The sequence below is a fragment of the Chenopodium quinoa genome, unplaced genomic scaffold (assembly GCF_001683475.1).
Source record: "Chenopodium quinoa cultivar QQ74 unplaced genomic scaffold, ASM168347v1, whole genome shotgun sequence".
Taxonomy (NCBI): domain Eukaryota; kingdom Viridiplantae; phylum Streptophyta; class Magnoliopsida; order Caryophyllales; family Amaranthaceae; genus Chenopodium; species Chenopodium quinoa.
This window is the reverse complement of record NW_018745323.1, coordinates 1,440,983-1,511,530: the sequence shown is the minus strand read 5'-3', so window position 1 is coordinate 1,511,530 and position 70,548 is coordinate 1,440,983. Positions and strand designations below refer to the sequence as shown.

The 70,548-nt window shown below is 35.5% G+C and overlaps 9 protein-coding genes across 18 annotated transcripts; 5 read left to right on the top strand and 4 right to left on the bottom strand.

The window, feature by feature from the left end:
- Positions 1–18,955: 18,955 nt before the first annotated feature.
- Positions 18,956–19,807, top strand: LOC110712389 (photosystem II core complex proteins psbY, chloroplastic-like). The gene has a single exon (XM_021890848.1). The coding sequence runs from the start codon at positions 19,080–19,082 to the stop codon at positions 19,638–19,640; it is 561 nt and encodes a 186-aa protein (XP_021746540.1). The 5' UTR covers positions 18,956–19,079; the 3' UTR covers positions 19,641–19,807.
- Positions 19,808–20,048: 241 nt separating this feature from the next.
- LOC110712486 (protein FAR1-RELATED SEQUENCE 5-like) lies at positions 20,049–23,311 on the top strand. The gene is made up of 2 exons (XM_021890951.1): positions 20,049–20,052; positions 22,482–23,311. Exons 1-2 carry the CDS (start codon positions 20,049–20,051, stop codon positions 23,309–23,311), a joined length of 834 nt encoding a protein of 277 aa, XP_021746643.1.
- Positions 23,312–23,383: 72 nt separating this feature from the next.
- LOC110712485 (protein FAR1-RELATED SEQUENCE 7-like) lies at positions 23,384–26,114 on the top strand. Its single transcript, XM_021890950.1, has 6 exons — positions 23,384–23,586; positions 24,188–24,641; positions 24,756–25,193; positions 25,278–25,379; positions 25,782–25,901; positions 26,001–26,114. Exons 1-6 carry the CDS (start codon positions 23,384–23,386, stop codon positions 26,112–26,114), a joined length of 1,431 nt encoding a protein of 476 aa, XP_021746642.1.
- Positions 26,115–26,655: 541 nt separating this feature from the next.
- Positions 26,656–35,195, bottom strand: LOC110712590 (microtubule-associated protein 1B-like). Of its 9 annotated transcripts, none has more exons than XR_002509620.1 (13): positions 34,916–35,182; positions 34,624–34,668; positions 34,385–34,507; positions 33,312–33,452; positions 31,702–32,694; positions 31,064–31,264; positions 29,644–30,220; positions 29,361–29,387; positions 29,236–29,262; positions 27,654–27,808; positions 27,385–27,544; positions 26,938–27,210; positions 26,656–26,817 (listed from the first exon to the last, which is right to left on the bottom strand). XR_002509620.1 is itself a non-coding variant. In XM_021891060.1 (5 exons), exons 1-5 carry the CDS (start codon positions 34,963–34,965, stop codon positions 32,690–32,692), a joined length of 378 nt encoding a protein of 125 aa, XP_021746752.1. In that variant the 5' UTR covers positions 34,966–35,195; the 3' UTR covers positions 32,403–32,689. The 9 variants fall into 9 exon arrangements, 1 of the variants encoding a protein (XP_021746752.1); XR_002509618.1 differs by having other exon boundaries at positions 33,312–33,464; positions 34,916–35,181; XR_002509619.1 differs by having other exon boundaries at positions 26,773–26,808; positions 33,312–33,464.
- A 7,795-nt stretch (positions 35,196–42,990) lies between these two features.
- LOC110712530 lies at positions 42,991–44,276 on the top strand. Its single transcript, XM_021890997.1, has one exon. The coding sequence runs from the start codon at positions 43,341–43,343 to the stop codon at positions 44,079–44,081; it is 741 nt and encodes a 246-aa protein (XP_021746689.1). The 5' UTR covers positions 42,991–43,340; the 3' UTR covers positions 44,082–44,276.
- Positions 44,277–47,920: 3,644 nt separating this feature from the next.
- Positions 47,921–54,098, bottom strand: LOC110712566. The gene is made up of 10 exons (XM_021891033.1): positions 53,745–54,098; positions 53,158–53,225; positions 52,461–52,823; positions 52,205–52,358; positions 50,905–51,779; positions 50,191–50,799; positions 49,653–50,078; positions 48,799–49,531; positions 48,422–48,455; positions 47,921–48,216 (listed from the first exon to the last, which is right to left on the bottom strand). The coding sequence occupies exons 1-10, from the start codon at positions 53,875–53,877 to the stop codon at positions 48,084–48,086; spliced, it is 3,528 nt and encodes a 1,175-aa protein (XP_021746725.1). The 5' UTR covers positions 53,878–54,098; the 3' UTR covers positions 47,921–48,083.
- Positions 54,099–54,626: 528 nt separating this feature from the next.
- Positions 54,627–58,136, bottom strand: LOC110712567 (very-long-chain 3-oxoacyl-CoA reductase 1-like). Its single transcript, XM_021891034.1, has 3 exons — positions 57,272–58,136; positions 57,084–57,153; positions 54,627–55,104 (listed from the first exon to the last, which is right to left on the bottom strand). The coding sequence occupies exons 1-3, from the start codon at positions 57,970–57,972 to the stop codon at positions 54,850–54,852; spliced, it is 1,026 nt and encodes a 341-aa protein (XP_021746726.1). The 5' UTR covers positions 57,973–58,136; the 3' UTR covers positions 54,627–54,849.
- Positions 58,137–59,072: 936 nt separating this feature from the next.
- Positions 59,073–61,479, bottom strand: LOC110712528 (very-long-chain 3-oxoacyl-CoA reductase 1-like). Its single transcript, XM_021890994.1, has 3 exons — positions 60,747–61,479; positions 59,740–59,809; positions 59,073–59,645 (listed from the first exon to the last, which is right to left on the bottom strand). Exons 1-3 carry the CDS (start codon positions 61,379–61,381, stop codon positions 59,394–59,396), a joined length of 957 nt encoding a protein of 318 aa, XP_021746686.1. The 5' UTR covers positions 61,382–61,479; the 3' UTR covers positions 59,073–59,393.
- Positions 61,480–65,913: 4,434 nt separating this feature from the next.
- On the top strand, positions 65,914–70,323 carry LOC110712437. 2 transcript variants are annotated; one of them, XM_021890903.1, is made up of 5 exons: positions 65,914–66,099; positions 67,718–67,789; positions 68,769–69,074; positions 69,178–69,294; positions 69,682–70,323. In XM_021890903.1, exons 3-5 carry the CDS (start codon positions 68,880–68,882, stop codon positions 70,141–70,143), a joined length of 774 nt encoding a protein of 257 aa, XP_021746595.1. In that variant the 5' UTR covers positions 65,914–66,099; positions 67,718–67,789; positions 68,769–68,879; the 3' UTR covers positions 70,144–70,323. The 2 variants fall into 2 exon arrangements, with proteins under 2 accessions (XP_021746595.1, XP_021746594.1); XM_021890902.1 differs by having other exon boundaries at positions 68,331–69,074.
- The last annotated feature ends 225 nt before the right edge of the window (positions 70,324–70,548 follow it).

Below are 70,548 nucleotides of genomic sequence, written 5' to 3'. Positions count from 1 at the left end.
AACCCACATTCGGGGACAAGCGAACCATGTACAACCCACGTCCGGGGACAAGCGGACCATCTACAACCCACGTCCGGGGATAAGCGGACCATCTACAGCCCACGTTCGGGGACAAGCGAACCATCTACAGCCCATGTTCGGGGACAAGCGAACCATCTACAGCCCGCGTCCGGGGACAAGCGGACCACCATCATTTCACGACGCAATGTTCTCGATACACAGAGACTTGCAATATCATCATTTGTCGACTTTCCTCAAGCATTGAAAGTATTATCCGGTGGATTTCTTCAAGCATAGAAAACCGCCAAATTCCTTTGTCGGTTTTCCTCAAGCATGGAAAGCATTATCGGTGGATTTCTTCAAGCATAGAAAAACGCCTAAATCATATGTCGACTTTCCTCAAGCATAGAAAGTGTCATCCGGTAGGTTTCTTCAGACTTAGAAAGCTACCAAACTCATCTGTCAGCTTTCCTCAAGCATGGAAAGCATTTCAACAAACGTCATCCGGTGGATTCCTTCAAGCATAGGAAAATACCAAACTCATTTGTCACCGATACACTGGTTTCAGATAAGCGTTCTATCCCTATACTCTTTTATCTGTGGAATTAACATTTTTGCAGGTAACGGCATATACAGATTGATTTAGGATCGCAGAACGTCTTAAATCATTCTCCGTCCCTATCGACTACTTTGACTATCGTTTTCGAAACTAGCGTTTCTACAAACTCAGTCAAAGTGGGGGCTTCTGTAGACACCTAAAAATGCCTCCCCTAAACCAAACCCGATGATGAACAACCTTTCACCGCCATTATTGGTCGGGTTGAGTATTTAATCTTGGAGTGCTTAACTCCATATTTCCATTTCATAAAACAACCCAATTCCTAGCCCATTTCCCCAAACCATAACTCATTTTCCTCTTTTCGTGCCTTTAAAACCAAAATAATTCATTTCGTGTCCTTTAAAATCATTCATTTTGTGTCCTTTTTATAAAAACGTTTATTTCTGTTTATTTTGGTCCATAATCTGGGTCTAATGATTGAATATTTGGATGGGGATTTAAAAGAGCTTTCCAACTATATATTATAATCCCAAATCCGAGTTATAACGAATAAGTTATGGCCAAAATATTAAACTGAGCCCAAACCGAACCTAAGCCTACTTTACCTACGACCCAATGATCATGTAGAGGGTCAAATTATTTAATTCAATTCCTAAACCAATTAGGATTAATTAGAAGCTTCTATAAGTTTCTAAAAGATCTTAATTATCCTTTTTGAAAAGATAAGATTAAATAGTTTGAAATTGAATAAAACTCCTTTTTTTTAAAGTCCTAATTATATCCGAATTGGAAGACATTCAAAGATAGACAGATATTATTTTCGTGCCTCATAGTTATTATCCAAATTTTATATTTGGATAGCTCTTGAAATTATCTTTCCAATGATATATTATAATATCAATTCCGAGCTATAACGAAAAAGATATGAATAAAATGTCAAACTCTATCCAAAACTGACACCGTCTCACTATTTCGGCCATATCTTTTATTCTAAAAAATATTTTAATCTGATTCTAATTGGGTTAGAAAGTAGACTTCAATATCTTTCCAACGATATCTTATTAATCTTATTCCAATTTTTGGATCAAAAGATATGATAAAAATAAAAACCGTAAAAACTGTTGTCTATCGCAAGAGTTTTAATCCGATTCGAACTCGATCTTTTCTTGATTCTTCGACCCTCTTTTTTCCCTATAAATAGAGGTCATATCACCCCATTTTCAATCATCAACAAGCTTGATCATAAAATAATTCTCTTCTCCCTCTTTAGCCTAAATACTAGCCATCCTATTTTCTCAAAATACTTCCCCTAATTAAGCACTCCAAGGAGTACAGTTCATACAATACCCAAAGTTCTATACTTAAACCAAGGCGTGAAAGGTATAATTAACTGAGGGTTTGGACCAAATTAACTCTACTTTTATTTAGTTTAATTTAATTTTCATTTGCTTTATATTTTTTTTTATTGAAGTTACTAACAATTTATTCATGATGTAGCAATTTAAAGGAACGCGCGGAATGTGAGTAATTAATTAATTTAATTACTTATTTTATTTTTTTATATTGCTAGTATCATGATTAGGTTATTTTATATTTGACTTGACTAACAATTTATTGTTAAATTACTTCCAATATTAATGTTGATTCTATTATTATTATGATCACCATATTGCATGTTAAAGGGAATATGTAATTGAAAATCACGCCTAATAAGATAATTTGGACAACCGGTTTAGGTTCCTTTTTAATCTTGTTATTAAATCAAGTGATCACGATATTTTAGAATTATGTGTTGCATTAATATTTAACCAATTTAGCTTAATAATAGTTTGGACCAAATTGAATCTCTGTTTGTATGCCTTTGAGATCGCAAGAATCACTTTTCACTATAAGAATCGAGTAGAGGCCAATACGGGCGAATGTGACTCCATGACTCACTTCGTACCATCATCCTCGATCCTCCTTTATTGGTTCCGAACCATATGGAGTTAGTAATCTCATGGATTATGAATGGGGTGTAACCTTCACGGGTCAATCGTTGTTGCCTTCGTTGTCCCTTTATCGTGGTTGCCTTTTATGATCCGTGAACGGTTTACAAGTTCCTTAAAAACTTGTTGGCGGCTCCCTACTTTCCTTGTCCCTAATCGTAATGTCAATTCCCACTTCCTATGAGTGCCAAGCATATTCACAACATGCTTTTAACGTAGGCGCACTTCGAACGACGCCTACAATTTGGGCTTTGGGTTTTTTTTTAAAAAGGCAAGCGGTTCACGGTACGAACCGCTTGCCATTTGGGCTTTTGCAAGCGGTTCAGCCCAAACCGCTTGCCATTTACAATTATGCAAGCGGTTCAGCCCAAACCGCTTGCCATTTATAATTTTGGAAGCGGAATTGCATTACCGCTTGTCATTTGGGACTTCCCATTAACTATTTTCTACTAGTGATAGCTCCGTCGTTCCCTCCAGTCAATCCAACGTTAACCTCCTTTCGAGCAGAAATCCCAAACCGAAAACAAATATTAACTAGGGTGTCACAAACAACGTTGTGCCGATGTTTAATGCCCACAATCCCAGCAAAAGACAATGCATGATCCCCATAAATATCTCCATCAAAAACCCTTGAGCAAGCAGAACACGGTGTTGAAACGGAGAACAAAGGAACACCCAATCGGTAGCAAAGAACACTACGATAAGTCTTACCATTCATAGTCTGACCCAAACCCGATATCGGGACCGTCCGCAACCAGGCCGAAGAGTGATCCCCCTGTTGAGACTTCCACAAGGCAACCTGACGCAGAGATAAAGAGAAAGTGGATTCCGTAGATGTAGTGCCCTTCGTGAAATATATATCTGCCAATTTTTTCATGAGTCTAGGGGAAACGATCTCACTAAGGTTACTCATAATGTCAGTCTCCACAGTCCTGTTAAAAAGACTAAGAGCTCCATCGAAGGCCGGTCCTGGACCAACAATACCAGAATTGCGAAGAAGTGTAGCCTGTAGACCAGAAGACTGGAGATGCGACGCAAGGAAAGCATAATGATGAACATCACCCGCCGAATAGACACCCAAACCACCATTATAATAATAATTATTATTATAAACTGAAAAATAAATGCAATAGTGCATGTAAAGATGGCACTGGGTTGGGCCAGCCTGAAGCCCGACACAACCCGTCACGAAAGAAACATGACATGCCATGGCCTGGTATTGTGCATGTAAGGCGTGGGCTGCACCTCGCCTTTATCTTGGAGAAGCACGATAAGGTCTAGCACGACAAAACATGCTAAAACCAATGCAATTTTGCCTAGGCACATAAGCCTGGCGCAGCCAGGTACGTACCTTTTGAAAACTATGACCCGATGTGAAACTCGTGGGTCGGGCCTAACTAATTTCAAAGCACGTGGACCTAGCACAAGGCACGACCCGGAACGGCCAAGAGCCATCTAACCCATCTTTAAGTGCATGTACCACAAATTATATGAAGTCCTACCTGGTGTTCAAGAATGAGATGAGTTGACGAGCTAGAGTGATCACAATAAAAATCAATTAACATGGCTTTGAAAAAAAGTCATTTACTTGAGTTCTTATCTTAACTTATTTTCCATATGCCACTTCTCGTAGTCATTCTTTATTATACATAATAAAATTTAGGACATTGAAACACATTTAACAAAAAACTTCACTACTTTTAAATTAGTAATAATTCATAATCTTTAGATGTCAACAACTTAGGAAAAAACAAATAAAAAAAAAAAAAAAAAACCCCAAAGAAAAATAGAACAAAAAAAAACTTTCCTTAAATTAAACCTCAACTTAAATAAAATAATTAATTGAATAAACTTTCCTTTTATAATATTCCCAAATTTATTTAAAATAAATTATTTAATTAAATACTTTTCAAAATGCTTATTTTAATTAAAATACGTATAAAAATACGAGGTATTACAACCTCACCCCCTCCTTTTCCCCCATCCACGCTGCGGCTACATCAATCTCTCGTATTTCCTCTTCATCGCCCTTATCTCTTCTCTTCACCGTCCTTGTTGAGGCCACTACCAAAAACGAGGCTATAGTGGTCAAATTCAGCCGCCAAATTCAGATCTAAAAACAAACAAAACCAAATTCAACCTTTATAGCCTCGGTAAACCAGCACCCCTCCTTTCCCCCACCCAAAACTGGCACCCCTACCTTAAACCCATTCATTAAAACCACCCTCAACGGGTTTTATGGTTTCGTTTTCACTAGGTTATAGTGGTTTCGGAACAGCGTGGGCGGGGGAAATGGAATAGGAGGGGTCACCGGCGTCGGGGGAATGTTTGGGCGCCGGCACAGGCGACGGAAGCCGGCACGAGGAGGGGGGGAGGGTGGCGGATGGGGAAGGGGTGGTGGCTGAGAATTTTTTTAAAAGTTTTAATTTTCTTTTTTTTAATTAATTAAATTATTATTTAATGAAGTAATGGGCCCCACTTAACGAAATTCTAACATATTCTGTTAAGGGGTAACGATAACTATATTTTTTTGAATTTGGAGTAACAAAAAAATAAAAAATCAAACAGTTAGCAAAATGTCAAACACTATCATTTTAGTGGTAGCAAATGTCAAAATTTCCTATTGGTTTCTCATTACAATATTAATTAAATACAAAATGTACTATGACAACTAACTTATACTTCATTCATTAACTGAAAAGGCGGTATAGAATTATTAACTATTCCCGACCGCTCCCTTTACATGATACAAACACAAATTTTAGACAAGTACAATGTTATCTTGATATATAACTCAATTAAAGATATACTTCGTATAACTCAATTATACTCCCTCGTCCCATAATATAGTTTTTTTAAAAAAAAAATTAACGATATTTTAAAAATAGGATGAGAAAGTGGATAAAATACATTAATAAAAGTGAAAAATACAATCTTAGACAAAAGTTAGAGAGAGAAAGTGGAAAAAAGAACAAATCATGTGCAAAATTCAAGGATAAATTTAGAAATACAATGAATTAAGTTAAAAAAAAGTAAAGGTATAATAGACTTTACATACTATCCAAAAATAGAAGTATGAACAATATTTTGGATCTCCAAAATAAGAAAACAGGAAATATATTATGGGAGGGAAGGAGTAAAATTTAGGAGCGTTTGGTTCACATAATTAAGGTATAAGGTATGGGTTTAGAATGGTTTAAACTCATACCTTGTGTTTGTTTTATGATTTTAAGAGTTTCAAACCCATACCTCAAACTCCCAAGGCATGGGGTTTAGAAACCTTGGGCGGGAGGTGAGTTTGGCTCATTCCCATACTTTTAGCTATATATCAAGTAAAAGAAAAAAATTGCATTCCATAAGCATACCAAACATATGGTATTAAGAATAAAGTTCCAAACCTGTTTAGGGTATTTTTACCCTAGACACGTGGACCAATGAGAGGTCGCCACGTGTCAAGGTCAGGATGGCTCATGTGGCTCAACATCCTCTTGACACTTGGTGCCCTCAGATATGTTTCTGAATTGGCAGCTTTCAATAGGCCCAAACTCCTAGGAGCGCCGTAAAACGGCGCAGCCCACTAAAATCTAGGTCAAGTGACCTAGATAGGGGCGCATTTTCCAACGACCCTATAAATAGGGAGATATTTCCCCACCTTGAGGGGGACATTGAATCATTAATTACACCCTTATTCTCTTACATCAGAGAAAGACCTGAGCTTGGAATCCGAGCAGATACCCACCTAAATTTTCGTTCTCTCTATTCTGTTTCAAGTTACTGACTTGTGCGTCGGAGGCGGAGCACCATCCAACCGGTGTCTCCGTTTGTTTTGCAGGTACAACTCACTGCGGATCAGTCTTCGCGTTGTAACTCTCCTAAGGGACAAAAACACCCAAAACATTTGGCGCCGTCTGTGGGGAGAGTACCTCGAAGATGGTTCAAGAGTCTGTACCACCCCCTAACTGTCTGGGTGAAGACCTAGAAGTTTTTACAGACCATGAGGATGAAGATCCTCAGGTCGAAACTTTTACAGCCGGAGACGGCTCTCTCAGAACTAAACGCATCCGGCCCAGAGACACTCTGGAGCGGGGTGCTTCCCAGGCGGGTCCGAGCAGACCCCCTGGGCAGCCGGAAGGGGCAACCCAAACGGCAGCTGGATCAGCCCCTGTCACCCGAGACGAACTCATGAGGTTCATGACGAGTTTCAAGGGTGAAATTACAGAGCTGATTACCAAAAGCAGGGCTGGCCCAAGTAAAGGTCAGTCGGCGAAGAAGACTCCTCCAGAGAAGGGGAAGTCAGTCAGAAACCGGCAGCCCACTCCCTATCCAAAGGAGAAGGAAGCCGGGACCATTGATTGGTCAAAAATTCTCCTTCCTGGAGGGAACACCAATAACACTCGCCGGCCTCAGCAGCTGGTGAGAAGTAAAAAATCAACTCTTGGTGCCCGGGAGATTATTAACCGGAAGAGAAACCAATCGTTGTATGAGTCTGCTTCAACGTCGAACTTTCCAGACAGCTTCAACAACATCTCTGCAGGGAGTGCACCCTCCTTGCATGAGAGCCAGACAGGCGGTAATACCGTCCATCTGGCCCTCATATGATTGGAGCCGTCCCGTATGTGCCTACTCAGGCTTACGGGCAGTATCCTCCTCACTTCATGCAGCCGGCCTTCTTTGGGGGTCAGGCGGCGTATCCAAATGTCCAGCCATTGGACTGGCAGCTTCGCCTGCTGCGCCTGGGTGAACAACCTTCTGCGTTCACTCGGGAGATAACCGAGGCGGCTCAGCCGGCCAAGGTTAAGAATGTGTTGGTTGGTACCTATGATGGTACCACCAATCCGGAAGACCACCTCATGGCTTACACCAACCTCATGTATCTGCAGGGGTTGGATGATGCCACTTGGTGTCGATGTTTCCCGGATACATTGAAGGGCATTGCCCAACAATGGTTTGGCAACCTGCCAGCCGGGTCCATAGACAGCTTCAGGAAGCTTGCCTTCCTGTTTGCTTCCAACTTCTCAATGAACATCCCTGCTAAGAAAACAAGCCTTGATTTGAGCACTGTTAAGTAGGGAGAGAGAGAAGGGCTGCGCTCATATGTCAGGCGGTTCAACCTGATCAGAATTCAGATTCAAGGACTGTCTGATGAGGTAGCTTTTACAGACTTTTTTAAAGGTCTGAGAGACGGGTCGACCTTTAAGTTCGACCTAGTCAGAAAAGGGGCTTTTACCCTACAGGCGGCCCTGAGGGAGGCGGAAAGATACATTCAAGCAACCGACCTCTGCTCGTCTGGTAGCCAGTCGGACTCTAATAGAGATAACCGGCCTGCTCAGCCGGCAAAAAAGAAAGAAGAGAGCAAGAAGAGAAAAGAGGTCTGGGCGGTTAGTGACTCTGACCAGCCGTCCCAGAAGAAGAAGAAAGAATTTAAACCGTACGTCCCAAAGTACGAGTTTAACAAGGACTGCAACTCCATCCTCATGGAGATAAAGGACCGACTGTCCCTTGAGAGGCCGAATCCAATGAAAAGTTCCGTTCAATCCAGGAACAAAAATAAATTTTGCCAATATCATGAGGAAGTTGGCCATGACACCAACGACTGCTTCAGCCTACAGCGGACGTTAAACCGTCTGGTTGATAAGGGGATGTTGAAGTCCTATATTTCCAAGTCCCCAGCCGGGGCAAAAAAGAAAAACAAGGGTCAGTCCTCCAAGACTACCCCCCAGCCTGCTAGTAGTTCGGATACCGACAAGGAGCCGGTCTACACTATAGCAGGCGGGTTTTCATGTGGTGGCCCTACCATCAGGGGCACTAAGAGCCATCTTCGAAAGATGGATAAAGATGATGATGAGCAGGCGGAAGCCATCTCCTCCTTCCCAGACGTCTTAATCACTGAGAAGGACAGGGGCAGCGTCCGCCGCCCGCATGATGACCCGGTGGTCATTGAATGTAAGGTTGCCAACTAGCTGGTTGGACGAATCCTTATTGACACCGGCAGCTCATCAGACATCATCAGCCTCCGGTGCTTGCAGAAGCTGAAATACAATATCAGCAGCATGCATCCGGTCACCCACCCCTTGGTTAGTTTTGGGGGTGGGATGGTCTACCCAGCCGGAAGAATTGATTTACCCATCCGGCTGGGGGAGAAAGGCCAGGGACGACATATTGTCGTCAGATTCTTGGTCGTTGAGGGGTTGACCGCCTACAACATTATTTTAGGCCGGCCAACCCTCAACGTATCCAAGGCAGTAATCATCTCATCTCTCATGCTCATCAAGTATGAGAAGGATGATGGCACTGTTGGTTCCCTGAATGGGGATCAGAAGACGGCTCGGGAGTGCTACCTCTCAGCCGTCAGGGACACTGTAACCCCAAGTGTCCAGGAACCAATAGACCTTGACAATGTCAAGGATGCCGATCCAGCACCCGCCCCACCAGCAGCCGGTAAGAAAAGAAAGGCACCTCTGCTGGTGGAGGTGAAGAAGGAGAAAAAATAGCAATCACTGACCGGTGAGCGGTCAGATGAGCTCCGTCCCCAACCGGCTGGCGAAAGCATTGATCTCGTTCTGGATAACAGTCGTCCAGAACGTACTGTTAAGGTTGGGACGGTTGCTCATGCTACTTTGGGTGCAAACTTGCACTTTCTGCTGAAGGAATTCAAAGACATCTTTGCCTTTGAAGTGGAAGAGATGCCAGGCGTCAGCCCGAACCTCGCTGTCCACAAACTCGCCATGGACCCCAAAAAGAAGCCTATCCGGCAAAAGAAAAGAAACCACGGCGAGGAAAGAAGTCAGGCGGCAGCTGCCGAAGTCAAAAAGCTGCTAGACGCCAGGTTCATTCGGCCTTGTAATTTTCCCAACTGGGTGGCCAATGTGGTCCTTGTTAAGAAACCGAATGGGACCTGGCGCATGTGTGTTGATTACACAGATCTCAACAAGGCGTGTCCAAAGGACAGTTATCCGCTTCCAAAGATCGACAGTCTGGTCGACTCTACAGCCGGTCACGCCTTGATGAGTTTCATGGTTGCCTACTCCGGCTTCCATCAGATACCCATGTGGAAGAAAGATCAAGAAAAGACGGCCTTCGTCACTAAGCAGGGGATATTCTGTTACACGGTGATGTCGTTTGGCTTGAAAAATGCGCCGGCTACATTCTAACGGATGATTAACACTGTCTTTGTTAATCAAATTGGGAGGAATGTAGAGGCATACATTGATGACATGATAGTCAAATCCAAACAGCAGACGGATCACCTTGCTGATCTCCGATAAACCTTCACCACACTCAGGCGGCATAAGGTCATGTTAAATCCTAAGAAATGCGTCTTTGGTGTTGAGTCTGGGAAGTTTCTCGGATTCCTGATTGATCAAAGGGGGATAGAGGCTAACCTTGAGAAGATACAAGCGGTGATTGACATGAAGTCACCCCGCACTGTCAAGGAAGCACAGAGACTAACCGGTTGCCTGGCCGCTCTAGGGAGATTCCTCAGCCGGTCAGGTGACAAATGCCTTTACTTCTTCCAGGCAATCAGGAAGAAAACCAGATTTGAATGGGGGGATGAGGCTGAGGCGGCCTTTCAACGCCTGAAAGAACACCTCCACTCTTTGCCAAGACTTGTTAGTCCATTGCCTAGGGAGGTGTTATACATGTACTTAGCTATCTCAGATCATGCCCTCAGTGCCGTTCTCCTTGCTGAGAGAGACGGTGTTCAGCTTCCGGTCTATTTCATTAGCCATGTCTTAAAAAATGCTGAGCTCCGGTACCCCATGGTAGAAAAATTTGGCCTTGCCCTGTATACGGCTTTCAAGAAATTGAAGCCATACTTCCTGGCTCATCCGGTGGTAATCTACACCGACCAGCCCCTCAAGCGGCCAATGTCTACCCTGGAGTCATCCAGAAGAATGTTGAAATGGGCTATTGAAATGCAAAGTCTTGAAATCACTTTTGAACCTAGGAAAGCAGTGAAAGGTCAGGCGTTTGCCGACTTCATTGTTGAAATGACCCGACCGGTGCAACCGGAAAATCTTGACCGAGTTTGGAAAGTGTATGTAGACGGAAGCTCAACAAAGAACGGCTGTAGTGCAGGAATTATATATGAGTCCCCAGAGGGGGACAAATTTGAATATGCACTACGGTTTAAGTTTCAAGCCTCAAATAATGAGGCAAAATATGAAGCCCTGCTAGCTGGAATCCGCATGTGTAAGGCGGCAGGGGCAATGAAGATTGACGCCTATTCTGATTCACAGTTGGTCGTTAGCCAGTATGAGGGAGCATATGAGGCAACTCATCCGGCTATGATCAAATATCTCCAGGCAGTCAAGGAAGAGACTAGGGCACTTGAGGAATTCCGTCTAAATCAAGTGCCCAGGTCAGATAACAACCAAGCGGATGCCTTGTCCAAATTAGCTTCATCCGCCTGCTGTGATACTCCTCGGTCTGTTTTTTGGAAAGTTCTTGAAAAAAGAAGCATACATGAAGAGCCCATTGGAACCTTAGACCGAGGCTCCACTTGGATGGATGCCATCCGGGCTTACCTTTCAGACGGCACGCTCCCTGATTCACCACAGGAAGAAGCCGTCCTGAAAAAGCGAGCCGCAAGCTTCGAGTTGAAAAATGGAGAACTCTTCAAAGCGGGATTTCTTAAACCCCTGTTGAAGTGTGTCACCCCAGAAAAGGGGAAGGAAGTTCTCGAAGACTTACACTCGGGATTCTGCGCCTCTCATATAGGCGGCATGTCCCTAGCCGTCAGAGCCAGACGACATTACTTTTGGCCCACTCTTGAGGCAGACGCCAAAGAGTTGGTGAAGAAATGTGACAAGTGCTAAAAATTTTGCAAACTTATTCACCGACCGGCTACTGATCTGACGGCCATCCACAGCCCAATCCCGTTTGCAAAATGGGGAATGGACATTCTAGGTCCTTACAAGCCTGATCCAGGCGGAAAGCCGCTACATCTTGGTGGCTGTGGATTACTTCACCAAGTGGGTGGAGGCTGAGGCGGTCAAAAACATCAAAACCTCAGACGTAATTTCCTTCATTTGGAAGAACATTATCACCTGGTACGGGGTACCTATGTCTATGGTGTTTGATAATGGTCCTCAGTTTGAGACGCCTCAGCTAAAAACTTGGTTGGGAGATCAGGGGATCTCAAGCTATTTTGCATCTGTTGGCCGGCCCCAAGCAAACGGCCAAGTTGAAGCCTTCAACAAACTTATCTCAGACGGCATTAAAAAGAAAATAGAAAGAGCCGGTGGCTTATGGGCAGAAGAATTAATCCATTTCCTATGGGCCATCCGGACAACTGCGAAGGGGGCAACCGGTGAAACCCCATTTCTCATGGTATACGGTGCTGAAGCCGTTTTGCCTATTGAGCATTATGAGCCGACTCTCAGAGTTTTGCTCTATAATGAAGAGGCAAATTGGGAGGCCATGCAGCTGGCATTGGACTCCCTCCCGGAGCGTAGGGGCAATGTTGTCCTGCGCCATGAGATATACCGTCTGAGAATGACGAGAACCTACAACAAAAAAGTACACAAGCGTCCTTTGAAAGTTGACGACTTAGTGTTACGAAAAATGGAGGCAACCGGTAGGGCCAATGAGCTGGGAAAGCTAACTCCAAATTGGGAAGGCCCCTACCGGATCTATGAAGAAGTAAGGGATGGCACCTACCGCCTGGAAACTCCAGAAGGCAGGCGCCTGCCTAGAACTTGGAATGTAGACAATCTAAAAAAGTACTACTTCTGAGAATGTAAACTTTTTGTAAACAGTGAGTCAATTAATGAAGATTCAGACTTTGTTTGCAAAATTGAGTTATCGTTTGATTATCCATCCGGGTAATATCCAGGCGGATTCCCCATTTACCTAACTGAGTTAGACACTTAGTGAAGGTTACATTTGTTTATCCGCCTGGGTAATACTCGGATCTCTTGTTTATTTAAGTTTAATACTTTGTTTATTCAAGTGCCTGATTATCCGCCTGGGTAATACTCAGACGGATTCTCTATTCATCTAACTAAGTTTGATACTTAGTATGATCAAATATTTTCCAGTCCGTCTGGGTAATACCCAGACAGACTCGTTTGCTTAAAAAACTAAGTTCAATACTTAGTGTAAATTCAATACTCTGACTAAAAACTAAGCGCAAAAACGTTTAGTGGCTATACAATCGGTCTCAAACAAGGCCAGAGGCCAAAATGGCCGGATGGTTGCTCATTTTATAAAATCGCCTGTCCCAACATGGACAAAGGCGTCCGGCGACACCCCTCCGGGTGCAATCGTCGCAGAGAACGGACTATTTGTCGGTTCTACCCATGCAGACGACAAAAATTGAACGACCAAATTGGTCAACTCATAGCCATCTGACCAAGATAACCTAGGAAGAACGAATAAGTTTCTAGATACCGGATGCCCATAGGCATCAGTCGGTCATTGATAGAGATTCTTGGGTTATTTATTCCAAAGTTGCACTCACTTCCCCTATTGGGGCAAAGGATTGTGTAATGGCTACGCGTTAACCTCAGACGGAATATAACCGTCTGGGTAAGAAGCTCGAAGCACCCGCTTTTATGGCCGGCTGTGCACTTGGTTTGGGGCAATCACCATTGTGATTGATTGGCCTAAAAACACTCCATACTTCTCATGGTATCAAGTGTTTTCAAGCCAATCAATCAGCCTGACATAAAACCAACCACACAGCCGCCCAGGGGCAAGAGCACCCGGATTGCAAATTGTCGCATGCTTTTTTAAGTTAGGCAAAATACTATAGAATTGCAAACAGAGGAATAAAAATTCAAATCGAAAAAACTCAAGACGTATATAAAATCCGACTGAGTCGGAATACTTCATTCATATAAAATGGCACAAAGGCCAGAATAATTGTTAACCGGACACATCCGGTGAAGAAAGAAAGTGGAAATGTTAATCCAACCCCATGGTTGGTAAAAAGATAAAACAAAACACGGCATGCAAGCCGGTAAACAATATTGATTGGCATATTGCCGCAGAAAGGTGGGAGGCTCGCCTAAGGCTGAGGCGGAGTCTTCTCCGGCTGAGTTTGGCTGGCTTGGCCCTCTTGATGATCATCCGTCGGCTCCTCATCATCCGAGACTTCATATCCCTGCTCAGCAGCCCAGTCTTGAAAGCGAGGCGGAGGAGCATCACCCAGTTGTTGGGCATCATACACCTCAGTGGCATAATCATACCTCAGCTTATAGACCTCAAAGTCTATTTCTGGGTAGAGGAGGCCCCAGGTGATCTTCAGCCGGGCCAAGTTGTCCCGCTCATTCTCCTCGGTCAGCCGGGTTTGCTCCTTGGCCAGCTCATTCGCCTGCTTGTTGCGCAGGGTCATGAGCTCGATCTTCAGGCGGTCATTGTCAGTCCGGAGTTGGGCATTCTCTTTGTCAGCATCCTCTAATGCCTTGAGATCAGACTTGGCATCCTTCAGCTGCTTGTCAAGGTCATTAACCCGGCTGTTAGCTTCATCGTTTGCAGCCGTTAAACTTCGGATCAGCTCCTCCTGTTTCAACTCTACTGCTTTAATCTTTAAATTACACATATAATCAGAATGTTCAGCAAAGTTGAGGTTTTCTAGGGCCCTCCGTTTGGCGTCATTTACCTCTTCCTGTTTCCGCCTAAAGGGGCCCCGGAGACTGTCCACTCTCACCATGGCATGAATCAATAACAGCCGGTTTATGAGTTACTTAGTCATAATAAAGATTAAAGACATCAAGGTAGAGGAATCATGTACCTCAGCCAGAGAGCCCATTATCCGGTCAAAGTCCACGACCTGCAGATCAGGTATGGAGGCCTTCTCAGATCGGGTGAGGGTCCTCACCATCCGCTTCGCGAAGCCGAAGAGATCCGACGGGTTAGGAAGCAGATCTGCATCAAAAGTAGGTCTTTGTGAGATAGAAGCAGCGTAACTGGCATTCATCCGTTGCCGGCTGCTGGCTGACCCTTTTGAAGAATCAACCTTAGTCTTAATTCTCATAAAATTAAGTGGCCAAGGTATTTCAATTTGTTTCTTACCGTGAACTTCCGGATGGGTCTCCGGCTTGTCCTCACCCCCAGCGGTTGCCGCACCGCCTGCAACCTTAGGTGGCTCGCCACCCTTCGAAGCCGTAGAGGCCTCCGGCGCTTTCTGCTGTTCTGAGCTTTCACTCGGTTTCTTCAGAACAGCAGGGGATTTGCCCCCAGTTGTTGGACGACCAGATTGGGCAGAACTTTGCTTCTGGGGGGGATCTTTCCTTGCGGCTTTGGCAGCCGGAGCCTTCTCCAGATCATCTCCCTGCCTCTTGAGAAGCTTGGAGAATCGAGGGATTCTCTTGGCGGACTCCTGAGAAAGAAGCAAAATATAAGTATACCCAACCGGTATGTTTAAAAAAAAATGCAAACATAAAGTCAGGCGGTCTTACCCTGCCTTTCTTCGTAGCCTTGACGGCTGCCTTTTTGACAAGGGTCGCCTCCTTGCGCAGTAGCGCCGCAGATTTAGCAGGAGTCTTATCCTGGTCAACCATCCTCAGGGCTTCTTCTGCAAAAACAAGAATGTCAAGTTAGAAAGAATTAAGGCAAGTTTGCAATAAAAATAAAATGACAATCATTCCGGATGAGAAGTATTCTACCCCTGGAAAACATCGTACTCAGTCCGCAGGCGGACAAGAAGCACTCATCTTTGAAGAAGTCCGGATGGGGGATCCATTTCTTGGGAACTATGATGTGAGTCCCATCCCCCATGGGCTCAGTTGTTGTCTCAAAAAATCCCGGCTTCATGATTTGCTCCCGGGCTTTAGTAGATAGTTCCGGGAGAGGGCATTTACGTCCAAGAAGAGCCGGCTCAGCGTTGTACCGGCGTAGTGTCCGGTTGTGTCTTAGGGTTGGAGAGGAAATCAAATAGAACTTGTCCTTCCACCCGGACCACTTGGACACTTTGTCCAAAGTCATTAGATATTGGGGCAGGGTAGTCAGCGTATACCATGCCCCATGGCCGCCTGGAGCCTTGCTCAAGTAGTGCATATGAGCGAAGGCAGAGAAGCTGGGGTTCAAGTTTTGGAACTCGCAGGCGGCAATGTAACTTAATATGTTCACCCACGAATTAGGGGTGAGCTGCCAAACCCCCAGATCATACCCCTTGAGGATTTTCCTAATCCCGGGGTGGAGGGGGAACTGGAGGCCGACTTCTATTACCGCCTCATAGAAGATGAATTAGTCATCTGCATGGTCAATGTCATCCCCCCAGGCCATCACAGCATCAGGCGGAGGGACAATAACTTCCCAACCCTTTCCAAATGGATGTTTCTCTTTAAAAGCCCTGAACCCGCTATTAAGAAGGGCAATATTACTCGGAAGCATCCGGGTTCTTTTGGGGTTGGGATGGTCAGCAACTTTGGGCGGCTGCTGATAGTCAGCCGCAAAATCTCCTTGGTTAGAGCCGGAGGATTCCGCTCTTGATCCCTGGCCGGCTTCAGCGTCGCCGGCTTCATTTGAGGAGGCGGCTCCTTCGCCGTCCACCTCTCTTACTCCCGAGCTCCCGGAGGTAGAGGGAGCCTCCTCGTCAGATCCGCTCTCCTCCAAATTCCTCGGATCCCCTTCCGGCAAAACCTCATCGGCAGGCACTCTCATGGTGCGCCGGCTCTTAGACCGCCTGGCCGTTTGTTTCGTTCTGGCCATTGTGTCCTGCACAGACACAGAGAGGGAGGAATTCGGAGATGAGCATATTGGTTCCGACAGTCCAGAAGAGGCACCCCCTGTTCTAGACTCAGCCGTTCCTGGGGATCGGCTGAGTGTCCTAGGCAGTGCCGAGTGGGTGGATTGGGAACTCATTTATGTTCTATTAAGAAAGCCGGGTATACAGGCGAAAAACGGTATGCAAATTGAAAGGGAGAAAAGCTAAAATGGTACAGGCGGTTACCTTGCTTTAACTCTGGAAAATCTGAAAACCGCTACAGCCGGTGAGCCGGGTGATGAACTTCTAGCACTCGGAAGCTTGAAACTTGTTGTTATGCAGGCGGGATCAGAGAAAATTCTCTCTCTAGAAATCTCTCTTTTTCTCTCTCTAAAAGGTTAATATGAATGTTAAGAGTGAAAAGGAGGGGGGTAACTTTCTATTTATAGAAAGTAAAAGTGGGGGGAAATTTTGATTTGAAATTCAAAATTTTACCCGTTACTGTTCACCTATGAAAGGTGGACACGTGTCACAGGCCCCAAGTGACATGCACGTGCGACCTGTGAGGGGCAAATGTTTAGGGTATTTTTACCCTAGACACGTGGACCAATGAGAGGTCGCCACGTGTCAAGGTCAGGATGGCTCATGTGGCTCAACATCCTCTTGACACTTGGTGCCCTCAGATATGTTTCTGAATTGGCAGCTTTCAATAGGCCCAAACTCCTAGGAGCGCCGTAAAACGGCGCAGCCCACTAAAATCTAGGTCAAGTGACCTAGATAGGGGCGCATTTTCCAACGACCCTATAAATAGGGAGATATTTCCCCACCTTGAGGGGGACATTGAATCATTAATTACACCCTTATTCTCTTACATCAGAGAAAGACCTGAGCTTGGAATCCGAGCAGATACCCACCTAAATTTTCGTTCTCTCTATTCTGTTTCAAGTTACTGACTTGTGCGTCGGAGGCGGAGCACCATCCAACCGGTGTCTCCGTTTGTTTTGCAAGTACAGCTCACTGCGGATCAGTCTTCGCGTTGTAACTCTCCCAAGGGACAAAAACACCCAAAACAAAAACCCATACCACAATGGTTTCATTCCTGATTCCAACCCAATACCAGTTTGCGAACCAAACGCCCCCTTAATTACCTCATGGCCTCATAAAAAGTATGAAACAAACAAACAAATTCTCAAAATTTCTTATGCACATGGACATGGTACAAATTGAATCCGCAATTGAAGGATAGTGTGATGTATGAAACTTTATTTGATTTGTGGATATTATATATACAACATATAAATATTTTGGATATAGTTAGGGGTGAAAGTTCGGTTTGCGGTTTGGATTATAGCCAAAACCAAATTCAATCTGAATTAATTTGGTTTCGAAAATCTCAATCCGAATCCAAACCGAATTAAGATTCGATCCAATCTAATCCAAACCGAATTAATTCGGTTTTTCAAATTAGAATCCAATCCAAACCGAAATTTGTTCTCTTCTTCTTTAACATCCAAACTCGAAACTTGAACTTCACCCATAAAATTCCTACAATCATTTCATGTTAACTACATTCTTTGTGAGGGAGTAAGACATTGAGAAAAGAGAATTGAGAATTAGTTTTTTTTTTTTTTTTAAAAAAAAGCTTATATATGAAAGGGGAAAGTGGTTAGATAATTTGAAAAAGAAATAAGATATTGAAAAAGGAGAATTGAGAATTAGTTTATTTATTTATTTTTATTTATTTATTTTTTTAAAAAAAAGCTTATATATGAAACGGGAAAGTGGTTAGATAATTTGAAAAAGAAAATGGGCTTAAAGTATTGGGCCAAAATTCGGTTTGTGATTCGGTTTTCGGTTTTTTAAACCCCAAACCGTATCCAATTCGTAATCTAAATTTTTTTAATTTTTCCAATCCGATCCGATTCGAATAAAAAAAAAAATCCAAATCAAATTAGTAATTCGGTTTGATTTGCAGTTCGGTTCGATTTAATCCGAATTACTTTCACCCCTAGATATAGTATGTAAAATTGTACATGCAATGAGAGTGCATTACCACAAATTATGCGAAGTACTACCCGGTGTTCAAGAATGAGATGAGCTGATTAGATAGAGCAATCAAAGTAAAAATCATCAATCATTGCTTTGAAAAAAGTCATATACTTAAGTTATTACATTACAACAACTAATAAAATTAATGACTTAGGGAATTATTTTATCTTAACTATTTTCATTTACCAACTTCTTATAATAATCATTCTTTAATTACACATAAATTGGCAAAGGGGTATATGCTCAAAGTTTTATATCTTTAAAACTTTAAGACACATATCTCACATTAAAACACTTTTAACAAAAAATCACTATTTTTAAAATATCACAGTACTAAAGACTAGTTTTAATTTACTGAATTGAGTTGTTTATGAAGAAATTAGGAATTATATTGAATTGAATTGAATTGAACTGAATTAAACTGAGCTGAAATGAAATTAAACTCAAGTAAACAGGTACTAATTCATAATCTTCTAGATGTCGACAACTTGCTTAGAAAAAACCAAATGTGACTCAACAAAAGTAAAGAAGAAAAAAAACATTTGAAAACGGGAGAAAAAATAGAACCAAAGAAAAACTTGATATTTGAAGCAAAGTTGATAAGAAACTAGTGGTGGGTCATAAAACAAGAGGTCTAAAATTCAACCAACACAATCTTAGAGATAAGAGAAGAATCTAGAAACCCCATTTCTATTGGTTCATTCTCCTTCTTCCTTACTTCACTCCTATATCCCTTATTTCCTCTTCACAAACTCCTCACCTTCCTTTTTCTTTCAACTTCATCAAATTACTAGTGTTTCATTTTCTTTCTCCTAAACCCCTAAAAAAAATGGCAGCTACAATGGCAACTACTACAATGGCAGCACTCAATGCAAAATCCTTGACTCTTAGCAACAAGTCAACAATTCCATCATCTACAACAAAGCTCATTTCAAAGCCCATTTCTCTCCCAAAATTACCCACCACCGGCCCAAGCCCAATAATCACGGCCCCAGCAATCGCCGGAGCAATCTTCGCCACATTGGGCTCAGTGGACCCAGCATTTGCGGCCCAACAACTAGCCGACATCGCCGAGGGAAGTGACAACCGTGGGCTGGCCCTATTGCTGCCGATTGTACCAGCTATTGGGTGGGTCCTGTTCAACATATTGCAGCCTGCTTTGAATCAGATTAACAAAATGAGGAATGAGAAGGCTGTTATTGTTGGGCTTGGGCTTGGGCTTAGTGGGCTTTTGTTGGCAACACCAGAGGCCCAAGCAGCAAGTGAGAGTGCTGGGAGTGATAATAGAGGGACACTGTTGTTGTTAGTGGTGTTGCCTGCAATTGGTTGGGTGCTTTTCAATATTTTGCAGCCTGCTTTGAACCAACTTAATAAGATGAGGTCTCAATAAAAAAAAAAGTTTAGCTTTATTAATGTTAATTAAATAAAAAAAAATTGTGTTATTATTGTTATTATAATATTTTTGTTTTTTTTTTTGGGGTGATTGTGCTAGGAAATTACTTGTAATATTCTGTTTAATTTCTGGCACTGTAATGTTAATTAACCCTTTTTCTATCATTTTCTCTAATTTATTTTTTTCTTGCAAATTACCTCCTTTTTAAGGGTAATTGGATTTTAGATTATTATGGTGTGGGGTATAATTGATCAAGCTAGGCTTAACCTTTTCAAATTAATAAGCCGTCTTGTCAACTTACCTCACTTGTGACTCGTGAGAATTGAACCCTTCTAAATTGAGTTTGCCTCACCCGATTATTTTACTACATTTGGATCTGACTCGGATTGTACACCTTGGTTTATAATGGGTGAGTCTCTCATCAAGAGTATTTTAAGTGAGTGAAGTTCGAACTCAATACCTCACTTAAGCAACAACTGCTTACCACTTGAGCCAACTTTGTTAGTGAACCGTACTAAATTGATAAGTAGCCTTGTCGATTGAATCCTAGAGCCTGTTCTCTTACGTTGAAATTCAGTTTAGTTCAACTCAGTTCAGTTCAGTTCAGCTCAATTCAGTTCAATTTAGTTCAGTTCAATTCCTAATTTCCTTCTCTTATAAAATATTCATTTCAGTTCAGCTGTTCAGTTCAACTGAGTTCAGTCAATTAGAACAAGCTCCTAGTTGTGGTTCATGAGAATTGAAGCTTTCTATTTTCCCTTTGAAGTCTAATGTGCCAATGTGGGGTGGATCATAAAGGGATCTATGCATGCAAGTCCAAATTTGATGAATGCTTGTTTATTTGAGTATTTTTTTTCTTGGGAAAAACAGTTGCAAATTATTTTTTTATATGGCACAAAAGCATTATAGAAAATTTGAAATTGATTGTAAGACTTGTTAAAATGTTACATACATTGATACATACTACAAGTCTACAACAATTGTTATTGCATATCAAATATAAAGAAAACAAAATGGCAAACGGGAGTTTTAAGGGAATAAATTAATTGTCGATGAATTGCAATGTTTTAATCTATTGAGAGTGTGACAGTTGAGTCTAAGATAGATTATTTGAATTTTCCCATTAATATTATATAGAATTTGTATGATTGCAAACTTTTTTCCTAACAAGTAATTTACATAATGGATTTCATTCGTTGATGAAGTTTGTACATAGATAGCTATGTGCGTTCACAAACAAGTACACTAGTACATCTACAAGTAAAATGCCAAAAATGGTGCTTGAGAATGCATGCATCAACGCTTGAGATACACGAGCAATATATGTTTACTCATCTTCGTGCACACAAGCACACGAAAGTCCCTGGATGCATGTTTACTCATTTTTCCTGCACACAAGCACACGAGTACACGACAGTCCCGGGATGTTTACTCATCTTCGTGCACACAAGCACACGAAAGTCCCTATTAGGTGAATGATCGATCGTAGCATCCCTCGAGTTCACCAAATAAGAACACAATTTTGAAGGCATTTTCAGGTTTTAGTATAGATTGAGTCAAGTTCTTGGTTCATTTAAACTCCGTGAGTAATTTCTTCCCTAATAGAGGTACTGCACATATTTCCTAAACCTAGAGGTAGGTGCACTTGCTCAAAACGCAGGAGAACCAATGTGAAACGCAACGTCTATTTAGTGTTCTCTAATGTCTTTCTTCCCGCTCACGTTTTTTAGTTTCCTTTTTAAAAAAATTTGGTTTCTTCTTTTCCAATTCTCTCTCTTCTCCTATATTTCCTAATTCTCATCAAAGTTTTCCATAAAAAATTTTATTACTATAGTTTGTTCTCTATTTTTTTCTGGAAAAATTATTCTATGTTTTTTCTCCTTCTTTAATTGCTTTTTTCTCTGTTTTTTCTGGAAAAATTATCCTCTGTTTTGCGATTGCATCTGTTTCGATTGGATAAATATGGAATTGGTTGTTCTCAACGAAGACATCGTCAATGCAGATTAGTTGCTTGATTTTGCGATTTGTAATTAGATTTTTTTTTTGTTAGTTTCAATTGTAATTGTGTTTTGTATGATTTTAGGTTAGCTACGATTAGTTTCGATTGATTAGTTATTCAATTTCATCTGATTTTTGGTTATGTTCGATCAATTTGATGTATTATGTATAAATTTTGATTTCTTATGAGCTGATTAATCAATTTTGATTGATTAGGTTTTATACGGTTTTCTTAATTATTATGAATTGAATTTTATATGATTTTCTGCATTTTTTCAATCAATTTTACGTATATATTTTTATGGTTTATATTAATTTTATAGATTATGTCTTGATTTACTGAAATTGATCGTATAATTTTGATGAATGTGATATTTTTGATGAATTAATAATAAAATCAATTGATTTTTGTTCGTATAATTATGTCTTGATTTTGCGCTAATCTTGATTTTTGTGTGATTACTGTGATTAATTGTTTCTTATTGCGTGCTGCAATTGTTTGTTGTTACGATTTTCGTAATTTATAATTTATTCTGAATATTGTCTCTTAACTAATGAACATTACATTTATAATTATGAAGCTATGAACATTGTTTATTACACATTAACTTTTATTCTTAAATAATGAACACTACATTTAAAAATTATGAACTTATAAACATTGTTTATTAAATAATGAACATTGTCTATTAAATGATGATAATTGAGTCTTAAATAATGAACATTACATTTGATATTGAATATTTTATTTGTATTCTTTTAGGTGTCTAATGAATATTCTTTACATTTTTATGAATTTACTTATTATACATTATGAACATTTAGTGTTATTTATTTCAGATACTGTAGTTGAAACTATATACACAGAAGCTAAAGAATCTGAATTAATGAAGAAAACAGTAACTAGTGATGATGAAGCATATAATTTGTACAATGATTATGCTTTTAAGATTGGTTTTAGTATAAGGAAGGGAAATGTAAGAACAGTTGGTAAGACATCTGTTTGGCGAAGTAGGAGATATGTATGTTCACGTGCTAGTTTGAAGAATGACTCTAAGAGGCATGTGAGGAAGTTTGAGAAGTTAGATTTTCGTACAAATTGTGGCGCTTTTGTGGAGTTTATTATTGATCTAGGTGTATGGACTGTTGTGGATCATCAGATGGAACATAATCATCCTTTTATACCAATTGACAAAAGACATTTGTTAAGGTCTCAAAGAAATGTGAATAAAGAGCAATTGAAATACATAAGTGTAATGAAGGCAAGTGGTGTTAGGGTAACTGATTCACTACGTCTTTTGTCCAAAGAAGTTGGTGGTTCGCTGAATCTTGGGTGTACTCGAAAGGATATATACAATGCTTTGACTACTGAAAAGGCCAATAGACTTGATGGCTCGGATTGTAATCAATTGATCAAGTATTTTGCTCAAAGGCAAGCAAAGGAAGCTGATTTCTATTATGAGTTTGAGGTAGATGAAGGAAATTCCCTTACTTGTGTTTTTTGGAGAGATGGAAGAATGAAAAGGGATTATGAACACTTTGGTGATTTGATGGTTTTTGACACTACTTATAGAACAAACAAGTATGGCATGATATGTGCCCCTTTTGTTGGTATGAATCACCATTGTAACAATGTCATGTTTGGGATGGGATTTGTTCTAGATGAGTAAACAAGCAGTTTCATATGGTTGTTTGAGTCTTTCATGAGATCAATGGGTGGTGGGCGTCATCCGATTACTATAATGACAAACCAAGCACCTTCTATTGCAGCTGGTATAAGAGAAGTTTTCCCAAATTCTAGACATCGTCTGTGTACATGGCATCTTACGGAGAACTCAAAAACAAATATCGGTAAATTCAGAGTTTTGAAGGAGTTCACTGATCTTTTTGATTATCTGCTCAAGTACTGTGAAACTACTGCTGAATTCGAACATTATTGGCCAAGGTACTTCATTATGAACTTTCTTTATGAAACAATGAATTTATTACATTAAAACATGAACCTATGTTTTAATTTAATTATCTTTAATTTTGTTGTTGCTCATTGTTATTTATATGAACATGTTTATTATTATTTATGATCACATTTAGATATTTTATGCATTTATAAGTTTATTTTATGAATTTGTGTTTTTATGAATTTGTTGTTATAGTATGAACTTGTATACTGGTTATTTTGTGTGTTGTTATTCTGGTACATCATTATGAACTTTCTATATGAAACATTGAATTTATGATTTAAAATCATGAACATATGTTTTAATATAATTATCTTTAATTTTGTTGTTGCTCATTGTTATTTATATGAACATGTTTATCATTGTATATGATCATAATTAGATATTTTATGAATTTATAGGTTTATTTTATGAATATGTGTTTTTATGAATTTGATGATTTATTATGAACCTGTATACTGGTTGTTTTGTTTGTTGTTATTCTTATGAACGTCATAAACATTTTTATGAACATATATAAATATATTATGAACATAAATATGTAATATATGAATATAATGTTTATTAAAGTGAACTTTCTTATGCTAGGATGATGAACAAGTACAATTGTAATGATAATGATTGGTTAAATCATTTGTACTCGATAAAAGAAAGATGGTGTCCAGCCTATTCTAAAGCATATTTTTCCGGAGGAGTTTTGAGTTCCCAAAGGAGTGAAACCACAAACCGTTCGATTTCTCATAGATTGAGGAAGACGAATGGGTTGTGTGATTTTTACAAGACTTTTCTTGATGTTGTGGCTGAGTGGAGGAGTAAGGAAAGTAAGCAGGACTTTCGGTTTTTGAGAGGTAATCGTCATTTGGCGGTTGCTAATGTAAGTCTTCTTATTCATGCTAGAGAGGTTTATACAATTTCGGTTTATATTGTCTTTGAAGATCAATTTGCAAAAGCTATTTCTTGTTCTCAAGAGAGAAAGTATGAAAATGATGAGACAATTAGTTACTTGGTATGGAGGCCTAATAAGGATATTATTAGGCATGAGGTTTTTTTAAATAAATTCACTAGGGTAATCAATTGTACATGTAAGTATTGGAGTGAAATGGGTTTATTGTGTTCACATTCCCTTCGTATTTACAACATTCATTGTGTTCAAAAGATACCCGAAGAATACATAGTTAAGAGATGGACTAAAACCGCGATGTGTAGTCATGTGGTTGATGGAGATGTTGTTCAAGAGAATGTGATTTCTTCTTCTATTTGGAGAGCTCATATGTTAAGAAAGTTTATTCAACTTGTTACATCTTGCCAAGATCACCTTGAAGCACGAGTTGAAATTGAATATACATTTGAAATGTTAAGGGAGAAGGTTGAGAGTGTTAGAGGGCCAATTGATTTTGATGAGGAAGAAGAGGTTCAAGAGGTTGAAAATGATGCACAACCTATTCAAAATCCGAAAGTAATTAGGAAAAAGGGTGAAAGGAATGATAGGCCAAAGAGCACTATTGAAAAAGCTTGTAATAAGGCCAAGGGGTGGAAGAAAAAAGTAGATAAATACAAGGATGAAGTTAAAGCTACTGTTCAAAAGGTTTTTCAGGTATTTTTATGAATTTTTTGTGTAGTTAAGTGAATACTTTTGTATGGGATATGAACATATCTATATTTGTGTTTTATATTGCAGGTTTTAGATGATGATGGTGATCCTTTGACTTATTCACACCCAACAACAAAAGATTCAAGTCTTAATGTCCTTCCAAAACAAATGAATGGGCAATCATCAATGGTAATTTTTAAAATACTTTCAATTATATTAGTATTCTATTATTTTTGTTTTTGAAAGAATAGTATTCTATTATTAATGTTTTATAATATTTTTAGGGTGTTCAAGGTGCCAGTAAAAAGAGAAAAGTACCAGCAAATGATTCTTAAACTTCATCAAGGGAAAATACTTACAATTCACAGGTAATCATTTATTTGAATTTTATGCTTAATTATATGAATTTTATGCTACAGAACCTGAACATTTATTTTACAGCGTATTGGACAAAAATCTTCAAAGAATAACACTAATACCTCAACTAATGCTTCTCAGACTTAATTCTCAAAATTAATTATTTATGTGAACTTAAAGTTTATTAATATGAATTTTATGCAATACCATTTGATCATTTTTTTTAATTTACAGGGTAATGGACGACAACCCTCAAAGAAAAACACTAATACGAGTAAACCTTCTTCATCAAGTCAATTTGGATATCAAGCTAAAAAAGGAAGTTTTCATTATGAGAACAACAAATGGTATCAGGTAAATCTGAACAACCTAGTTACGTTTATGAACATTTGCTTTTTATTTTTGAGCTTATGTGTTTTTGTAATTGTTTTTTATTTTATCTTTTTTTTTTAGTATTTTGATGTTGGGCGCAATGCTACAAATGAAGGGAGTGAAGTTGGTGGATCTTCAAATGTTTCACAATATAATGAAATGTTATCCATGTTTGATAAGACAATCAATGTTTAGATTTTTTAATAATTGACAATTTATTCAATTGCCTAAAAGTTGTAACAAAACAAATTATTACTTATTTTCATTTTATAAATGTTTTTGATTTCCAAGAATTAATTTACTGATTTTTTATAAGAAAGATGATCAATTAGCATTATATAAGTGATCTACCAATATATAATAATGAGAGAAATTTCAAATTTAAATGCAAAATATAATGCAAACTGATGTTTCAAGTCATAAAAGGAATCCACAACTATTAAAGTAAGTTGTCTTTGCAAAGTTATTAACTATAAAAATTAATTTGATTCTTCCATCCTTCGTCTTGCAGCCATCTTTATTCTGTATGCTTCTCTGTTGGTATTGATTAGTAATATCTCAGCACAATACTTCACTCTTAGCTTTCTGATTTGATCAATCTGGAAAAACGTATGAACATAGATATTTAAAATATGAACAAACACTCTATATCAATGAACATAGTTGTAAATTGAATTTTAAAGGAGTTGAAACCTTACATTATCGGCTATCAGATCACAAACCCATTCTACTAAAGGTTCTGATGTGAATGTTTCCATATGCTTCAACAAATAAACACCACAATTCTTATGGTCCCAATTGCTCCTCCAATTCATTTTTATCAAGTTAGGCTTGAAAGCTTTTATTTCATCCAGTTGTTTTTCATTGTAATTTTGGCTTTTCAAAAACCCTATAAAAGCTTCAAGCTAATTTTGAAAATACACATTCAATAGTTAGTTATAAGGAAATGAACATTAGAAATAAATTAGTGAAATTCACAGAAAGTTCAAATGAAAAAAGATGAGTATTTAATATTTACCATTTTTATGGGAGAGGTACCGTATTTGTCTTTTGCTTTCATATTCATGGGAAGCTTTCTGTTATCAATCATATCAACAGTGGCATTATACATGTTGAAGCAAACCAAGTAGACGTGGTTAAATGCTGACACCGGGAAAAAGAATTGTTTGACTTCTTTTATTTTTTTGATATCGTTGTTTTTCATTTCAATTTGAAGTCTGGAAATGAATTTTGAAATTCTTTTTTTCATGTCACCCTTTTTCTTAACAATGTGGTCTGTGCACACTATCACCTGCATATAAATAAAAAACATATATAAATAAGTACCTATATATGAACTTTTAATAAAATATTAATGAACTTCTAGTTCTAATATATAAACTTATAATAAAATATTAAAGAACATCAAATATATATGAACGCTTAATAAAATATTAATGAATTTCTAGTTCTTATATGAACTTACATAAGGAATTGTGCTAAAGTAAATGCTGTTTTTTCGACACTTGTAATTTAAAATTGTAGCCCAAGCATCAATAATGGAATTGTCAATTTCTTCATCTGTGCCTAGTGTCTTCATTTGAGATCTGTTAATACTAGTTTCTCCATCAAAGTACATCACCTCACTTCACACGCAGTAAACAAACAAAACAATCCATTTTAAAAAAAATGAACAATAAAAATGAACAAAACATATTATTTTATGAACAAGTAATATAATAATGAGCAACTTACTTGTTAGGACCATCATTGAATGCATAGTCAGAAATTGTTGCATTCATTGCATTCACATCCTTGAATAAATCTTTGTATTTTACCATGAATGGTGATTTGAGACGAGCAAGAAATTGTGAACTTGTCTTATAGGTCGTTTGCCAATTTCAATTTCACTACATAAAATTAGGGCTGGCAAACAAGTCGGGTCGTGTCGGGTTCAGGTTGACCTGTTTACATAAACAGGTCACCCCCAACCTGAACCCGACCTGTTTACTTAAACAGGTCAGAAAATTCAATCCGAACTCGACCTGGTTTTAAGCGGGTTGACCTGAACCCAACCCGTCTTAACCTGTTTTTTTATTTAAAAAAAAAAAATTGATTAACCTTGTTATTTTTTTTAACCTGTAATCTTTTTAACTAATCTTGTAATTTTTAAAAATAAAAATATAATTATTTTTCAAAAATTAACCTGAAATATTGAACAACATACAAAAATGTAAAATGCAAATTCAAAGCCACTTGCTGCATAGTTTATAGTACAATTATACAACACTAAAAAGTTCCAAGAGTTCCAAAATACATATAACAGAAATTCAATATTTGCCAATTAGTAACTTCATCATCTGATTCTTCATAACCAGCAAGTTCAACGGGTAAAGGAGGAAGAGGACAATCAAGTATCAACCATCTGTTAATTAAGAATACATTAGTTAATTAGATAAATAATAGGCTAACTTTATCAAAATACTAAATGCCAAATGCAGACTTAGCAAAAAATCACTTATCTCACTCATAAACTCATAAAAAACAGTTGTAAAAACAAGTAATCTCACTCATAATCAGATGGTGAAAAAACCGCATGCACAAAACGCACTCATAACAAACGAGCTTAAATCAGAAAAAAGTAAATCGAAGAAATTAAATCGCAAACAAGTAAACACATAAAAACAAACTAATGTTGAGATGAAATTGAAGAACTAAGCTAAAATGCATAAAAAAACAGAACAATTAAGTAAAGAGAATTAATTAGCAAGCAAATTACCTTTGACAATGTTGAGATGAAGATTCACAAGCTTTAATAAACAATTTTCATGGAAAAAAATATGAAAACAAGAGAGAAGAGAGATGAAAGAGAGAGAGAGGAGAGAGAATGAGTGAAAGAGGGGAATTGGGGAAGCGGCGTGAATAAAGAACAAAGCTTAGGGTTTTTCATTTTTGTGGTTAGATATTTGGGCTTAGCCCATATTTAAAAGTTAGGGTGTAAATAACTAAAATTAGGGCTGGTAAACAGGTTTAGGTGGGTTAGGTTCGGGTTGACCCGACCTGAAACCAACCCAATTAATTAAATGGGTTTAGGCGGGTTGGTTTCGGGTTGGGATTTCCAACCTGCACCCGACCCATTTAACTTCAGGTCGGGTTCAGGTTGACCCAATTACATAAACGGGTTGAAAATCTCTTTCAAAACCCATTTATTTCGGGTTGGGTTTGGGTCGGGTTGTCGGGTTGGGTCAGCTTTTGCCAGCCCTACATAAAATAACATTGTTAGTTTATAAAAGGTCAAAATTATGTAAACGGGTTTTTTTTTATTTTTTTTATTCACCTTGCTGTTTTGTCCTTTGACACATTTCTGCAAAACACAGATAATAAGTAAAAGTGATCAATATGTGAATATAAATGAACAATTGTTTAATATAAATGAACATAAGTTTTTTTCCATTTTTTTACCCTGGATTTTTCGATTCTCCTTTAGATCTGTCAATAGATGAACAGAATATAAAACAAAATGAATATCAAACAATAATAGATGAATATATATAGAAAAACAATATTTTCATAATATAATTTATAAGTTTCATAGAATATATAATAATTTTCGATGTCAAAAAAATTTACATTACTTTTTCTAGTTTGTTCATCCAAAAAATTAACATTAGTTTTCTCTTTACATTACATAGACTGCCTTAGCTACTTATTACAAAATATATATCATAGTTAGGAGTCACATTACCCTGCATATTGAAATTCTGGATTCAATGGGTTGTTCAAAATGTCCTCAAATGTAGGGTCTTGAGTTTTGAACATATGATCAAATTCCGATGCTTCAATCACCGGTTGCTCCTGCTCCACACCTGCACTACTTGACCCTCCCATACCTAGCCCCGAGGTTCAAATCAATGTTTTGTCCAATTTGTGTCTCAGTTGGATGAACCATTGGACTAGGAGTTTGTTCTTTGTCGATCCCTAAATTCTAAGCATTTTGTGGATCGAATGACTCTCTTACTTTCTTCTTCCTCTTTGCCTCTTCTTTCTCTTGCTTTCTTTTCAGCTTGTACTTTCTCCAAATACTCCTTTTCAACCTTGTCTAAAGCATTCAAGAAAGAATCTGTTCCAAATAATTCTTCATCTAGACTCAAAATTGAAGGATTTGAAGGATCCTTAAATTTCTTTTGCATATAATCTCCCACTGTTTTGTAAAGAAGATTATTTGGGAAAAGCTCTTCAGCATGCTTTATCATTTCACACAATTTTTCACAATTCCCACCCATAATTCTGACCACACTAATAAACTCTTCCATAAATTCCTCCTACAGAATGAACATACATAACAGACATTATGAATATAATGCCTTCAAATATGAAATTAAAATATAAAGAAATAAAAGATAATATCATTATAAAATATACGCATTAAAAAGTGAATATACAAATAAAATAAAGTGAACATAATCATGCAAAGTATGAACATGTTCCTAAGTTCAATGAAGATAGACCAAAACATATCAATGAAATATGACCAAACTAGATTAAAAATAAGCATTCAAAAACAGATCAATGAAGATAGACCAAAACATATCAATGAAGGAAAGCACTCTCATCCAAAAGGTTGAGGAGTGCCAGTTGTTTGATCTACTAAACGAATGCAATGAGGATACAAGGCAAAATGCTGAAGACGTTGAGAAGATTATAAAAATTGCATTGTGGTGTTTGCATACAGAGCCAACTCGACGTCCTGTCATGTCAATGGTGGTGAAACTATTGGAAGGACAGGGAGGTGCAATAGCTCTAGAGGCTATTACTGACTATTCCTGTGCAATTTTGAACACAGATGGACACCCATCAATTGAGCCAATAACACCAACAATACTAATGTCTACTAGCATTAAACAAATAGATGGCACCAAGTGCTTAGAAAAATGAAATATTGTAACTAATACCAAACTAGATTAAAAATAAGCATTCAAAAACAGATCAATGAAGATAGACCAAAACATATCAATGAAGATAGACGAAACAGAACAATGACTAAATCAGCCAAAGCCAAAGAAATAGGTTTGTAAAACTATACATAACTTAGATCAAACTAGATATGAACATTATAAATAAAAATAATAAACATTCAATAATATAGGTAAATTTTCTAATCAAACCTTGGCCATTGGTATATTAGTACATTCTTCTTGTGTTGTTTTCCTTTTGATTTCAACTCTAGGCAAAATATTACCCAATCCAACTCCATGGCTCTCCAACTTCATCCTTTAGACCACCATATCCTTTGTTCATACAGATATGATAGGAGGAGTTCTTGGTGGCATGATGTTTTACTTTTGAATGCGATCAAAGTAAAACAACTGAAAAAAAAAATACAGAAAAAAAAAATCATCAATTAGCATATATAATAAAATGAATGTAAAGTTAAAAAAATGAATATATAAATTACATAAAGTGAACATATGCATATAGAAAGTGAAAATAAGTTGTATTGAATTTATAGGCTCATGTTTATATGCATTACCTGTATACAAAATCTGAACATACCAAAATATGAACATGAATATACGCATGAACATATCCATTCCAAATATGAATATATGTATACAAAATATGAACATGAATATTCTCCATGAACATGAACATACAAAATATGAACATACCTATCAATGAACATGAACATAACCATTCAAATAATGAATATACGCATAAAAAATAATGAATATACGCATAAAAATAATGAATATAATAAAAATATGAACATAGTATATATGGAAATGAAAATAATGGCATATACCAGAAGAAAAGGCAAAGGTCCTTTGTAAAACCCTTTTGGATTCAATTTCCAAGAACTGCTTGTATCCATTAAGCTATCAAGGACATACTTGCACCAATTGTATTCCTTGATTTCAAACACATTCTTAATTGAGAACAGAAACTTGTAGTGCAAGTGTATGCTTTGGCTGCTTTTCATGAAGCAATTTACAGCCAACACAATGAAATAGATAATGAAGATTTCATCAACTTCACCATTGTTCACTTTTGCAGGTTCTGTGTTCATTTCCAGTTTCCTTCTGTTCATCTTTGCTTTCATGATTTCCATCTTTTTCTCTTTTTCTTCCTCAGACTTCTTCAGAACATTGTGTGTTTTAGGGCTACCAGACACAACACCCCAATCTTTCCTCCATCTAGTCAAAGGAGTCTCTTCTTGTTCCTCATCTTCTACCTCCTTCACTTCTTTCTCCCCTCTCGGGATTCCATACACAACTTCAACATCTTCACAAACAACAATAGATTTGTTGTACGGAAGATAAAGTGTGCGGCTATTCTCTTTGAAACAATGCATAAGCCAAGCAGAAAATGATTGGTCATTTTGTGGAAGATTTACATCGAGTAAAGCTCCAAATCCCATGTCAATAATTGCTTGCTTTTGAGAAAGGCTCAAATTTGATGCAAATGTCATGAATTTGAAATGCCCAACCCTCACTTGCAACTTACCATAATCATCCAAATCTTCAGCATCATCAAGTTTTACCACCTCATGTACATCTTCATTTGCATCTCTCTTTCTTTTTTTATGTGCTTTCTCATTTTTTACACCATCAACTTTCTCACTTTGTTTCCCCTTCTCCACCTTAACTTTTTCAGTTTTCAGAGCTTCCTTTTCTTTCTCACCTCCATCTTTCTCATTGTTTTTTTGTGTCTTTGAGTTTTGCTTGTTCTACTCTTGCTTGAGGAGGCTTCCGAACAGTTGTTTGATGATTTCTTTTTTGTTGCAATATGCTTCACCCTAATAGAATAAATGTAAAGTTTAAAAAAATGAATATATAATTTATATAAAGTGAACATATGCATATAGAAAGTGAAAATAAGTTGTATTGAAAGTATAGGCTCATGTTTATATGCATTACTTGTAAGGTGAACATATGAACATATGCTATTTCAAATGTGAACATAACCATTCAAAATATGAACATACCAATCAATGAACATGAACATAACCACTCAAAAAATGAATATAAGTATACAAATAATGAATATATGCATATAAATAATGAATATAAGCATTGCTTCCTTTGGATTATGCATTTTAAAACGTGAACATGCAACATGCTGTGAATATAGTGTTCTCAAACATGAACATGAAACATGTTGTGAATAAGTTGCTACCCTTTTTCCCGCTCTTTTATCCTACACCCCACAACTCCTAATCCCACACCACTCCACTAACTCACCAACACTCCCCTGTTCCATACTTCAAAAAATGAATATATGTATAAAACTAATGAATATACGCATAAAAATAATGAATATCCCTATAACATAACTGAATATGAATATATATATATATATATATATATATATATATATATATATATTTACAATGTGAACATAAGCATTTCATACCTTTTTTTTTTGGTAACTCTGTTGCTTTTGATTGAACCTTTTGTGCTTCTTTAGAAGGTTTTTCTGGTTGTTTTTCCCCTTCTTTTCTTGCATCTTTTGATCGTTCTTGTGGTTGTTTTTCTCCTTCTTTTGGTGGTTCGACTTCATCGTTAACTCATGAGAAAAAATTGTGTAAAACAGTGAGCTTTATGAGGTAACTTCATTTCTTTAAATCTATCAAATTCATTTGATGAAGGGTCGACATGCATTTGAATCTTAACCTACCAGTCTTTGTGGAGAGGTTATACATAATTTCTAGTAAAAATATAAAACAAGGAGTGATCACATAACTACTAAAACATGCAACAACAAAGTGATATTGGACATTTGATTGGTGGAAACTGATGTTTTGGTAGGGATTTTGAAGAGTTTGTAGCCAATGAAAGACAAAGATCGAGAAGCACATTCATGGGCATATTTTATATGAGTAACTTGTTCTTAATCTTTCCGATTCTGACATGTACTATAATGTGCCTTTAGTTCATATATTATGAATGCATAATAAGAAGCAATTACATGGAGTTATAATTCAGTGCATATTTTGTGAATATAGTGTGCCTTTAGTTCATATATTATAAATGTTGTGAATATAGTGTTCTCAAACATGAACATCACTATTCCAAATATATTATTCATTGCATATTTTGCTACCCTTTTTCCCGCTCTTTTATCCTACACCCCACAACTCCTAATCCTACACCACTCCAACCACTCACCAACACTCCCCTGTTCCATACTTCATCTCCCTCCTCAAGAAATCAACAAAAAATACCAACATAAATTCAAATTCACTAAAATATACAAACATTGTTTTGAATTTTAATTTTCGTACAAAATTTCAGACATAATTCACTAAAAAATTCACCAAAAAATATAAACATTTGCACTTAATTTCGGACAAAATTCACTTAAAAATACAAATATTTGCACTGAATTTCGGACAAAATTCACCATAAAATCCACCAAACAACAACAAACATGAAAATTAGGATCAAAACATGAAAATTCACTAAAATAAAAAAAAATGAATATACCTGTTGTTTTGATTTTCCTCTTCTTCAACAACTTGTTTCGAAATCTCATTGAGTAATTTCGGATCTACAGTAGGACTCTTTGCCACTTTCTTCTTTTTGGTGCCAAACATTTTATTTAGCGGCCTATTCAAGAAAATTAGGGTTTCTATCAACAATTTATATTAATAATTACAATTTAACACCACAATGAAATTTTAATTTATAGAAATAGCAATAAAAAAATAAACATCTAAACTTACATATCTTCTTGATTTCCAGTAGATTTTGAAGCATTTTTTGTTTTTCTACAAAAATAATTGAATTACATGCGTTAGTTTATGAATTCACCCACAAACAACAATTAATCTAAACAATTTTTTACAAAGAAAAGAGAAAAAAATGTAACAAACTAATCTAAACAATTTTTCATATAATCTAACACAAATTTCATAGTTTCGAAAAATTGAATTTCGAAAAACAGAGTTTCGAATGATTCAGATGAAAATTCACTAAAAAAATGTAAATTTCGGGCAAAATTCAGTGCAAATATACCTCTTCTTTGGATGATCCTTCTGATTTTGCATTTCATCTCTTAGGTCCATTGTGATTTTTCCAGATTTTTAGTGAGAGAATATGAACTAGAGGAGAGAGAAAATAAGAGAGCAGAAGAAAGGTTTGAATAGAAGTGACGTTACTTCAATGTGGGTGGGGGTATTGAATTTTCCGTGTTTTAGGGCCAATTGTTTTGTAATTACCATGTTTTTAGTTTTAGGGCCTTTTTTAATTGGGTTGGGGGGTAATTGGACTGCTGTTACACCTATCTAAGGTGCACAACCTTAGACCAATTGGAAGTACTGTACAGCACAATAAAAGTTGAACCGAACCTCTGGCTGCCAACGCTATTGGATTTTGGACAAAGTGGTTTTTCGATCCAGCCCAAAAAGGTTCATACTGGCCCATTAAGTGTTTCAGTTATAAGTGTCCAGTTTTCCAACAATAGTAAAGGCATGAGATTCATTACACTTACACACAAATGAAGCGCATAATGAAGATAATTAACTGCATGCATTTCCATTCAATTTATAATACAAAAATTTTCGACATTTTAATTATAAGCCATACAAGATACAATAAGATTGCAATTTAATTTATTTTTTTAATAAAAAAATTGATTTAAAATTAAATCAAACACAATTCAAGTTTAATTTGGAGTGACTCATTTGAGTTAGATGAAATTTAGATCAAATTACTGAATTAGTATATGGATGGACTAATAATTATGTGGACTGAACTAGTACATAGATGGAGTCATAGGCGGATCTATAAGGACTTGAAGGGGAGCACTTGCATCCCCATTTTGCAAAATATTTATGAATTTATTTAAGGTAAGTTAAAAAAGAATCTATTACATATACTAGTTTTTGCTCTCCCATTTTAAGTAAATTGATTCCTAAAAGATAAAATCAAACAATAGAAATTCTTAAGTTATAAAAAAATCATATTTTTTCTCCATATAAAATGGTAAATGATATATTATTTTCATTTTTATACATATTTCCGTTTTTTAAACATTGCAACATTTGCACTTTATACACTATTCACACTCTTTTGTAACCACATATTGTGATTATTTTTAGGTAAAAAAACTTTGACTATAAATTACCCCATTAATCTTTAAAAGATAGTATTGTAAAGAAAAATAGCCACTTTATATTTTGTTAGACTCTTCTTTATTATTTTGTTACTATTATTGTTATTATTATATAATTAAAGTTTTTTAAGGGTTAAATTGTGCTTTGAGAAGCGTAATTATCCTCATGTTGCAGTGTTAAATGAACGGAGGATGTATATGAACTTACATGCTAAATGTAGACTAAAAAGTAAGGGTTCGTTTGGCATTGCTGTGGTTTTCTGTTTTTTGGTTTTTTGTTTTTTAAAAGTGAATGATATATGTCCCATAATGAATAAAAATTTATTTAAACATATTAAAATTATAATAATTTTAAAAGTGGAAACACCTTTTTCTTGTTTGCTGTTTTTGGTTTTCAAAAAAACACAAAACTGAAAACCAAAAATAATGTCAAACAAGCCCTAAGAAAATCACAAAATATTGAAACATTAATATTAATCAATGTGATCCATATCTATTTGGGTTGTACTATAATTTAAATTTTTTTTAGATTTTCCACTGGATGGAGTAACTATTAAATATATCTCTCTTGTCAAAAATAAATAAATAAATAAATAAATATTTCTCTACTAACTATACTTTATATTACTGTATATTCTCTCAAAAAATATTACTATATATAAAATTTGTTTTTATTTTGATCTTTATCTTTCCTATCTTATAATTCTCTTAAAATATTACGCAATACTAGTATTGCAATTCTTATTAAACGGATGGACTAATAATTATGTGGACCATAGGTTTCTCAATTAAAGTGGGAGATTGCGAAGGCATAACTTGTAATATACTTCCACACCACCATCAAACAAGCCGAAAATATGCCAACTTCGAATGAACACAATAACCCCTCAATGTGCTTAAATTAATTCGGAAAAGTTAGAAAAATCCAGAAAAATCATTTTCCTAAAGCACTTTTGATAAAGTTAAAAAAATATATTATAATTATATTAGTGCACCTCTAATATATTCCTAGATAAGTGCTTATCTTGAGTTTATTCTATAAATTAATCATGAGACATTATACAATATAATCTATGTATGGGACCCTCAATCGTATATATTCGTAGGAAGAAGAAGCTTTGATTTGCACTTAAATCATACTAGTAATAATTTATACTAAGACTTTTTGAGGAAGAGAGGTCTAGGAACAATTTTTTAATAGTGGACAAATATCTTAAATTGAATATTTTGTCTATTTAAAGTTATCTCATTAACATTTCCACTTAATTGGGGAGGAGGGAAAGGATTGTGTGTTTTCGTTGCTTTACTTATTCTAAAATGTTACTGAGTATCTTGGTTTGAAGTAGTCGCGCCCACAATTCATATTGTTGGTGTTTTATACAAAGAGAAAATTTAGGTGAATTCTCAAGCAACGGTTTAAGCTAACTCATTCTTATAAATTATGATTATCATAGTATGATTGACTGACTTTGCATTTGTGTAATAAGTTTTGACTTTTGATCGAGTCAGGTTGCACAAGAATGAATACTATCACAAGTATGGGAAAATGTCTATCTCAAAATAAGGGCTACGGATACGATATATATGTTAAAATTCATGTAATACATTTTTAAAAAGAATTTGAATATAATATATATATATAGCTTTTTTTTTTGTGTCCGCTCACTAGATCACACTATATGTATGAAGGCACCCATATTATTGAGCTATTACCTTATATATTTATCTTACTTTACTTATATTTCTTCATTAAAAAAAAAGTTGAAAAAGATAAGGTGGCATGTCACAAACCATAACCAAATATCATAATAGGGTACGATTTTGAGACGTATTGTCGTGTGTCTACAAGTGTTAGTGTCTGACATGGTATCCGACACTAACACGGCAGTTGGGTGAAGCTTCCATATATATATCCTAGCTTTTGAGACTATTGATTAGATATAATAAAGATATGCATCGTTAATTCCTGATGTAAAAAGAGGTGCAAGTGCAAGTGCAAATTAAAGGTGGGGATCATTTAGTCAGATGTTGTAATAAAAATAAAGTATTGTATATGTACTCTTAATGAAATTTATTGCTTAAATTTGATGTACATAAATTTTTAATAAATAAGATAAATGTGTCTACAACTATAATTTCGGCCCCTAATTTAAGTATTAAGTAATAACATTCCTACATACTACACGTACAATTAGTAAATCACTAAGACCTTATGTTTGAAGACTATATATATTTCAAGATGTTAGGTGCTTTGTTAGCATCTATAATTGATAAATACTTGCTCTAAACTAAAGTCAACAACCAATCCACTAATTGTACAACCATTATTATTCCTACGTGGCTACGTACAACCAATTCGATCGGCAATTCAATTTGTTGCGAGCTAATACATAATTAATTATATTAATTAATTTTACGGAGTTTCATTTATTCCAAAATTGAATTAACAACTTTTGAAACATGCTATGGGTATAATGTAACCACTAACTAGTACCGACCAAAGGTGGCCAAGTGTTTACGTTTAACTCTCTTAATGTGTCGCTCACCTTTTAGCTCTATTTAAATTTTAATTGTGTTGATGATTTTATTAAATTAGCTCAATAATTAGGGACAAAATCACCCTTACGAGAGCATGATGATGAAGAAAAAGTTGGTAAGCTACAAGACCTACAAATTCACTAAAAACCACTTACATTTGGAGGATTTCTACAGGTTAATTATTTATGGGATATAATAAATTTTTATACATGGTTGGTCACACCGTGTGACCAGTCACCATAGAAATTACTTCATTAGTGTTATACTGTTATTTGGGTAGTATTGTAGGGGTTATCTCGTCATTGTTAATTAAAGACGATATTACCTCAATCAGTGTTAAAGGGGTAGCCTGATTAGTGTTATCATGGTTACTTCGTCAGTGTTAAATAAGTTATTTGGTTTGTTGAGTCCAGGAACAACTCACATGTGAACATTCTCTTGTCCCACACTAAAACACTAAAGGGGGAATGTAGTGGTAATGGAATCCCACATTGAAAGAATTTAAGAGTTACCACCACAATATAAGGCTAAGGGGCTACTCCCTTCATTGCCATATGATTTTGAGGCGGAAACTCCTTGGTCTTGTAAAGTGGTGGACTTGCACTCTCTCGTGACGGGGTGCCGCCCAGACCCGTATTTAACATGGTATCAGAGTCAGACCCACGATCTCACGATTGGGGCTTATATAAAGCCATATTAAAACATTAAAATCAAATAGACAAACAATATATGCAAGTAAACTCACACATCAAAATCGAACACATAAGTCTCACTGCACACTAAAGAGGGAGTTTAGTGGTAATAGAATCCCACATTGAAAGAATTAAAGAGTTACCACCACAATATAAAGCACATATGAGATGGAACCTCCTTGTTCTTGTGAAGTGGCGGACTTGCACTCTCCCGTGACGGGTGCGACCCAGACTCGTATTTAACACGGTTAGTCTAAAAGGAATTACCTGATCAACATTACAGGATTTTACTTGGTTATTTTACAAACGGCCACACAATGTAACTAGTCACACACGTACAAACACAATCCATTTTAATTAATTATGCTTACCAACTACTCTATGTGTTTCTTTTTGTTTGTTTATCTTTGACATGTATCCCTTACAAAAATTACAAACATATACGAAGTAATAAACATTAAGGAACAGAGGAAGTGTACAAAATCGTCTCAAAATTAGTCCGATTTGCTTGCATTTAGCTTTCAACTTTCATTATATAGTGGATTAGTGTCATTAATCTCTAACAATTTTAGGTCTGCACAAGCCATATAAATTTCATGTATGCTTCCAAAGCATGTAATTTTTTTTTACAATTGAAAAATTTACCTCTAAATTAAAACAATTCGACTCAGTGCAAACTCAAAAAATATTAAAATTGTTATCAACGTCAATTATCATCATATTTTGATTTAATTTGAATTGAATTGGATTAGAACCAATCAACGGTTGTCAATCCAAATGACTCATTCATATATCTATAAAAGTAGTATAAATTATGTACTGGGCATGATATTAGAAACTGATACATTATTGCATATCTAGGTTGTATATACCTAGGGATGTCAATGGGGCGGGGCGGGGCGGATGTTGGTCTTTCCATCCCCGTCCCCACCTAATATTTTCATCCTCATCCCCGCGGCGGGTCTAATTTTCATCCCCATCCCTACCCCACCGAGTACAACTCCAAAACCATCCCCACCCCACCCCCCAATTGGATATCCATCCCCACCTAATCCCCACCAAAGACCCGCTTAATCCCCACCCAAGATCCACCTAATATCCGTATCTCAATTACACAATCTTACATAATTAATACGAATTATAAAATAAAACATTCTATGCACAATTTTGTGTTATAATATAAGTGTCGTACAAAGTATTATAATTAATATTGTATTTCATGTAATTATTTTATAAATAGAATAAAAGTATGTAATTTTGCTTTAAAAGATATATAGATGTGGGTATGAGGTTGGGATGGGGCGGGTACAACTTAAAATCCACCCCGTCCCATCACCCATGGCGGGTATGGTTTTTATCCCCATCCCCGCCCCACCACCCGCCAAACCGAGAATGGGGCGGGGATGGGGCAGGTCTCCTACTTGACCCGCCCCACTGACATCCCTATATATACCAAGTAAACCTCTAGGCCATGCTCTTTAGAGCCCCTCTATTCTGTTGTGCTGAGCCTGCTTTGTTGACTCAATAATCGATCTGTTTTGTTGACACCTACTTTGCTTTGCTGAAATCTGCCTTACTCTGTGCTGAAACAATGAAACTTAAAAGAATACGACCTTAGTCTAGTGGGAAAATTTATATTGTACATTCCAATCTTAAGTGTTGGGAGTTCAATCTCCATTAGAGGTACTTTGAGATCGGGTGGAATAATCCTTTATTCTCCCCCCTTCATTTCAAAGTGTGTAACTCGCAAATACCAAACCAAAAAAAAGGTGAGGGTGAAGTATGGTCAAGGTCTTTCTCTTTACTTTTAAAAAACAAACATTGCATAGCAACTATATTGTTATATAAAATGAGCTATTATGTATATATGAAGATTGTATTTGACAATTACAATAAAAACTAATGCAGCGATACAAGAAAATGCTAATCTAGTCCATTGAATTGTAATCTAAGTTTTCTATAATCGTACAAGCAATGCAAGTATCAAAATTCAATACTCATACAACCTCCGTTTCATATTATGTGCAACATTTACTAAAAATAGATGCTACGCTTTATTTGCAACAAAATTTTATTTCCTTTTATTAATTGTCATTTCTCTCTATCTCTCTCCTCATCACATGCTTTTTTATATTTCTCTCTTCATTTACCACTCACATATAAATTTTGTCTGGGAGTCCTTGTCGATGTTTTTGTTGCACATAATATGTAACAGATGTACTATAATATTTTATCTTCCCTATGAATTAGAGAGTATAAACTAACATATTCATGTTGCCAATCAATTAGAGATTATACTACAATTAAAAAAATTCTAAAATCAAAATTGATCATCATATCTTAAAATAGTAGTATAATTATAAGACACTTGCTTGTACGATTGTCCAATCCCTCACCTATTAATCCCTCATTCAGCAAGCGATTGTACTTTATTTGCATTCAACAAATATCGATCATTCAAATCTTGTTTGGAAACTTCGTTTTAGATTTGTGGAAGATCTAAGAATCAAATTTTTATAATAACAATAAAATTACTTACTTCAAAACAAGGTTATGGTATTTAATTCTAACTAGCCTTCTGTCCCGTGCAATGCACGGCTTGTTCATAAAAAACTACATTGAGAGATGAGTGAGGAAATACCAATAAATAATTATGAGCGTAATATGTAACTGAAAACATAATTAAAGAAATAAAAATTTTGGGACTTTAATTTGAAATGATACTTAATAGAAAGAAGATGGAGGGACTAAAATCAAAGAGAAAAAATAAAAAGGTTGAATTAAAGAGGGGAGATGAAGATGAAGTGTTTAATGAAAGAGTTTAGAAAAATTGTATAATTAAGGTAAAATGACATGTGGCACGCTGGGTTGAAGAAGAAGTTAGGGGAGTGTAATAAAATGATGACATATGTCTTTTTTAGTTTGCTTTTTTAAATACTAAGTATAGATTAAATAATCAATGCTAGATCTTGTAAACTTTATTTTATTATAATTTTTACCTATAAACTCGCTGAACTAGTGAACTACAACTATTAATTAGGGAGTATTAGGCTATTTATAATTTAATTTTTCATATATAATTCAATTTTATTGTATTGTCAACTGTGTTGAGATTGTCGGCGGTCGACGCCCACAAGGCACAACAAGTGCCTAACTAATTTAAGTCCTCTTGCATGCAGAAAAACATTAGGTTAATTATTTGTGTAAGTTCTTTATAATTGCACCGAACATTTGGCGTTTACACTATCAATTTGCGATTTTTTATGTCTACAAGCTCTGTACTTTTGAGTTTTATTTTTTTACTTATTTCAAGATTAATACACGTAGGTACAAATAAGAATTTAAGATAAGATCAAATAGAATATAATTTTACGGAACTTCTGATAATTAATTAAAAGATGCGTCGATAATGAAGATAGGATTGATAAGTTTATACTTCAACTAAGATATGAATGACAAGTTAGTATGACCTAGACATAGTTAATAGCTACTCGGTAGCTATAATAAGGTCCAATAAAATAAATTTAAATAAGAAATGGTAATATAATTAGGTGAACCCTAATAAGCTCTAACCAAGATAACATAAGTATAACAAATTTAGAGTTGATAAGAAAAGATAAATTGAACAGTACACTAGCTCACCTTTTTTTTTTAATCGTCTAATTTAACGTATATTCCGTAAATATAAGTAAATAACATGTACTTTCTACTTTTGAGCATTGATACATGATACATAATACTCTGTACAATTAGTAATTTATGTATGTATTGATGTAGTACACCTGTTGTATTACAACGATAATTAATTAGTCAGATTTGTATATGATTTCAAAAAAGAGAGGGAAGATTGATAACCACGCCACGTGAAATAATGCATGAAGAAAGCAAACAAGTGGCAACCCTGGCTTATAAAACCAAACTCCCCTCCCATTAGTTGACTTCCCTTTCTCCTCCACTTTAAATTTCCATCCTCAACCCTTCTTTCTCTCCACTCTCCACCACCCCAAGAGAGAGAAAATTAATTAAAAAAAAAAGGAGAGAAAATAGAACAAACTAAATTCACAAAAAATAAAATCAAAAACACCATGCAAAAAATATGAAACTATACAACCAAATAACCCCAATTTTCCTCCGTTTCTTTACCTTTTCTCTGTTCCTTTCCCTCCCTCTTCTCCTCCTATTCTCTCTCAAAACCACCAACACCGCAACAATTACAACTACACCAAATCCAGGTATTCGCATCCGACCCGGATACACCACCTACGACACTTACATCAAAAAACAGCTCAACAAAACCCTCAACCCCAAACTCCGCCATCTTTGGACCACCCGAGATTGGGACCGTAAGATCCGAGTTTTCTCGAGTTTCTTCTCTCAATTAAAGAATTCTTCACTACTTTCAAACTCATCCAAGGCGCTTTGTATTGGCGCGCGAGTCGGCCAAGAAGTCGAGGCGTTACGACGTGTTGGAGTGTCGGATTCCATTGGTATTGACCTCGTGCCGTGTCCGCCTTTGGTCATTCACGGGGATTTTCATAAACAGCCATTTAAAGATGAAAGCTTTGATTTCGAGTTTTCGAATGTGTTTGATCACGCGCTTTACCCGCAGAAATTTGTCCGGGAGATTGAGCGGACGTTGAAGCCCGGCGGGGTTTGTGTTTTGCACGTCGCGATTACGACGCGGTCGGATAAGTATTCGGCTAATGATTTGCTTGGGGTGGATGCATTGGTTAAGTTGTTTAAAAGGTCGGATTTGGTTTGGGTCAAAAAGGTTGATGGGTTTGGGTTAGATACCGAGGTTATTTTTAGAAAAAAAAAAAAAAAATTGATTGATTGAGATTACGCCAAGTTTTTAACCGAGACCGTTTGGTCAGTTAGTTATTGGAGAGAATCCCAATTCATGTCGTTACTTGTTAAGTTATTTTTTGGCATGAAGAGATGTCCATGACAAAGGTAAAAGTCGTTATTCAGTAAAAATACACTCGTATCAGAAATTAAATTCCGTCTATATTATTTATTTCCATTTATGCCATTGATTTGATTTGTTTGTCTCTTGTTTGTGGCTAAGCTAAAGCTAGGGTAAACTGGTAAAGAGAGTAATCCAATACTAAAAGTAGAATTTTTTGGTGCATTATTAAAATATTAATATTTATATTCTTTTTCAAAATACTTAAATTTGTTTGTTTTTTACGCTAGCTAAAAGCTTTGGCACATTCATAATATAATTAAAAAATGAGCAAAAGTAATGATAACCATTAAATCATAATGTTCTTGCTTTTTAATTACTCTAATCACCTAACTATATTTTAATCATACTTTTATTCCTTCATTAATGACTAGTGTGAAGCTTTGACATATAGATTAAAAAAAAGAGAATTAGAAATGATACTCCGTAATTGATTATGGTAGGGTTATATTCAATTAGTGTTAATTGCATGCCGTTATACACTTTTGCACGACAATTGGTCAATTTACATACTTACGGAGTACATATTTTTGTCGAGTGTTTCCTCTAAAAATGTGCACTTGTACTGTGTACTCCATACAATATTACTAATCCGTAAAAACTAGAAAGCAACAATTTGCTATTTCAAGGGCCAATCGTTATTATTTTTGGTTAAAGGATTCTGACTCTAGCTCCTCCATTGGACTATACTTTCACCGCATGTTTTGTTCAATATACGATCATATATTATGAGCTTGTTCATATTTACTTAATTTCAATTCAGTTCAATTCAGCTTCAATCAGTTCAATTCAGTTCAGCTCCTATTTTCCCTCTCATAAAAATATTCATTTCAGCTTCAATCAGTTTAGTTTAGTTCAGTTCAGTAAATGTAAACAAACCCGTACTACCTCGATTTTTTTAATTGATATGTTTTGACTTTGTACACTATTCACCTACCTAATTTACTTTGTCTTCGTTTTGTAGCTTAATGTTAGATAAATGCTTAGTTATGTAGAATCTTGTTAGATTCATGTCAACATCTATTTTCCAAATATCAAAATTTCATAATTCTTGCTAATACGTAACTAAAGTAAAGATATTACTTTCGTTACATATTAGTTATAAATTTGAATTTTTTTTATGCCTTAAAGATAATAACTCAAATGTATTTGCCTAAAAAGATAAGGAAATAAAGGTGCAAGCATTTTATGTTTTGAAACTGTCATTTAGCAACGGTTATCTATCTACTTGTATTCAATACTTTCTTCGTTATTTTTAAAATCTTTGCATTTGAAATTTTTCTATAATGTAGTTATAAAAATTATAAAAAGACGGAGGGAATAGTAGTATTATATTATATCCACTAAATATAATCAGCAAACAGCCATATATATACTACTCCGCATTCCGCATTTATAAATATATTTGCGTAACATGGCCCATAAATGCTTTCCTGTTGCAAATTGTTGGAAAGTGATCCGTTAATTTCGCAATTAAAAACTTCTGACTAACGTTGTTCATACTAAGTTCAAGAACTGTTTGCTATAATTGTGGGCATGATACCTCTCTGATCTTTAACTTTTTCAAGCTATCAACAATTTAGGAGATGAACATTTTTTTTTCTCCACGACATTTTAGTGGTACAACTTTCGAACATAATGTGGCATATTGGAACTACCTAGGCTAGGCATCAAGAAATGACCAAAAGGTCGAGTTTTTCTTCGTTATACACCTATGTGTACGGTGTACCTAGAAATGAACATTTAGTTTTTCTTCGCAAATTATGGATGGATAAGGAGAAGATAGAAATGATTAGTCTTTCTTAATGGGAACTTCAAGGTCTCCAAAACTATATATACCTCTCTTTTTTCTTTTAAATGCAACACACTTTCTTGACATGTATTTTGAGGAAGAGATTTAGTAATGTAAACGGATAAATTAATCAAAAAAATTTATGCAAATAGTTACTAACCCTACTAAAATCTTGGTGTTGAAATTATTTTGATAAAGTAGCTCGTTTATCTCGTTTAATCATCTTCTAAAAAAGAGTGACAAAAATGTGCGTTGCATTTAAAAGAAAACACGGGAAGTATATAGGTTTGGTGGCAGTATGGTAGGTTTGGGAGTCATATAGAGCTGGCAAAAATTCATGTCGACTTCGTGTTTTCTCTCATTAACTTCATGTTCATGTCATGCCTGTTTCTGTCGTGTTGCCATGTCGTGTCAGAGATTGTCAGCTCTAGTTATATATTTGGAGTACATTCGAAAATTATGATCATCGAAGCTAAAGACATCCTCTTTAAATAGCACGCATCATTTACAAGCATCTTGGCAAAGAAGGTCGTCTTTTCCGTTGTCTTAAAGCTGACTGTAGTAGATTGGTTACGCTCTTGTCATAACAGAACGAGATTGTTCACGAGAATTACTATGTATCGTTTATTCGGTATAATGTGCGAGTGTTTGGCAACTAGTATGATCATGATAATTCATTAACCTCCCTAATTTTGTTCTTCAAGTTATGTTGTTCATGTATAACTGGGTCGAACGACTTGTCCCTGTCTCCATTATTTTGAGTGTGCCAACGTAATTGTTTGTATGGTACAAACCCCACGATGTTTTTTTTCCATTTGTGAGAGCGAGATGCATATCGTACATTAGAGCAAAACCCAACACAAGAGTACAGGTAATTTGTGACAAAATTGGGAGAGGAACAAAACGCTGCCCTTCAGATATGGTCAAAAAAATCCGGGACCAAAACAGCTCACTAGGCCAAAAAAAAGAAACAAGCCATTGGCGAGACTTACACTTCTGCTGCAAGACTATCTTGTATCTGCTTGAGCCTCGTAGAATGGATTCTAACTTTGAGCCAGATGAGCTCCACAAGATAAATAACAGAGAACAATTAGATACTCTCGAAGTCATCTTGAGGTTCAACGATATGAACTCCAATGGCTGGCTAATTCATTTAATAGCTTGTCATCATGCCACATCATTTTCTCAAGTTCTAACAATTCTAGCTACTTATTGATCTAATGGTTATGCTAATTGTCACTAATGAACAAGATGTGCAATGATAGTTGAGCTTTTAGCTTAAGATTTTTTATATTTACAAGCTAAAAGATAAACAAGTCAACCATTGGAGTTGCTATAACAATCATATATGACGAGCCTTTCAAAATTTAAATTGATAGTTCAAGGTTTCTTAGGGTTTAAGTAGTAAACTCCAAAGACTTGCGCAAGTATAAACCTCAAATGTCTCGAAAATGGACACATGTTTTCCAGTGTCTTCCAAAACCAGTAAAGTCGCTGGCAGTAGGGTGGACTGGGGCTCTATATACAGCAACTTGCAAGAAATGACGGGGCGTGCTGCAGGTGGCTTTCAAGCAGTCCTTGTTCAGATTCAGAAAAGGAGCACTGTGATCGTCAAACATAAAGATATCATCTTCGTATTGCATCAATTTGCAAGTAGCTTAGGCAAGAAGATCTTTCCTGTCATTATGCTGATTATTGTTGATTGGTTACGTTCGAATCAACAGTAATTTGGTATTATATGGGTCTTGAGGCAATTATTTTGATTTCCATTTCCCATTTTCTCCCCTATGTTGTCCTTGAAGGTTGCTCATGTTGTATAATTTTGATAAATTTGGTTGAACAACTTGTCCCTATCCATCTACTTGTGAAAATGCCTCCATTAGTTTGTGTGAGCCAACGTAATAATTGGAATTTAAAAAAAAACCAAGATGATTTTTTTTCTTTTCTTGAGCAAAAGCCAACACATGAGTACATATAATTTGTGACAAAATTGGAAGAGGAACATAACAATTCCCTTCATATACGATTTATAAAAAAAACCCGGACTAAAACAACTCACCAGGCAAAAAATAATACGAGACTTACACATCTGCAAGACTATCTGGAACAAACTCAGGAAGCTCACTATCGTTTTGTGATTGGGAAGCCACCAACTTGGCCTTCTTGTATCTGCTTGAGCTTCGTAGGATCGATTCCAGCTTCGAGCCAGATGAGCTACACAAACAGAGAACAATTAGATACTCCTGAAGTCATCTTGAGGTCCCATAATATGAACTATTACTAGAGGATGTGCCTGGACACATCAGCAACATTGTCTTAATTGTGCAACCGTGATCAGAGTGATGAATTGATGAATGGAAAATATTAACCAAAAAGAAAAAAAAATAAAATAAAAAAGAGCTCAAATTGTTACACTTACTTTGCTTTGCTTCTTTCATTACCATTGGAAGAATCTGGCAAAAGATGCAAACAAAAAAATGTTAGAAAATAAGATGCAAATAGCATAACATAAAAAATTCACAATGAAATCAACTTGAAAAATTGTACAATAAAAATAGTGCGCTAAATTGTAGAGATTGAACAACAAGAAAAATTAACTTGAGACCAAAAGCAGCACATTTGAAAAATTGTGAACTGCAGCACCCTCTCACAATATAAGTGCAGACTCGGTAAATCAAGATGTAGGAGCATTATGGAGACAACAAGTTAAATCAAGTTCTCCATTGCATTGGCAATCAATGACTGAAAGCTGAATAATGCACAAAAAAATATTCACAGCAAGATTCAACACATTACCAGGTTGCGATATCACCACTCCTTCGCTTTCCCCTTCCGAATAATCAGATGAAGATAAATTGTCTGGTGGTATTGTGACGCTAGAACTAGTTCTATCTTCATCATCAGAAGATGAACTAGTACCATCATCAAATATTGCTTTTGAAGAAGCTAACCCTTTCTTTGTTTGTTTTGTGCTCAAAAGTGAAGACTTTCTAATGCCAACAGAATTATCTTCCAGCCTTTTTGGTGGCTCCTTAGCCCTTCCTCTCTCACGAATCTTCTTTACTGTATTTCCAAAGCTCATGTTTAATACTTCAGAAGACTTGCTTCCATCGTCTAAACTTGCACGAGAAACACCAATATTCCTTGAGATGCTGGTAGGATCAGCAACAATTGAATTTACTTCTTTCAAAATTTCTGAATTTTTGACATTGAGACTGAATTTGTCATGTTTTTTATCAGTGATGGGCTTCAGAAGCTCAGAAGTGTTTGAACTTCCCTTATTCTTTTTTAAGCCAAGCAAATCACGTCCATTAGATGAAGTATCAATAGAAGATGGTTGATCAAGTTTCTTGACCTTCTGCTTACTAGCCTGTGGCTTTTCAAGCTGCGCTGCATCTGCCAAGACAGTGGAATCTTCTAGGCGAGGAGCCTGACTGAATTCACCATGCTCATCATCTTCTATCACTTCTTTGTGCTCTTGAGCACCATTACTCTCAGCATCTGTAAAAAGATCATCAGCCTGATCAACCTAAACCCCCCTCCCAAACAAAACAAAACAAAAAAAATCAGCCGTCATAGAATCACTTACAGCTGCTTCACCCAAAGAATTAGTTTGAAAATTTGCATTTTGGTAACTTGACATGACTTACTCTTCTAGGGGCATCTGTTTCTCTCATTATTATTTTGCCAGAGATTCTGCTTCCATCATCCACACTTGCAAGGGAAACATCACCTTTTTTGTTAGTTTTGGTAGGTGCAGCAACTGGGAGGTCTGTCCGCGGAGGTATAGGTTTGTCTTGGCCTTGCACAGTGCTTAATTTCTGAATCTCAGAAGTTTTTGCAAGTACTTGATTCTTCTTCGATTCAGCTAAGTTTTGACCATTAAATGAAGTATCTACAGCTGAAGGTTGATCATGTTTTTTTGCCTTCTGTTTTCTTGTCCATGACTTTTCCAAATGCTTTGATTCTGATAATACAGAGGAAACTGTTAGGGAAGGAACCTCCCTCGAATCATCATGATGCACTTCAGCCTGTATCACTTTCTTCTGGATTTTTGCATCATCAGCCTCTTCCACCTGTCAATAAAAAGAAGTTGAAATAATTTAGTCACCATGCAATGGCTTTTAGATGCTTGACAGTATAAATCTATTAAGGGCAGTAACTTCTTAACAACTCCATTTCACATACACTTTTTGGTGCATCCATTTCCATCTTTTTTTCAGCTGACTGCTGCTTCCCAGCCAAGCTGGAAAGGTCCTTCCCAGAAACAGATAGCTTTTTCCTATGGCTTCTCGTAAGGGGTTTGTCACTTTCAATCACAGTGTAGGGGGTAGCCCTTTCCCTAGTTTCTTCATCTGGTTTCTCTTTCAATAAAGAACCAGGAGGGACCCTGCTAGATATAGTTTCCTCATTCAGAGACCTCTTCTTCAGCGATTTACTCATAGTTTCTTTACTCTCTTCGGGTTTGTCAATATCATTCTGCATTTTGCTAGATTCTGTCAACACACTAATTTCTTTCTTTTTCAGTTGGGAATCTCTCCTTTCTTTCTTTTTTTTCCTAGAGTGCTCTGACTTTGACGGAGATACAACTTCCTTCATTTCCTTTTCTCTTTCAGCAAAGTTGACCGACTCATTTTGAGAAAAGTCTGGAGCAATATTTAGATGCGACTGTGATACCTTTGCAGCAGTTCTGTGTTCTTGTTCACTTTCATTTGTTTTACTTTTCTTAGCATTGTTGACTGACTTCAACAGATCATCATTGGTAATAGCATTGCATGTTGTCAAGATAGCATCAGCCTGTTTCACATCCAAAAAATAAAAAAGATTCTGTGACTTCTAGCTGCTTGACAATAATAATCTATTTAGAGGAAATAAACATCTTGGCAACTAGATTTCACTTACTTTTTTTGGTGCCTCCATTTCCATAGTTATTTCATCTAAATGGTGATCCACAGATAAGCTGGAAGGATCCAATGTAGGAGCAGGTTGCTTTTTTTGTCTCTGCTTCTTGGGTTTGTCACTCTGAGTAACAGTCACAGGGGCTTCTAATTTCTGAATCTCCTCTTGAGAGTCCTTTTCTGGAACAGCTTCCTCATTTTGAGACCTCTTCTTGGGAGTTTTACTTATAGTTTCCACACACATTTCAGGTCTGCTAGTGTCATCTGGTAAACAAGTCCTCATGTCATCTTCTTTTTGATCAGCAATTTGCCTTTTGCTTAACAGTTCCTGATTTTCTGTACCAGAGTTCTTGGATATATTTCTTTTCCTTCTCTTCGCAGGATTCTCAGGAGCAATATCTTCCTCAATTTCCTTTTCTCTATCAACTAAATTCATTGACTCCTTTTGAGGCAGCAACAGCTCTGGAACATTGTTTAGATGCAATGGTGTTACCTTTTCAGCAGTTCTTTCTTGTCCGCTTCTGTCTCGTTTCCTTTTCTTAGCGGCATTGTCTGACTTCAAAGGAGCAACATCTTCTACAGTTTCCTTTTCTATTTTCAATGGATCATGTTGAAACAACAGCTCTGAAACATTATTCAGCTGTGACGGTGGTACCTCTTCAGCAATTTTAATACCTTCTTTGTAGATGGTATGCTTATTGTCAGAAGGTGCGTCACCCTTTTCTAGAATATCAGGCTCTTGATTAGAAGTTGCAGCAGGGCTATTATTGACACGAATGTTACTCTTTGTTTTCTTGGTTTTCTTGAATCGGGGTTTAGGCAATGAGGTGTCAATTCCACTTTCTTTGTTGAGAACTTCAGCTAAACTTGTGCTAGTACCTGCTTAAGAATTTCCTGTAAGGCTCATTTCTATTTGACAGAAAACCTTTTTTCTTTCCAGATTTACTTTACAATAACAAAATCTAAGTAATGACCTTTTTTTGTTCATTTTCCTCTCAATCAGGTAAATATTCTCCTTTCAGGAATCTGTTCCAACTTAAATCATATGTATCTCCCCCTTCCTTTAAGGAGGACGCAAGAAGTACACAAGCAACCATACAGTATAGAAGTAAAAAAATTCCTGTCTTATATTATATATTAAATATTTTAAGCATCTTACATGGAAGTAGATTTTCAGCCAACTCATATACACTTGGGACTTGGCAAAGAATGGACATGAGCAAGCATTGAACAAATCAATAAATTAGCTGAATGACAGGGTTATTTTCAATACGAAAGAATGTTTCAGAGGGTACAGAATTCACCTTCCAATTGATGCACCATCCCAGCTCCCTTTTGCAAATATTTGACAGTGTTATCACCACCATCTTTCAAATGCATTACAGATGGGTGTACGACAGAAGTATAGTGAAGACCCTCACTTGGTTTATGTAGCTGCTTAGTGGCACTAACTTTGTCCTGCCAGAACAAAAAAATGGAAAGAATGAAGGAAAAAAAATGAGCACAGCATAGATACATGGCATACACCTATATATATTTTGCTAAATGATTTTTACTCACAGCTTTTGGGACATCCAATTGATCTGAGCCTCTTGTTTTTTCTTGCTCTTTCACACCACCATTATTATTCTCCACATTCCCTTCATTATTTCTTTCCTTTCTCTTCTTTTTCTTTTTCTTTTTCTTACTACTACTCATGTCTAGAGTCACATGAGGCTGAGGAGATGATTTCACAAGTTGTAATTCATTTTGATGCCACAGACGTGCTTCTAAGGGCTTGCATTCAATATCCTTCTGGGGTTTTAAACAGCTACCCGGTGTCCAAACGTCAGCAAATACAAACCATGCATCTGCTACCCCATGAAAAGCAGTTTTGAGAAGCATATAGTCTGGAAGATGGTAGTGGCTATCATTCAATTTCACCTACAACAAGCAATCAAACACCAACCCGTACAGCCAAAATTAATACAGTGACTGATAAAATATATATATACTCGTAAAAGATATGCATATGTGATACTATATGTGTAACCATACGCACGGACACAAACTCCATCTCTCCATTCACTTGATTATAATAGACAGTTTGGATGATTATGGGATAATTTAGGTGTTGAAGCTTCATAACCCACATTCGAGGGTCAGCGACTCAGCATATTACATGAAAAGACAGGTCTATAAAACAAGAAGAATCATAATCCAAAATCAGCACAAAACAATTCTCTAAAGCACAGGTAAAAAAACAGTGAAAATATACCGAAAGAGCATTGATTTCAATCCTCCCTAACTCCGGAAAGCACTCGAAATGTTCACGACGAAGTTGCCCTGCAAACACAAAGAAGAATCAATGAGAGTGGTAAGCCATATTAGCCCACTATTTTGACAAATGCAAATGCAAACTTTGTAGTAGTATGCATTTAATGATATACATACAAGAATTAATAATAGTAACACCAATTGTTCTATACTCCCTCCTCACATTTTCCAGAAATATGGATTAAAATTCTTCTATTTGTTACTAACACTAGAATCATTTGCATTCGGCATGACTATTACAATAAAGTATTAGACCCGGTGCATTCAAAGTTTATTGTACACTCGTATGATAATACACCCGTTGTATACTAGACCTATTATTTATCGATTCGGACAACTATTCGATAAACCCAGGTAAAACCCCAAAATGCAGAATTTGCCAAAATAGGAGAATCATACAAATATAATAAAAACCCAGTTCATAAAAAGCGTAAAAATTGCAATATAAGCATCAAAATGGATGATCAAAGACAATAATAAAATCAGAAATTAGAATAATTTTGAAAAAAAAAAAGGTGAGAAGTTTACGTTTGAGAGAGGTGACAGAAGAATGGGAATAAATGGGGACGATGAGATGAGTATTAAGATTGGTATCAACAAAAACAGCCCTTGATTTCTCTGCTGCCATTTGTGAGTCTTCTTCAACCTCTCTTTCCAACATTGATGAACCTTCGAATTTCAGAGAGATGGGCGGCAGTGAAGACTGAAGAAGAAAGGGAAATTAAAATTGAGGGAAGGTTTGTCAACGGAAGGATAAACGTCGTCGTTTTATAGGGTTGTTCAATGTTGGAATTGAACATTTCGCGGCTACCTTGTAATTTTGGGAAAAAGGGCTTCTTTTAGTCTTTTTTTGAAACCAGTTTTTAGCCTTTAGGGAGTACTATATTTCTCAAAGGATGGCCAAATAGTCATATACACTGATTACTCTCTACTTCTTTAGTTTACGGATTATGGATTACGAGTAATATTAGGAAAAATAAAGGCGTAAAGGGTTATGGATTATGAGTACTTAGATAAAATAAAGGTGTAAAGGGTTTCCTTTGACTCTTCATCATGGTGTCAAACGTATAAAGGTGTAAAGGGTTTCCTTTGACTCTTCATCATGGTGTCAAACGTGCAATTGAACGAGACATCAAAAATCTTTATGCAGGATATAGATGTAGGGATAGGCAACCAAAGTCCCACTTGGAAAGAATAAGGAAAACGTGACTTCTTTATAAGTGAGAGTATACTCCAATTAGTATGAAATATTTTGAGAAAGTGCCTAAGAAAAATCCGTGTTGGCTAGGTCCAGAACGGACAATATCTATGCCTTTATGAATTAGGACAATTATCAATTTAGATTTGGATACAAGGGTTGTGTGGCCTTGTGTCCACGAGGTCATGTAATTTACAATTAGCAATTACCACTTGTTAACGAAATTACTCCGTAAATAATTTAGACTTTCCATTGAAAAGACAACAAATTGGTACAGAAATGCAATATAGCCCCCTAATGATCGAGGAATAAACAAAAGATCAAGCAGAAAAATTCGCATGGGGATAATTTAAGGCACATCGCTTATCATTGATACACATCCTAAAGAACCTAGACAACCTCTTTTGGTCCGGATAGAGATAACATGTTCCTTTTTTACTCTTTCTTCCTTGAATCCTTGAGTTGACCTCTCTTGCGGATTCCGAGACAGAACCTTAGACGCCAAGCATCGATGAGGCTCTCGGGCACACAGGATGCTATGCCCCAGAGAAAAGAGTGTGGCCAGTAAGGGGTGCACCGAGGCTCATAGCCTATGTGGCGGATACCAGCCTTTGCATAACCATCTGTTGATGGGACAAAGAAGGAAGATCTCTTGATAGAAGCCATCTTTGTTGCTACATAGAGTGGAACCTGCATCCATGAGCCATTTGCAATATATTAAGTAAACGAGGATAAAAAAAACCCTTGATAATGCACCCATGAGGCTTGTAACATACACACAATGTAAACATCCAAGAACAGAACAACATAAGCCACTGAGGCAACTTAGGACAATTGAATCAATTTTTTTATCTCCATAACATGTAAACATGAAGCAATTTAGATAGAAGCATCAGCCTCAATGGCCTGCATACTGTACCAATTTCACTGTGATACAAGTCACTGTGAAAATTCACGTTGGTACTTGAAAGTTAAAGCCTATTATATATGACAGATAAGTGTTCTATAAACAAATTTCAAGCCCTCAGCTTCCCATGCAGGTTGGTAAATTGTGTCAGGACTCAGGAGTTCGTTTCAAAAGCTTAGTGAACATTGGTGATGGACCAATTTCTATAGTACAGGAGAAGATACCTTTATGAAGCCAAGGTCCACTGAGTGTAAATAAGGTAAATTAGTATGTTACTTTAAGCATTTACAAAATTACAAGTCAATGTGCTTTTAGCAGAAGTATCCAAATTGCATGTCATTTCTGCTAGAATTTATTTGTACCACACCAAATTAAAAGAAAAAACCTATGCTACTCTTTGCTAGCAATGGAAATACTTTTACTAGAAGTATAACTTTTTTACATCTTTATAAGGTGTGATCATCATCAAAGATCACAACAACAGAGGAAAGACACCATAGCTTAACCACACCCTCTAACAAGGAGAAACTAAAAACAACAAACACAGAACAAGATGATAAACTTGATATGCTAGGAAATCTAGAAAAATTATACGGATGAAAACAAAGATGGGTTGTATATTCAAAGATAAAAGACTGAAAAATAAGAACAGCTTATAGAGTGAAGGAAAGATGATGTACTGAAGTTACAGAAGAATTTATTGTTGCTATGCAACACAAGTTTCATCTTCCGGCGGTGTTTATGGGGTAGGTTGAGCATCAAAAAAGGCTTCAAAATAGTGAAATTAAATGGTGTGTGTTGTGTGGTGCGGAACTGGAGGACCTGGACCAGGGAGCACTTGAGTTGCAGGAATTACCAGAATTTTTTGATTCAGTTTATTTATTAAGGTACCCCCCCCCCCCCAACAGATTTTCAGGAAGCAAGTTCTAGAAGCTACAGAGAGGCACTAACATAAAAAGATGACAGTTTCAAAAGCTTTATTCCAATTTCCAAGACTTGACATTCGACATCCAAAACTCCTGAAAAATAAATAAGCTCTGTATTTTCTCATAGGAAATTACATGAATTACACTTTTTCACATTTTCAACCAAGACAAGGAGTGGGAGAGAGCAAATAAGTGTCTTCCAATATGATCTCTTCTCAATAGCAAGTCCAGGATAAAATAAGAAGTATAAAGGAGAGCCAATTAGCAAAACAAGGGAAAATCTTACAAGAAAAGAAAAGTAGGTCAATAATATTCCGAAGGTTGCACTAATCCAGCTAAGGAAAAGGCGACACGTTTTGAAATGTTCTCCATGATATATGGAAGGGCAAAGCAACAATGCAAGTTAATGTCTCACATGTATTACTTGTGCAAACATATCACATTATAATACCAATATTAGTTCCAGGGTGGTTAGAAATTTGGCTTTACTGTCCATAATCCATTCAACTGACTAAGCATAAGTCACTACCTAACATGTTGTACAATATACACCAAAAAATAACAATCATTGATCCATAGTGATCACAACAACGTGCACACGTTGACGGCATTGGTAATTACTTAACTAAAATCATATGATCAGTAAAACGAAGCACCAGGACAGCAAAAAAAACCAATCTCATGTTTCTAATTTCTGATAAATTGCATAGAATACAATAGTATATAAATCATAGCTACATTAGACTTTGACTTCAAAAATGATGATTAAGAATGCATAGAAACAGTACCTAGCTCTAAACAACATAAAATTTGATCAAATATGAATGAAACAGTACCTGACACTGCACATCAATCCCCATATTCTTGTACTCAACATACAAGCACCTAGAAAACTGATCAATATACCTGAAAACAAATCACAAAAAAGAACATATACATCAGCATCAAATCGAATCGAATCGCAAATTCTTGTATCAGACGATCAAACCCAGTATTATTAGCACGAAACAAGAGCACAGCTTACGCTTTAGTAGCAGCATAGACAGAGTAAAGAGGATCAGATGGAATAACAATAGCAGCACCAGAACCAATGTTAACAATAGCACCTTTCCTCTTCTTAACCATAGTAGGCAATACAGCATGTGTAATCTTACTAGTTCCTTCAACATTAACCTTAATCAAATTATTCAATAATTGTTCATCAACTTCATGAAAATACCTAGCATAAGGGTAAGAAACCCCAACATTATTGATCAAAATCCCAACATCTAAACCCTCAATTGCTTCTTTAACCCTCTTAACACCTTCATCTAAATCCCCAGAAAAATCAACCACCACAGTTTTAATCTGGGTATTTGAATTTTTACTTTTGATTGAATCAGTAACATCTTTGAGTTTATCAGGATTTCGACCCACCAAGATTAGATTAACACCTTTTCGAGCTAATTGGAAGGCGAAACCCTTGCCAATTCCATCAGTGGGTCCAGTAACAACTGCCCAAGAACCATATTTCTTCAAATTTTTTGGGGGTCTAAGAAAATTGATATAAACCCATTTTAGAACTCCTAAAAGGGTTCTTAGAAGAGTGAAGGATCCAATGGCAAAGAGGAAGATCACCCAAGAAGGTTGGGATTTGAGTTGGTGTATTAAACAGACCGCCATTAATGGAGCTCTGTAAATAAATTGTGAGATCTGAAATGAGGATCTGAAGAAGAAAGGGGTCATTGAGAGATTTATATAAGGAGGAGAGAGAAAGTGGGTGGAGTTTGTTAGCTGCTACGAGTAGTAAAATATGGAGGATGAGCAGCAATTAATCAAATTGGTAGAGTAGAGTTGTGCTGTACTTTGTTTCAATGTGGTCGTTGGAAGTTGATGAGCTAAATTAATGAGATATGAATGTTCACAAATGTAAATATGAAGTGATGGGTTGAGGTCCTTGAGGTAGGCATGGCAATTTGGCAATGAGCCAATGACACATACTCCGTATTAGATTATCAATTTAAATTAGCTCTTTTTAATATTAACATCACATGATTTCAAAACAAAAGTTTATAGGCACATATACAAGTAGAGAGGTCTCTATTGATCCTGTTCAATCCTTATTCTCTTGCCGACTATGCTCACTAATTCTAACGTTGGCATATTTATTTATGCAAACTCCCTAACTTGTATGTATTGTATAACATGATAGGCCAAATCACTATGAATCGAAATTTCAAATTCATAATTCTAAATTAGTTATTGGTTCCTATTTTGGGGTGGTGCGTGGATTGGTTTACCCATACTTGTTTCGTGTTAAAAGGTGTTCGATCTTGCCAACCCGAACATAAACAACCTTCTATAAAAAAAATCAATATAATTTTTTCAAGCTAACTAAATGACAAGTATAGGTAGCAAAATAGATTGTTCAACTTCGATTTGGGTTGAATCACTCGGGGTTAGGATCGATATTGAAATGAATTTGGATTATATTATTTTTAACTTTTCGAGACTATTGACAATTAGTTAATTACAAATCACCTACATTCACATGTTGAGTCAGGTCAAGTTTATTTTAGCAGGGGTGTAACCCAACCCCTAAAAATACAGAACCAGCAAGTCTGCAAGTTGGTGTTGAAGTAGCAACTTGGGCTACTTGGCACCCTTCAAGGAAATGAATCTGTAAAGGCCCAATTGGAAACTTGGTCCAAGTAAAATTATGATGATCCATGAGATACACCATGACTAATAGCCACTCGGCCCACTTATCAAACATTTTTTCTGTTGATGCAACATTATTCATTTATTCTAACATCCAAAATGTTAAATGAGCATAATTACAAAGGTAGAGCACAACATGATTAACTTTTGAGGTCAAAAGTGTTTCATATGGGATCATTGTCATCATTCATTTACATTTTTTCCTTGGACTAGAAATCTAGAATCATGCTATTTTGGAGATGTTCTCAGAAAATAGCTTACAAATACCGATATCCTTATACTAAACGCTTAATAATCTCCATATAAGACTAGTAAAACGTACAACAATCAACGGTCCAACATAACACAAACGTAAATGCACTGCCAAGGATAATCGTGACATTAATGAGCTTAGTACGATCTCAATCTTGATTTCTTAGGCAAAGGCTGATTATGGTACATGGAAACTAGGCTAGCTTGTTCTCCTTTCGAAGAATTTTCTTACGCAAGTTAAGAAAATATCGAAGAAGCAACCAATTCACCAAGGAGTCAGGCATCGCGTTGAACAAATACCACTGCAAAGCATGAGTCCAGTAAGGAACACAAAGGGAGTCATACCCTATCCATCTTACACTCGCTTTGCTGTACTGCTCCGGTGAAGGGACAAAAAAGGACGATCTCTTTATGGATGCCAACTTTGTTGCTACAAGTAATGGTATCTGAAAAACAATAGTCCCCAAAAAAGCCCTTCAAAAAATTGCAATAAAACAGAACTCATCCACATTGTACAACAAAGTTAATTTACGGCGTTACCTGACACTGAACATCAATTCCTAACTGCTTGTATTCCAAACTCAAGCTTCTCGAGAACATAGCAACATATCTGTGTTATTTAGAGCGTTTGATTATGTCAGAATAAATTATCACATCGACTACATGATTTTAACCACATGTGAAAACTAAATTTAGACAGGAGTATTCCTTATTTTTTATGCATAGATCAACAAACAACCATTTTAGAATTTCGCTATTTTTTTTAGTAGCACAATATTCCTCCCCAACTTTTGTGCATTTACAATCACCAAAGGTTGGTGTTTGTAATAACTGAGTTGCAACTAAATTTTTGCTACTTCCATATAATTCAGGTTCAAATGTACCTAAACAACCACAACCACAATTATTTATTATTATTTTTTTTCTAGGGTCCAAATCTATTGAACAAAGTTTTTGAGGATTTATACGCTAATTGAATACAAACTAAACATTAATCATCCAAGACTTGAACTTTGCCATCCAAAAAGCTTCAATTAATCAAGTAAAACTGATTAAGTGTCACCACTTCAACGGCGAATCCAAATATATACATCTAGATTTAATTGTCACATTACTGATTTCATATTAACGTATTTCACTACCAACATGACTATTAAATCTGGCCCAAATCATCTAAATCTATTAATCTAAAAATAAATTTAAACTAAGAAAGAAATATAAGTGCATAAAACAGAACATTAACTATTATCCAATTATTTTCAACACCCCTAGAAGAAAAAAATATACTACCTCCGTTCCAAATTACTCGTAACTTTGGGGTATTATTTGTGAGATACTATAAAATATTCCAAAGATACTATAAAATATTCCAAAGTTGCGAGTAATTTGTACCGGAGGTAGTATATATATATATATATATATATATATATATATATATATATATATATATATATATATATAATCATGAAGCAAAAATGTTCATCCATAGTCGGAAAAAAAATAAGCAAATGGAGCAACTAATACGAAACAGAACGAGTAAAACTTACGCTTTAGTAGAAGCATAGATGGAAAAAAGAGGGTAAGAAGGGACAACAAGAGAAGAGCCACTTCCAATATTAACAATAGCACCTTTTCTTCTTTGTAACATACCAGGAAGAACAGCACTAGTAACCCAATTTACACTCCCAATATTCACATTTACCAAACTACCCATTCCTTCCAAACCAATCTCATGATAAAATCTTGCACCATTAGTAGATGATCCAACATTATTAACCAAAATCCCAACTTCTAATCCTTCAATTTCTTCCTTAATCTTCTTCTTAATCTCTTCTCCACTAGTCTTCTCAAAGTCAATGAGTATAATCTTAATCTTGGTTTTAAACTTTGCCCAAATCTCATTAGATGTAGTTTGGAGTTTCTGGGGGTTTCTACCAATTAAGATCAAGTCAAGGCCTTTGGAGGCTAGGTCAAAGGAGAGAGATTTACCAATTCCATCAGTTGAGCCAGTGATTAGAGCCCATGAACCATAGTTGGTTAATTTTTTGGGGGGTCTTAAGAACATGGACCAAACCCATTTGAAAAATTTGAAGATTTGGGTGAAGAAAACTAGGAATCCTATTAAGAATGAGACTAACACAAGGTTATCTTGATAATTTGTGGTTAATTCAGATGCTGCCATTTTATTCAAAAGAAAGATCCAATAATGTTTTGTGGATGCTCGCAATACATAAGACTATAAGTACGATAAATATTTATACTACTCGCTATCGCAATATAAATTGCAAGTACCTAGTACCCCTGGTCCCTTTTCTCTTTATGTTATTTTATTTTTCGTATTAATGCAATACTCTGACTTGTCAAGAAAATTAGGTGGTTGAGTTGAATATGTTACCCTCTTGGTGCTTTAACAAGTATTACCCTGCGGCTGTGTGTTAATAATGTTAGACGTACATTTAAATATAATATTTTTCTCCGGTCCAACTCAAGCCTATTATTATTTATTTTTATTATATCTTTTTTTTTTTACATTTATTATTTTTCAAAAAACTATTAACCCCATTATTTTTCTTTTACTATCTATGTTTCTCATTTTTTACAACTTTAAAGGACGCATGGACTTCTAGGCAAAATTTGCTTGTGAGTATAAGAGAAAAATAGAAATGCATGTGATGAAGAGAGCATGTGATGAAGAGAGAGATAAAGAAAAGGATTTTTTGTAAATTACCACCCTAAAATGTAACATGTGTTGAAATAACCACCCATTTTTGTTGAAATTAAAAATAACCAACCATATTTTACAAAACTGTAGGTTTTACCACCCCTTCCTATACTCCGGCCAGTTTTCCGAGCATGTGTCCTACAATTTCATTATGAAGAACCCTAATCTCAATTCAAGTCAAATTGAATGAATCAAACAACAATTACATCATTAAATTCCTAATAAAACACATTCCAAACAACAAATATCGTATAACTTGAATTCTACTTCATTAAACATTGCAAAATAACTAAAAAAATAAAAATGAAGTGTGTTCTTCAATTACCTTGATGAATAAATCAGTGTAAAAAAATTTAAGTGCGTTCTTCAAAAGATTCGCTTGTCAATTTGCAAAACTTGGAGTAAAAATTGGTAGAGTTTTTGGAAAAAAATGAAGAATTTTAAGTTTGGGAGTAGTTTGTGAAACAAGGGAGGAAATAAATCGAGAAACAACTTTTATAAAAATCATAAAACAACCATTATGTGGAGCCCGTGCTCGGAAACTGGTCGGAGTATATAAGTCGGGTGGTAAAACCTACATGTTTTGTAAAATATGGGTGATTATTTTTAATTTCAAAAAAATTTGGTGGTTATTTCAATACATGGTACATTTTGGGATGGTAATTTACAAAAAATCCTAAAGAGAATTGACAAGCTAAAAAGGAAAGAAAACATTAGTTGCAAATCCATTTTTGGCAAAAGTTGCAAAAAAATATAAAATGGGAGAATTACAATTTTTTAATACTCCAACTACCTCATTTACCTATTATTTTATTTATGTCAATAAAATTGCCTAAAACTATTTGTCGGTCAAAGTGTAACAGTTATTAAAACACGGAGGAGTACGTAATAAAAATTAGTAGATTGATGGTTAACTTAAAAGTTAGAGATTTAATTAAATAACAAGTTAAAATCGGTTTTTTGTTCTTCATTTTCTACCTTTTCATTATGCAATTACGAGTATTGATCTATGCATCGGGGTGCACAATGCTCATTGTGCACCTAGTGAACATAAAGAATAATTTCAAAGAACATTAGGCTTAAAACAAATGAGCACGAACCCTAGCTACTTAATGAGCATATGGATTAAATAAAAGAAAAGGTACCTACAAAAAAGACAAAGAACTTATTTTAAATCAAAGAACATGTCTAATCTCCATGCCTAAACCCAAAAATGAAGTAGTTCAATTTAAATGTGTGTTAAATAATTATTCACAAATTAACAGAATATGGGGCATATTAAAAACAATACATTATAAATTATAGAGTTTTAAACTATAAAATACACCCAATTTGTTATTTTTGACTGATATTATTTGCAATTTTGCATAGTTTAAGATTTCTAACTAGGTTTTTATCAACTATGGTTAGTTTAATTTCCGTGGACAAGTCTTTCGATCTATTGTAAATTATAAATAGAACAAAATTTGACGAATTAATTATAGATGTAGAGTTGCCTATATCTTGATACCTAATAATATATATATATATATATATATATATATATATATATATATATATATATATATATATATATATATATATATATATATATATATATATACTTCGTATCTGTATATAACTTTAAATTTTTACAGGATGAAAACTTAGAAAAATATACTCTACAACCCATATTGGCCTATTGGGTACCCTCCAATTGAAAATGAATGGAGGTTCATTATGAAAATAAAAATATCAAACTTGTAAAAAAGAAAGAAAGAAATTATTTGAGTTGGTGGAAGTCGGGAGTTATAAAAGTTATCAATTTTATTAAGAAAAGGGGTTGATGGTAGTTGCAAGCAAAAAGGTCTATATAGAGCCATAGAGGCATGCTGATTACTGAGTATGAAAATGATATTGCCCTGTTCTTATTAGATGCGGTTTGGACAGTTGTTGTTAGCTGGTCTCAAGATCGGCCAGAGTTGGTTGATCCCTCTTCAGAAATGAACATTTAACATATCAAAAATGAATATTTTCTAAATGGTCATATTTTACAATAATTTTGTATTTCTCAATAATTAAATGTTCATTTTCATGTAGTATGATGTTCATTTTTATAAAATAAATGTTCATTTTCATGTCGTATGTTGTTCATTCTTATAAAATAAATGTTCATTTTTTTTTAATCAATACAAATTTTTGTGTTTGTTCAGTTGTATAAATTGTTCGTTTGTATAGTATAGGATGTTCAATTAACATTAGCATTATTAATGTTAGACATTAGTTTTGTTCATTATTAAAAAAACCATATGGTTGATTTATTTAATTGATATTAAATCATATAGTTCAGCAAATTGTAAGAAATTCAATCAAGATAATTGAACAAATCAAGGTATTTCACTTGAAGCTTAAAAAATATGTTGATGAATAAGCAACAAAATGATATGTTCATTTTTATTTACAATTGAAATGTTCAGTTAATACTTATAAAACATTAGATGTATAGTTTTTTTTTTTTTGTTTTTTTTTTCTGTTTCATAATCTATTTATTATATTTCTTATATTAAAAATGTTCATTTTTATATATTGCAATGTTTAAATACTAAATGTTCATTTTTTTCTAGTAAATATTCATTTTATTTCTAATAAATGTACATTTTTATAACACGGGACCAGCTTAAAATTTGTGGCGATTTGGACCTATCGGAGATTTCTCCAAAAAGATCAATCTGTGTGGTTAATGGTTAGCTATGTATAGATGCTACCATTTCTCAAAGAAAAGGTCAAAGTCTAACAATGGTTAGTGGATAGGCGCAGGAAATAATTAAATAAATAGTCAAGTACGATTGTATGATTAGATCTCGGATTAAGTGTTTGATTTTTTTCCAGTAAAAAGTCTGGTATAAGGTGTTTGAAAAATGGTCAATCTAAAGGTAATCTTGACAAATTTTAAAGGTAATTTTAACTCATTTTTGTTGAGAATTTTTTTTTCTAATTTTATGGTTTACAATAAATTTATTTAAATACTGTTATTAGGGTAACTTTAACCGTCTTACAATACATTAATAAAGGTTCGTCTTATTCAATATGTACTTTGTCCTAATATGTACGAGTATTATAAATAAGTATAAGTACTCAAGTACGCTATACATGTTACTCCCTCATAAAATTTGAGTAAGCAAATTCAAGCCAAGCTAACTAATGAGAGGTCCCGATTCAGCAAGATCTTTTACATACTTATCTAACAATAAAAAAAGTTAAGTACAATCACGAACTATTATTTTCACTCTTTTATTTCAAAAAAAAAAATATATTTCCCTCTTTAATTTGTATACTATTTAGAGGATTAATAATTGAAATACAGCACAATATTACAAGTAATATTTATTATACTTTTATCAATTTTATAAGTTCATCTTGTTTAATTTAGATAATGATAGCCTAAAAAAAAGTAAAAAGCTTTAACAATTGTTTAATAGGTAATAATGCAATAATAAAGTTACTGAATTTGCAGATTTTGCGGGGGAAAATAACATGTTGTTAATAATGATAATACATTTCCAAATTTAATCTTTTATATAATTGCAGAGTGATTTAAGTATTTAACACTACAAGAAAAAGGTGAATTAGCAACTGATTTTTGCGACTACCATAATAATTAATTGCAAAAATAATTTTAGCGACTGAATAAGACGAGTAGTCGCAAATTTTGCAACCGAATTTGCAGTAGTTGCTATGCGGTCGTTAATTAGCAACTGATTTTTGCAACTACAATAATAATCAGTTGCAAAAAATATTTTTGCGACAGAAAAAAACGAGTAGTCGCAAAATTTGCAACCGAATTTATAATAGTTGCTATGAGGTTGCTAATCTGCGACGCTCTTATAATAATTTGCGACTAACACGATAGTCGCTACTATTATTTTTAATATTTATTAAAAAGAAATAATAAAAAAACCCTTAGTATGATTAAAAAAACCCTTAGTATAATAAAAAAAACCCTTATTCCTCAAAAAAAAAAAAAAAAAAAAAACAAGTTATTGCCGCCAAAATAACAAGAACATCAGTATTCACCGTAAAAAATAAGAATATCATACTCTTCCTCAACAAAAAAAAAAAAAAAGTTTAGAACCTCAAAGCAAGCCAGCCATCACCGTCATCTTCCTCTACTGCTGTTGCACCACCACCACTTCACCTAGGTTAGTACGCGTTCTTCTTCTTCCTACCTTCCATTCAATCTTTCTCTTACTGCATTATGTCAATTGCGAATTTAAGGTTTATCTTTGGTTTTTTTGTCCAATTTTTTATTTTAATTTTTTTCAATTGCGAATTGATATTAATCTGATAATTGATTGAATTGAAAATTGGTTTTAATCTGATAATTTCACAGATTCGAGAATTATTCTTGAAAGTTTGGTCGAATTAAGTAACTAGAATTAGGAATTAGTATTTCTCAATTATGTTTATGGGTTATTAGGGGCTATTCTTGAAAATAATACGTAATAAGTTAGTTGAATTAGGAATTGCGAATTTTAGGGTTTATTGAGTTTTTTTTGTTCAATTTTTTATTTTAATTTGGTTTCTATTGCAAATTGCAATATAATAAACTACTGGAATAAGTCTCAATGCACATTATGTAATAAGCGGGAATTTATCAAGTATCCGAGTGATAACAAGGGGAAAAACATTTGCAAGATTACAATGAGTTTATAACAATACAAGGCCTTAGTGATACTCTACTTAAAACCGATCCAGAGTAATCTTATAAGTGTATTGCTTTAGTTCTCGGTTGTGGCTTGAATGCCTTTATCCTTCAGCAACACGATGGTAGACGGCTAGAGAAATTAATCAATAAATATTCACTTAGGAATTAGAACATAAGAAATGCATAATTGATAAATAACTTGGCAATTAGCAGTCTTGTCACTTTGAATTTGGAGTCTGAACAATGCCTCATTGAACTCACTTTGACGTAGCCTTGGAGAGGAGTTGTATGTATATATGGGCTATGCCTTCTGATTGTCCAGTTAAATAACCTCACCTTTAACAATGATGGCTGGCTAGCAGCTTGCCTCTTACATATCCTACTCTCTTGCAGTGAGTAGGGACACCTTGTTTTCATCTAACATTGAATAAGATGCAGGTCTTACACTTGGTGTTGATGATTTCTAAGCATGTCTTATCTCTCAGCATGATGAATAATCTACAAGTGCTACTCAATTTACGTTTTTGTTTGGCAATCCTGATTACTACTGTATATTTGATATAGTTTTGTTTCAAATTTTTATGATTTAGTGGCTTCTCGTTTCACATTGTTCTTTTTAACCCTATTACTGACATGTTTGAACCTCTTTCTATTATTCTTTGAACTTCTGAAGTCCTGCAAGTAGTGGACTCCCAAAGCTTCTTGAAGAGTTAATTTCTGCTAGTTAATGATATGCTTCCGAGTTTCGGCAACCTCCTTTGGCATAGTTCTTTCTCACAAAAGTAGTTATAGATTCCCTACACACATCAGTTTGTATAAATTCGATCACGAATGATGGAATAGAGAAGAGAATATATGTACATGTTTATATCAGTGTACCCTGCACTTATCTGGCTTTGCCGATAATAACTCAGTGACATATTATTGGAACGTATTCGATCACGAACTTGCAGTGTTATTGCTTTTTACTCATGATAGATTTTCTTGAAAAAAACTGTATTACACAGCCCTTTAATGTTAGGGTTCAACTATGAAATTTCTTCTTAATTGTCATCTTTTTTCAATTTATCTTGAGTACATTGTAATTTTGGTTATTTTCTATGTATTATCAGGAAACTATAGCTAAATTTGCTACACCATGTATCATGATGATACCATCAACAAGAGTCCTTGTGACGATCCAGGTAATTCATTTTGCTCTATAGATTCTTTTGAATGGAATTATAGATTTAATTAAGGTGAATATTGCTTTAATAATATATTATATGCTAAGTGGATTGTTTACAACAGAGGAATATGAAAAGCTTCATGCTTGACTGTTTGAGAACTTGTATATATTTTGTAATATAAACTTGATGTGTTTGTAGCATGCATATTGTTTTGACATGAATTGTTGGAACTGTTTTCAATTTATGAACAATACAAAGATATACCAACCTGTGATAACTTAAAGGTAATAGCATATAATTCACATTATGCTACTCCATGAAAATCAAGACTGTAAGGGCTGCTTCCGCTTAGTGTTAATCATTATACTTGTGAATTTAGCTCCACTTTTGAACTTTTTTTTTATATAGGAAAAGCTACTTTTGAGTTTTGTTTTTGAATATTAGAATTAATGTAAATTTTGGGTTAAAATCTGTTGGAGAGAATTAGTTTTTGTATTAAAGCTTTTATATTTATGTATATTATATGGAAAATTTATGTATATATATATATGTATAGGGAGCAGGTACAACAACATACATATATTGGCGCCAAAATTTATTGCAGGAATATGAATTGCAAAAGGGCTTGGATATTAGACGAATATAATTATTTATGTTTTTTTTTTTAAAAAAAAGCGACCTCAGAGAGACCACCTATGTTAAATAAATGGTCTCATTATTTAAAAAAGAAAGACCACTCATTTAAAATAGGTGGTCTCAGTATTTAAATCCAGAGACCACCTATTTAAAACATTTGGTCTCTTATCCCTCTATATTAATTTTTATTAAACTAAAAAAAGAGACCATCAATTTAGCTAGGTGGTCTAAGGTATTGTAAAGTTAGACCACTTTTAGTATTGTGGTCTCTTTGGCCAAAGAGACTTGTGAGCTAGAGACCACGCCTAAGGTAATCTTTTTGTCCATTTTGATATGGTCTCTTTGGCCATTTTTGTAGTAGTGGAAATTGCATAAAACTTGGAGAACTGAGTTCGATGCTAAGGCTAGGAGAGAATTTGACAAAAAAGCTGGGGACCGACTTGGGGGCACATTGAACCAAGTTTACAAAATGCCTCTCCATAAGGAAGTTAGTTTCATGACTGACACTGTTCGAGCTGAATTCATAAATAAGCGTAAGCATCCTGATTTTCTGAAACGTTCTAACCAAGCAAGAGATAATCGGTTATCTGGCCAAACATTAGAGAAGTTTGACCCTGGCCATCGCCAAGGTAGCATATCTACTCCTCAAGTGGTTAAAAAAATGGTAAGTGTATGATTTTAGCAGCAAACTTATGATTTTATATAAGATTGAAGCAAGTAGAAAATTTTGTTGTATTTTTTTTAGTGCTAACTTCTTCTAATACAAGGCAAAGAAAAAGGATGGAATTTTACCAACTGCTGCTGAAGTTTATGAGAGCACTCATTCTGTTTGTGTGGGCAATGATGAAGTTGAATTGATGGGTGACAAGTCTCAAAAAGTCATGGTATGAGTATACTTCTATATTTTGCTAAGATTACAAAAAAAAAAATATATGGTAGTTAATGTTTGGAGATACTATAGATTTTTTATTTGTTTGTGTGATTGAGTTGGAGGATGAGAATGATTTGCCGGCATTAATCATATGATTAATGCGGTATGGCACAATGTGAATTGAGACAGGTTTATTTTGAAGCCATACCCTATAGAAGGGGATTCTTCAATTTACAAAGGAGACTCTGCCGAAATTTTTACTAATAATTGCTTACATAAATTATTTTGCCATAAGTGTTGCATTTTTTATTTTAACTTCTTTTTTTTTTTTTTTGATGTTTTTAGTCTTTCTAAGTTTTAACATTTGAGATCATAGTTACTAATACATATCTTAATGCAGGGAGAATATATGGAAAAACTTGAGGAATATAAGAACAAAGGAATTGAGATAAACCCCGACAAAGTCTATTTGGAGGTTGTAGGTGGGCAAAAGAAAGGAAAAGTCTACGGTTTAGGGAGTGCTTCACAAATGTATTACAAGAGTGATCCTACTTCTCAATCTACTGCATCATCTTCCACTCCTTCCATGATTTCTCAATTAAGTTCTCAAGTTGACGAACTAAAGAAGATGGCGGAAGAAAACCATAACAAGGTAGAAGGAAGCCAAAAAATAGCGGCAGAGAGCTTAAAATGTGCTAAGGAATTCGTCGAAAATCATGAGATCGAAAAAGCTACATGGAAGAAGGAAAAATTAGCTATGCAAAAAACATTGCAGGAAATGGCATCACTTGTAAAACAAGTTTACCGTCCTTATAAGCCTCCTACGCCTGCAGTCACCCGCTCTCGTGATACAACTAAGTGATTTTTATTTTCTTGGTGGTAATTTTATGAACAACTGGTCTTTTACATTGTCATTAATTCTTGTTTGAAGTAGCTTTTTTTTATATGGGAGGTGACTTTTGGAACAATTAGTCTTATGAGTTAAATATTGTTTTTTAATACATTGATACAAAATTGATTGATATTTTGGATATTTATTTGAATAAAATTAACATTTTGGTTATTAGAATTTATGCGTGGGTACCTTTTTTTTTGTGATTGATATTGGTTGTCGCTAAATTATGGTCTCAAATATTGATCGTCAGTCGCAAATATTTAGCGACTGCAAATTTGGTTTAGAGACTGATTGGTTAGTTGCAAAATCATTAGTCTCAGTAGTCGCAAATCTGTCACAAATAATTAGTTTGTAGTCGCAAAAAACATTAGT

Coding starts and splice junctions, on each gene's coding strand:
- LOC110712389 (XM_021890848.1), top strand. CDS start 19,080: ATGGCAGCTACAATGGCAACTACTACAATGGCAGCACTCAATGCAAAA.
- LOC110712485 (XM_021890950.1), top strand. CDS start 23,384: ATGACAAACCAAGCACCTTCTATTGCAGCTGGTATAAGAGAAGTTTTC. Junction 25,194..25,277: donor CTGTTCAAAAGGTTTTTCAG/GTATTTTTATGA, acceptor TTTATATTGCAG/GTTTTAGATGATGATGGTGA. Junction 25,380..25,781: donor TGAATGGGCAATCATCAATG/GTAATTTTTAAA, acceptor TTTAATTTACAG/GGTAATGGACGACAACCCTC.
- LOC110712590 (XM_021891060.1), bottom strand. CDS start 34,965: ATGGACCTAAGAGATGAAATGCAAAATCAGAAGGATCATCCAAAGAAG. Junction 34,669..34,915: donor AAGGATCATCCAAAGAAGAG/GTATATTTGCAC, acceptor TTATTTTTGTAG/AAAAACAAAAAATGCTTCAA. Junction 34,508..34,623: donor ACTGGAAATCAAGAAGATAT/GTAAGTTTAGAT, acceptor TTTCTTGAATAG/GCCGCTAAATAAAATGTTTG.
- LOC110712530 (XM_021890997.1), top strand. CDS start 43,341: ATGAAACTATACAACCAAATAACCCCAATTTTCCTCCGTTTCTTTACC.
- LOC110712566 (XM_021891033.1), bottom strand. CDS start 53,877: ATGTTGGAAAGAGAGGTTGAAGAAGACTCACAAATGGCAGCAGAGAAA. Junction 53,226..53,744: donor TTCTGTCACCTCTCTCAAAC/GTAAACTTCTCA, acceptor TTGTGTTTGCAG/GGCAACTTCGTCGTGAACAT. Junction 52,359..52,460: donor AATTGGATGTCCCAAAAGCT/GTGAGTAAAAAT, acceptor TTGTTCTGGCAG/GACAAAGTTAGTGCCACTAA.
- LOC110712567 (XM_021891034.1), bottom strand. CDS start 57,972: ATGACCCCTTTCTTCTTCAGATCCTCATTTCAGATCTCACAATTTATT. Junction 57,154..57,271: donor GTCTATGCTGCTACTAAAGC/GTAAGCTGTGCT, acceptor ATTTGTTTTCAG/GTATATTGATCAGTTTTCTA. Junction 55,105..57,083: donor GGATTGATGTGCAGTGTCAG/GTACTGTTTCAT, acceptor TCATGGATGCAG/GTTCCACTCTATGTAGCAAC.
- LOC110712528 (XM_021890994.1), bottom strand. CDS start 61,381: ATGGCAGCATCTGAATTAACCACAAATTATCAAGATAACCTTGTGTTA. Junction 59,810..60,746: donor ATCTATGCTTCTACTAAAGC/GTAAGTTTTACT, acceptor TAAATAACACAG/ATATGTTGCTATGTTCTCGA. Junction 59,646..59,739: donor GAATTGATGTTCAGTGTCAG/GTAACGCCGTAA, acceptor ATTGTTTTTCAG/ATACCATTACTTGTAGCAAC.
- LOC110712437 (XM_021890903.1), top strand. CDS start 68,880: ATGCCTCTCCATAAGGAAGTTAGTTTCATGACTGACACTGTTCGAGCT. Junction 69,075..69,177: donor CTCAAGTGGTTAAAAAAATG/GTAAGTGTATGA, acceptor TTCTAATACAAG/GCAAAGAAAAAGGATGGAAT. Junction 69,295..69,681: donor ACAAGTCTCAAAAAGTCATG/GTATGAGTATAC, acceptor ATCTTAATGCAG/GGAGAATATATGGAAAAACT.